The 72,089-nt window shown below is 38.4% G+C and overlaps 1 protein-coding gene across 1 annotated transcript; it reads left to right on the forward strand.

The window, feature by feature from the left end:
* Nucleotides 1–3,839: 3,839 nt before the first annotated feature.
* Stam (signal transducing adaptor molecule) lies at nt 3,840–59,954 on the forward strand. Its single transcript, XM_036187706.1, has 14 exons — nt 3,840–4,107; nt 19,090–19,174; nt 34,087–34,162; nt 34,248–34,343; nt 36,474–36,620; nt 39,904–39,994; nt 40,781–40,973; nt 42,364–42,458; nt 43,729–43,817; nt 47,765–47,852; nt 48,257–48,311; nt 49,082–49,235; nt 50,933–51,108; nt 56,882–59,954. The coding sequence occupies exons 1-14, from the start codon at nt 4,068–4,070 to the stop codon at nt 57,147–57,149; spliced, it is 1,653 nt and encodes a 550-aa protein (XP_036043599.1). The 5' UTR covers nt 3,840–4,067; the 3' UTR covers nt 57,150–59,954.
* The last annotated feature ends 12,135 nt before the right edge of the window (nt 59,955–72,089 follow it).

Here is a 72,089-nt window from a genome sequence, read left to right on the forward strand (position 1 = left end):
AGGTATCCCACCACAGGGAATGGGTTCCAAAAAGTCAGTTCATGCACATGGGATAAGTCCTGGTCCTGCTGCCAGGGATCCCACAAACAGATCAAGCCACATAGCTGTCACTCACATTCAGTGGGCCTAGTTCCTGACTCTGGGTTTTTACTAATAAGACTAATTAGTATTGAGCTTCATCATTGCATCCTTTGGGTGCTACAGTTTGGGTCATGTGTCCCCTCAACCCCAAGTGTCAATGTGTTAAAGACTTGGTCCTCACCTTAACATTTTTTGGGAGGTGGTGGAAATGTCAAGAAGTGGGCCCTACCAGGCAATCTGTAGATCACTGGGGTCCTGGGGAGGAGATAGTGAAACTCCAGATATGGGCTGTCTTTTGCTTTCTTACCATGAAATGTGTGATTTTGTTTTGCTGCCTGCTCTTGCCAAGATATGCTACCTCAAAAAGGAATGAGCATGGGCCGAAACCTCCAGACTGGGTGCTAGTCTTTTGGTCTCCCCCAATTCTCATTTTTTTTTTCTTCTTCAGTACATTATGACCATTTGGGGTTATTTTGGGGTTCTCTGCTACAATTCAGAAACCAGCTTTGGGCCAAATGCTATTGGCTGTTATGTGACTCAATACACATTTCCTGCCTCCTTGGGATCAGTTTTGTACTGCTATTGACTCATGCTTGAAGTCAATTATACCTTTACTGTGTGACTTTTTCATCACTGTGACAAAATGCCTGGCAGAAGCAACTTAGAAAGAAGAAATATTTGTTCTGGTTCACACTCTCAGAGGTCTCAGCCATGGCTAGCTGGCTGTACTCTGGTTCACACTCTCTGAGGTCTCTGCCATGGCTAGCTGGCTGTACTCTGGTTCACACTCTCAGAGGTCTCTGCCATGGCTAGCTGGCTGTACTCTGGTTAACACTCTCAGAGGTCTCAGCCCATCGCTAGCTGGCTGTACTGTTTCTGACTGTAAGAAGCAGAACACAAAGCTGCCATTTTACTGTGCCATGAAACAGAGCTAAAGAATGGATTTTGAAGATATACTTTCTCCAAGTAGACCTCACTTCCCATTCCACTATGAACATTATCAATTGATGAAGTTAGCATCCTCATGATCCAGTCATCATTACAATATTGTGGTAGCATTTAAACATGCCCCCTACCACAATTCCCTGAAAGTCATTTCACCAAAAGGTGAATTCTGTTCTCTGTCATTGAGTGTCCATATTGTGACTCCAATAGAGCAAAACTGAAGTGATGCTCTCCCCATTTCCTGGTCCACACCTTAAGGAATTGGTAGCTTCCTCTTCCTGTCTCCTGAAATATTCTAACTTATGCTGGGAGAAGCTGGGCAGATACACAACAAGTTCTGTGCAGTTGGTGTGGCTGACAGCCCCAGTGACTCAGCCAACTTCCACCATCTATTGCCAGACACACATTGAGCAACTTCTTTAAATATTGAAAATGTACTGTAGTCATCCAGTCATTTCCACTTCTCCATGCTGTATGGAGGAGAGGCAAGATGTCCCTGCTGAAGTCTAACCAACGTTTTGATTTGTAAGCAAAAGAAATCGTTTTTACTCTAAGAGGCTACATTTAGATGGTGTTGTAATCAATATCTGGAACCAATATCACACCACTGAGTCCTGTGATAGAAGTGAACACTCAACCAATTAATTAACAAAAATTTATTATGTAGTATTACTGGTCAGGTACTGAGTTAGGAAAGGCCTTTGTCAGTGAGATCTAGACAAGTACACCATCATTCAGCCACATCCTCAGTCAGTCTTTACAGTCTTTTAAAACTTCATGTACTCAGATGTCTATCTGTGTAGATACAGATCTATAGTGTTACTTTCAAAGGCTAAATAATTTTCATATCACAGGTACTCTGACTTATTTGAGAAGTACAATTATAACTATTGATTGCACTAGAGTGCTTACTACATGCAAGACACTATTACAGGGGATTTGCTTCGATAGTTTATTATTTGTTTCTTATTAATGAAGAAACAGGCACTAAGAGATTAGTTTGTTCAGTCTCTTCAATGTCGGACATTTTCATGGTCATCAGTGCTTTGATATTATAAACAATGCTACCATTAATATCTTGGTCCATGTTTTGTTGTTGTTGTTGTTGTTTGGTTTTGGGTTTTTTATTTTATTTTATTTTTTTTCCCGAGACAGGGTTTCTCTGTGTAGCTTTGCGCCTTTCTTGGAACTCACTCTAGCCCAGGCTGGCCTCGAACTCACAGAGATCCGCCTGCCTCTGCCTCCCGAGTGCTGGGATTAGAGGCGTGTACCACCACCACCGGCTACAATTCTGATTTTTTTAGAACTTACCTAAAGACAGTCTTTAAAAACAAAATCATGGACCAAGCCAGGCCGTGGCAGCGCACGCCTCTAATCCCAGCACTCCGGAGGCAGAGGCAGGCGGATCTCTGTGAGTTCAAGGCCAGCCTGGGCTACAGAGTTCCAGGACGTGCTCCAAAGTTACACACACAGAAACCCTGTCTCAAAAAAAAAAAAAAAAAAAAAAAAATCAGAATTGTTGGGATCAACGGCATATTTCCAAAAGCTCCTTTGTATACTTCCCATTGTTTCTCTTAGAAATACTATGTTAATTTATACCTCACCCAGCACCTTTACAGTCCCATTCCTTGGATTCTTTAACCGTTTTTTTTTTTTTTTTTCTTTCCCCGGGACAGAGTTTTTCTGTGTAGCTGTGGCTGCCCTGGAACTTGCTCTGTAGATCAGGCTGTCCTCAAACTCGTAAGATATCTGCTCCCTTAGCCCTCCTTAGTGGAGTGCACCGCCCCCCCCCCCCGGGGGATTCTTTTTATTTTTAAATGACTGAAAACATTAACCCCTACTTTAAGTTGCTCACCTCTTCAAAATTCGACTTCATTTTAAATTCAGTTTTGTAAGCAAGCTTTTTTGTACTGTCATAGCAATTCTGTTGTTGACATGTATCTGTTTATAAGCTACATTTATGAGTTTCTATTTGGGCATACTTTGCATAATTTCACTGTATGTGCAAGACGAAATCTCTAACTTTATGTAATACTTCCAAGAGATGATCCTTTAAGATTTCCACATGATTTAGAGGGCAATTTGTGTGTGTGTGTGCGTGCCATACACATGTACACACGAGATCACCAAATCAACATTTTCAAGTCGTCAAGGTCTGGTTCCAGTTTTCGTTTTTGTTTTGTTTTTCTGCTGTTGGCTACGTGTGGTTATCTCGGGCTGCGAAGGACTCATCTTCCAGTCACTCCAGGGGCGCAGTGACTGCACATTTACTCAGTCGGTGCCGACACCCAGCAGGCTTCCCTCTGATCTCACGCTGGGGAAGCAGCCAGCCTTGGTTACCGCGGCCTCTCCAGAGGCTGCGCGCCTCGACACTCCCCTCCAAGGGGCTCCAGCCAGTTCCACCAGCTCACATGACTCCATCCCAGCAACTTCCTTGTCCCCTCAGACCGGCGCACTGAACATTTTACTCGGGTAACCCAGAGGGACTGTCTGACCTTCCAGAGGGATGACAATACCACAGCGACCCAGCGAATAGACTCAAGGAGTTCAAAACCAAGGGCTCGGTTGGACCCAAACGGAGCCGTCTTTCGTGCTCAGTCTCTGATTCACTCCAGCGGTGCTTAGTCGGCCTCGGCGCGCCGGAAGGACCTCGTCCTCCCGAGACGCCCGAGCAAAGGAGAAGCCGAGAACCTAGCCGCGATTCCCACGGACCGGCGGGAGGTCAACAGAGCAAGCGGTAGAGGCGGCTCCTCGCGTGGGTCTCGGCGGAAGGGCAGGGCTCTCGACAGACCTGGAGCAGGCAGCGCGCCGGTCGCCTAGATTCCCGACACGCCCCGCGCGGGGGCCTGTGCCGCTTCTCTGCTGTTGCCGCCGCCGCCGCCTCTGTTGCTGGGGGTGGGTGAGAGGAGGGGCTGAGAAGGACCCTGCCCGGGCCGTCTGTGTTGCTGTTTTTGTACCTGAGGGGCCTCCTTTCTCCGTCGTCCCTTGACTGCCGCGCTGTCGAGGGGCAGTCCCCGGGGACACCTCGGCACGCAGCGGACATGCCTCTCTTTGCCACCAATCCCTTCGACCAGGATGTTGGTGAGTGTTCTCACTGCCCTCCGTCGGTTCCCCGCCAGGCTGCGAGCCCACGCCGCCCACCCCCCGCATTCATGCTGGACTCCCGGGCCGAGCCCGCGCTCCTCTCTCCCGGGCCCCTCGTTCCGAGGCGGGAGAGGCTTGAGGACTTGGCTCGTCCTCTTCGAAAGAAATAGGAGTAAACCCCTCTAAGGGGCCTTGGTAGGGGGCTCGAGGGGCTTGGAAGGAATTGCTTAAGGGATTTGGGGTAGAGGGTTGCCTCGGGAGGAGCTAGCCGACGAAGCCATCTGCCGCTGGGGCTGGGCTTCTGGGGAAGGGCCGGGGCGTATCTCGACTTGAGCAGACTGATTATAAGCCCTATGGCCAAAGTGTTTGCCCGGCCCAATGGAAAGCTCCAGGGAACGGGCAAAATGTTTTAGGTAAGGTTACTTAGGGTTTTTATAAACCGCTCTTATAACGGTCCCTGGAGGAGAGAGGTCTGATGATGGGTAGATTGAAATATTGGGAGAGATGAAGGTGGACTACTTGGCAACAGCTGAAACGCTGTTGAAGACGTGAGCGTTTGGCATGCCTTCCTCAGGCTGGGCCTCTGCCTTGGGGAAGCGTGGAAAAGGATTTTGCGTCTAGGAAGAGGTCTGGAATGTTAATTTTTTTTTCTGAATCATTGATATTAGATATCGATCATATCAGTTTAACAGGTTGACCGTCTCTTTTTGGCCTGAAGGTAAAAATGGGATTTGAATTTCTTGAAGGAGAATTTGGGGGTGACTTGAATGCACATGGAACTATGCTGGCAAACAAAGTGTAGAACGAGCGTAAACCAATACCATAGCCTAATCCCATAAGACCGATTTTAACCATCACTACAGTGAAAGAATGTAAGATAACCTGTGAGAGTGGCCTTATGAATTTTGTTTATGAGAGATGAATTTTAAATTTTGCTCTTTGAACTCTTTGTAGCATCTCACTGGAAATCCTATTACTGCCACTTCCTGCTTGGCTCATAGTGACTTAAATGAGTGTCCCGAATCTGAGCAGTGGATGGAACTGTAGAAATCATCAATAATGCTAAATAAGTAATGAATTGGAAAATTGTGTTTACTAAGTGCTTTGCACCAGTACTTACTGAACACAGTGTTCATTGACTGAAGAGCGAGAACTATGAAGACCATCACATTGCTGCTCTTTGGCAGGCTTACAACTTATTGAATCAGTCTCCAGGACAAGTGCTTATAATAAAACAATACTTGCTGCTTCTGTTCCCAGCACTTATACCTATGTCCATCTAGTTGGTTATTTGTGTTTTGTGTTTTCAGACAAGTATCTCTCAAGTGCTGGGATTAAAGGTGTGCGCTACCACGCCTGGCTCCTACAGTTGTAATGGTTGTAGTTGTAATGGCATCTTGCTTCCTGCTAATCAGTCACATTTATATTCTCTTGGCTTGTTTGTTTTTGTGGTATTGGGAATGGAACAATGGAACCCAGAACCTAATATGTGTTCCTTCTGATTTTTTTTTTTTTTTTTGAACTCACATTTGCACTGGATTCAGATGGATTTCACAATTTTAAACTTATTCTTGCTACCCATGCCACGCATTTCAAACACAGGCACCTTCTTGCCTTTAAGTTTTTGTCTCTGTTATTTAATCTGTCTTTCTACGTATATGTCCTCATGCTTTAAGGTCAACTTAGATTCCCACTTGTTCTACCTGAATTATTTGCCGATTCCTGCAACCTTCTTGTAGCAACATTATTGACAGTTTGGAATAGATAAAATCCCTAAGGGGTTTTGTTCTATACAGTGAAGACTGTTAGCTTTCTTTTTGCTCTTTACTCAGTAGATGCCAGTAATCTCTCATGGCCAGTCATGATTTTGAAAGTCTTAGGCATTATTTAAGGTCTCTTGGAGTGTTTAAATACTTTGTGTTTCAGAGCTATTGTGATTTTTCACCTTCCCCAAACTCTTACAAATTTCAACATTTTTGTGTTTACTAAAATTACACGTTAGATATCATTGTATTCTTTATTTTGTTCTTTTTTGGTGGCTGCTACATAGCTGGCTTTGAATAAATGCTTGCTGAGTTGAAAATATGTTAAACCTGTTAGACATGGACTTTTTTGTTTTTTCTAGACAGGGTTTCTCTGTGGAGCTTTGGGCCTTTCCTGGAACTCGCTTTGTAGACCAGGCTGGCTGGCCTCAAACTCACAAAGTTCCGCTAGCTTCTGCCTCCTGAGTGCTGGATAGTGCCCACAACGCCCAGCTGGATTTTTTTAAAATTTAGTTTGAATTATAAAGATAGTTTATACCATCAAGTTCCCTACTGATTATATTTACCAGTTCCAAAAGTCAGTTCCTCATCCATTTTTTTTTTTTTTTTTTTTATCAAGTCATAAATTTTTCTTCTGTGCTTTACCCATAGGTTTCTCGGACACCAAAGTGTTTTCTTCTGAGCTTTTAGTCTTTTTGCCTTTTATTTTTTCAGTCTCTCAATGTTGAGCAACCTGGGCTCAGTAATAAAACCTCTTCTCCGTTGACACTTTCTTCTCTTAAAGCCTTAGGATGCTTACTTAGTGTTAAGTAGAATTTGGAATGATTTATTTGAATTCAAATTTTAGGCTTGCTGTTTATCAGCAGCGTGGCTTTGAGGTAGTTGGTTAGATATTCTGTACCTTTGTTTCCTTGCTTTTACATATGTAGTATAAGAATTATAATTATAATGTTTCTTAACTCACAGAGTTGGTAGAATTGAGCCAGTGTTTAAAAAGCACATAGAATTTTTTTTTTTTAATTTGTGAAGTAAGTTTTAAAACAAAAAAAAAGCTACTCTTTTAGCATTAAACACTTTGTGTATTCCAGTGACTCACAAATTTAAATAGTCTTGATCTGTATTGGAGATTTAGGTATCCATCTACTTGATATTTCCACTGGGTTTTGATAGGAGTCTAGAAACAAGCATGGCAGAAACTTTGTTCTCCCAGCTTCTCACTCTGCTGTCCTAGACCATCTCAGGGACCGAGTCACTAATATTTCCTGTTAGTCAGGTCTGCTGTGGAAGAGTCATCCTTGGTTCTCTCATACTCCATTCTGACAGTGAGATCTTTGGGCTCTACTTAACTTCTGTCTAGAACCTTGTTACCTCAGTATTAGCATACTCAGCCATCTCAACCCCCTTTAGGCAGACTATGGCTGGGGCTTTGTGGTAGGATTTCTCGTTACTCTTTGCCCTTCAATAAGGTTTCATTTATAGACGCCATTAGTTTTTAAAAAGTACTGGATAAGGTGACTTACCTGTTCAGAAATCTCTGGCAATTTTCTATGTCAACACATAAAGAAAGATACGATTGTGATCTTTGGATTCACTGTCATGTTAAGTTTCTTGGATCTGAGCATTCCAAGCGTTTCTGCCTCTGTAGCTTCATAGGACCATTTTCTTTCCTTATATTACTGTTCCCTTAGGTATTTTAAGGTTGTGATGTCTATCACATTTTGGGACTCTATTCAGAATTCACATTCTAAGAGAGGCTTTTCTAGTTGCCTTCTTTAAAACAAATAATTCATTGTTTTATACTCACAGCTGTTCATTTTCTTGATAAGTTCATTAATTGATGGTCTTGTGTGGTATAAACTTTATAAAGATGAGAGCTTTTCATTCCTGTCCCTAGTACATTAGGGGCAAATCTTAGAACATACTAAACACACAATTTATCTAGTAATGAATTACTGATAATTTTCTAGATTGTTAGTTTGGTGTTTTGTTACCACTTAAAAAAATCAGTCTATTAGAAAACTGAACTTACCTTTCCAGGTTGTTCTTTTCATTATTTGATTGTTTTATAATGTTCCATAGATCTTGACTTTTAAAATATCAGAGTGCCAGTCCCTCTTCCTCCCTTCAGTGCTGGAGATCCAATGAGGGCCTTGCAAGTGCCAGGGAAGCACTTTACCGCTTACCTACACTCTTCAGTTCCTGGCCTTGTTGTTTTGAAATGGAGTCTCACTGTGTATCCCAGGTTGGCCTTGAATTTGAGGTGCTCCTACCTCTGCCTCCTAAGTGCTGAGCTGACAGGTGTGCAACAGCAAGGCTAGCGCCAATAAGAAATGTCTTTGAATTATTCCTTTGTCTCTGTTAAATGCTGTTTTTTGATTTTTATAAAAGTAAGTTAGCAGCCAGGTTTGGTGGCCCATTCCTTTAATTCCAGCTCTCAGGAGGCAGAGGCAGGTGGATCTCTGGTTAGAGGACATCCTGGTCTACCTTGTGAATTCCAGGCCCGCCAAAGGTATATAGTAAGACCTTGTCTAAATAAAAATAAATAAGTTAATTATTCTTCAAAAAGTGAGATTTAACAAATTGCCGAGATCTTGGCTTTGGCTAAAAAATTGCACATTTAATTTAGGAAATGTAAAGCCATAATTATGATAATAGGCAATTTGTTAAATTACTGTTGGTGAGTGGGAGAATTTTGTATTGGACGGGATCAAACTCCTTTGAATTCATTTTCTAGTATTGTAAGGAGTTATGAAAATATCTCATTCATAAGGTTGCTATCAGGATTATTTGTCAAACATTTGATATTCTGCTTCTTTACTGGTGTTGAATATGCTTTATTTACCTCAAATTCAATACGTTTAAAACTATAATGAAGGATTCTGGTATAGTGTGTATGCTTTGAGTCCTTCTGCAACTGCAAAGGTATTTACCATTATAATCTGTAAATACCTTTCAAATTAATACAGAAACTTCTGTTGTTTTCTTCTTTCTTTAGTGATGGTTGTGTTTTAGTTATGTAAATGTGCTGTGTGGTGGTAGTGCACACTTTTAATCCCAGCACGCTGGAGGCACAGGCAGGCGGATCTCTGTGAGTTCAAGGCCAGCCTGGTCTACAGAGCTAGTTCCAGGACAGCCAAGCCTACACAAAGAAACCCTGTAAAGAATGTAAATGTAATCCTTTTGATTAAGATATTTTTAATTGAATCTACAACCTTATATGAACTCCTCATGATGGCTTATAACAGCTCAAATCTTCTGGCTCCCTTGTGCCTTGCTGTAAAACCTTGACAGGCTGAACTGCTTTATGTGAAGCAGGCTGTATTTTGAAGCAATCTACCTGCCTCTGCATTTAAATACTGGGATTGCAGATTTGGAGCTCTTGTGTCTGACTTGGCTTCTTTTTAATTTTGCAGCCTCATTTTCCATTCCTTTTTTAAGGGTATATTTCTACTCCTTATTGTTTTTATACAACTGTGTTTGGTCAGATATATCTCTCTTATGGCCTGAAATATATTTCTTTTCACTAGCTTAATATTTTTCATTTGAATGTTGAGGATTGAACCCAGTGTCTGAAATATAAGCATACCCATTACCACTGAGTCCCAACCCCCCACTGTCGAGTTTTAAAGAACTGTAACATCTTAAAACTAATGACAATCTTTTCCCTATAGAGTGGTTGTTACAGGTAATTATCCTGTCCCATTTCTTTAGTTCCTCAAAAGTTCAACAAGTCATTTTAGAATATCAGAAATACCTGCTTATCAGTAAAAAGTCTAATCTGTTGAGAAGACTTAAAATTCAGTTGAGGCATTCATGTGTGATCCTTCTGAGTACTGTTAGAAAATCCTTAATCTCCTCTTTTTGACTTTAGTGTTCTATTGCTGTGAAGAGACACCATGATCACAGCAACTCTTCCAATTAAAAGAAAGCATTTAATTGGAACTGGCTTACAGTTCAGAGGTTTAGTTCATTATCGTCATGCCATGAAGCATACAGGGAGACATGGTGCTTGAGAAGGAGCTGAGAGTTCTACATTCAGATCAGCAGACAGCAGGAAGAGAGAGTGACACTGGGCCTGGTTTGAGCTTCTGAAACCTCATAGCCTACCCCCCAGTTGACATACAAAGCCACACCTACTCCAGCAAGACCACACTTCCTAATAGTATCACTCTCTATGAACCTATAGAGGGCTATCTTCATTCAAACCACCACAACTGTAGAGATAATCTAAAGATAAAATGAGATGATAAGCTTTGAATTCTTTAGAAGCAAGTCTTGTGTGTGTGTGTGTGTGTGTGTCTGTCTGTGTGTCTGTGTGTGTCTGTATGTGAGTGTGAGTGATGTCCATGCCCCCTCTCCTGCCCTATGCTCTGGTTTTATCTTAGAAATTGATAGTTTTTACTTTATTTGCTGTGTATAAACCATGTTGAATTGCTACTGGTAGTTTATATTTTTCTGATTTAGAAAATAATTTTTTTTTTATAAGAGCTAGGAATTGTGCCACTCTGGTTGATCTTGAGGCAGAAACAGAAATGATGTGATCAGTTCAGAGTTGTAAAATGCATTGTTGTGGTTTTTGTTGTTGTTTTGGTTTAGTTTTTTGAGACAAGGTTTCTCTGTGCAGCCTTGGCTGTCCTGGAACTTGCTCTGTAAATCAGGCTGGCCTCAAACTCAGAAATCCACCTAATTCTGCCCCAAGTGATGGAATTAAAGGCATGCACTACTATGCCTGCTGTGTGCATTGCCTGCATTTCTGATTTACATGAAAAAATTGGAGTCAGATGCTGATCTTTGTATGCATAGGAAGTGAAAAAAGGAATTCATAGTGTTCAGCATGTTTGCTAAGGAGTGTACCATGTATGCTGGTTGGATTATTATTATTAATTTTTTTTGTCAATTTAACACAAACCTGGACATACCTGGGGAAGAAGGAACCTCCACTGAGAAAATCCTCCATCTGGATTGCCTGTATGCAAGTCTGTAGGGCATTATCTTGGTTACTGATGTGGTATGATCCCTGGGTAGCTGGTTCTGGGATGTATAAGAAAGTAAACTAACTGAGCAAGCCATGGAGAACAAAGCCAGTAAGTAGCATTCCTCCATGGTCTTAACTTCAGTTCCTGCCTCCAGGTCTTGCTTTGGCTTTGCTAGGTGTGCTATGACCTGGGATATGTAAGTCAAATAAACTTTTTCCTCCCCAAGTTTCTTTTGGTCATGGTGTTTTATCAGTCATAGAAATGAAACTAAGATGCCATTCATGCCTGGAAATGTCATTAATTTAGGAAATATAAAGTCATAATTATGATAATAGGCAATTTATAGTTGATCAGAAATGGGTTTATTACTTTCAGTTAGCTAGTGACTTTAAAAATAGGTTTCATTTTGATCACTTAAATGTATTTCTAATTAGATTTTAAGATTTAAATGTTGTAATTACAGGTAGGCATCTCTTTAAAAAATAGCCTGCTTGAGCTGGGTGGGGGTGGTGCACTCCTTTAATCTCAGCCCTGGAGGCAGATTCAGGCAGATCTCTGTGGGTTTGAGACCAGCCTGGTCTACTGAGTGAGATCCAGGACAGACACCAAAACTACACAGAGAAACTCTGTCTCAAAAAAACTAAAACTAAAACCAAAACCAAAACAACAACAAATAGCCTGCTTGGCTACCAGTCCAAGATGAATTAATTATTAAAATGTACTATCAAATCAAAGTAACAACTGGCTTTTCTTTCCAAAGATGAAGTAAATGTTAGACTGAGGGATACCTGTTCAGGCTGGCTTGAGTCTTTTTGGGATTCAGAGCAGCTGAAGCCCTGCTTTAGATGCTCAGCTTTTATCTGTGGGGCTTTCTTAGCATCTGTTCAGTACTTAGACTGAGAGCATGAGTTTTGAAACATTTAAAATAGGATTGATTATTTTCAAGAAATCTAGTGTATTTTGGATGCCTGAACAATTGCAGGTAAATTTGGGACAGTTCTTCCCCAGTCAGAACAAAACCAAAATGCATTTTATACTTGCATTCTAAGCAAGCAACTTAGTTGTTATAGTAGCATCAATTTTTTTTTCATGTTTTCTTTTTTTTTCTTTCTTATAAGCTGCTTTTATATTGGTAGAGAATAATTCTTTTTCTAGCAGCCCAGATCTGATTGTATTTTTTGCTTGTTCAAGGCTCTTTGCTCTCTAATGTTTCTCTCTCTCTCTCTCTCTCTCTCTCTCTCTCTCTCTCTTTCTCTTTCCTTTGGTTTTCGAGACAGGGTTTCTCCGTGTAGTAGTTTTGGTTGCTGGCCTTAAACTCAGAGATCTGCCTGACTTTGCCTCTTGAGTGCTGGGATTAAAGGCGTGTGCCACCGCCTCCCATCTAATGTTTTTTGAATTAATACAGATAACTCTTCTAATGGGTTACACTGTAGTGTAGTTATGTCTTCTTATATACTTTCAAAGTGGTCTGTAAAACAGCCAATCTGTATTCATCATCATGCTTTTCTGTTTGTATTGCTTTATGCTTTATCACTTAAGCAGAAAGAAAAGAGGTCTTTCTGTTTCTTTTTAGTTTCTGAATATATCCAACATCCTTTTTGATTTTATTTTTCTTTCTTCTGCACCACACTTTCTGGGGTGTTCTGTTCATTTTATGCTTAAATTTGATGTTTTCACAGCTATGTAGAAAAGTTATTGGATAGAAAGGTTACGAGATCTTAGTAATGGACTGAGTGGAGAAACCTCCCAGGACCTAGATGCTTCTCCTCTCTGTTACAGCAGTTGTTTCTCCTGAGTGTGAAGCAAGACACCTCTGGAAGGAGGGTCTTAATTTTTTTTTTTTTTTAATGGCCTGCTCCTAGACAGAAAGGCAGAGGAAGATTAGAGAAATCCTAGTTTTTACTGCTGATTGTGGAAAGGATGGCTTTTAGTTATTACAACACACCCTTGGAAAGAATAATTCTAGTTTTGTGGCTTTAGTCGTGGGAGAATGAGGGATAGGACTGGACAGGAAGGCAAGAGAAAATTAAAAACTGCATATGCAGCCTTTACTTTGAGATACCATTTTCTGAGCTAGCAGTGAAATAAAAAATGTTTTGAAAATTGTGTATTCTTACATAGTAATGGATAACTTACTTTCTTATCTAACTTATTAAAAGATTGTACAATAACAGTATTGTAGCTTGAATATATCTCTCAGGTTCATGAGCTGGAAGCTTGGTCCCCACTATGGCACTGTTGAGAGGTGATGGGACCTTTCAAAGGTGGAACTTAGTGGCGAGTAGTTAGGTTATTGGAAGTTTCAAACTGTTGGAAGAGATGATTGTAGTTCTTATGGAACCTGAATTAGTTCCTATAAGAACGAGCTGTTTTAGTTTTTAAAGTGAGCCTGTCCGCTAAAATCCCATTGCTTCCTGTTTGATGAAATTATGTGACCATTGTGTTAAAATCTACTGTGAGGTCTTCATTAGAGGCTGTATTGATGAGGTTGCTAGAGCAAGCAGTCTCTGGTATTTTTTTGTAACAACCCAAAACTGGTGATATAGACAGTGAGGCATAAGTACTATATGTACTAGTACCTATGGGTTAATGCCTTTCTTGCTAGGTGTTTATTCTAGGTGTCCAGTGCTAGAGACTAACTTGTTAAGCTATGCTATATCCCTGAGAGCTAGGATATGGATTATTTTGTAAGCCTGCAAAGAATTTTCTCTCTTTTTTTTTTTTTTTTTGCCAGAGCTAAGGATCCAACCCAGGGCCTTGTGCTTGGTAGGCAAGCGCTCTACCACTGAGCTAAATCCCCAACCCTGCCTGCAAAGAATTTTATGCTATTAAACCTTCTAACACCTATGTCTAGCTCTCAGTAGTGTGTCAAATATGGAATTTTCTTGAATTAGCAGGGTACTGAGGAGAAGAAGGAAGTGGGGCTTCATTGTTAACATGATTATGACCAACTACTACAAATATGAATCTTGGTATTGGTTGATCTATCTTAGGCTAAAAAAAATTGAATTTGCTATTGAAGGTCATGATGGTAACGTCACTTTATCGCTGTGTCCTAGTTAAGACTAACTAGCTACTTTGTGCTTCTATGCAGCTTTGACCTTTGTACATAGCTTCTGTTTAACCTAAATTGCTTTTTTCTGATTTCTTTTTCCCACTTGTTTGTATTTTTCTTAATCTTTCATGTTAGAAGATTATCTGTCTCAGCTATTAATCCTTGGCTGAGTGCCCCTGGTTAATACTTAAAAAAAACGAAACACACATTGGAAGTGCTGATAATATAGTTAGTTCTCTTTGCCCTTGACCTTCATCAGAGTAAGTTTTTCTGGTGGTGGTTCCTAGAGTCTCTTCCTCAACCCTCCATATTTTGTTTTTAGTATCTGTCTTTTATATTGAGCTGTTTCAGAAGATAATAGTCTTTCAGAAAGTGATAGTCTTGATATTTCACCAGCCTTGCGTAATCAGTACAACTCTCTCTTGGTCAAAGTGTATATATTTTCTACACATTGTTGAATTCAATTTGTTCATATTTTGTTGGGAGTTTTTCATTTATAATTATGTAAAGGATTTATTCACAGTTTTCAAGTAACACTGTTGCCTGACTTTAGTATTAGTGGTAATGCTGGAAGCATTGATTACGTTAGGAAGCATTCTCTCTGCTTCTGTCTTTTGCAAATGATTGTGGAGAATTGGTGTAATATTTTTCTTTAAATGTTTTGCAGAATTCTCTTGTAAACCCAACGGGGCCCTATGCTTGGTGGTTTAAAAGATTATTAACTTTCTTGATTTGATTTCCTTAATAGGTAGCCTATTTGGATTATCTGTTTTCTTGTCTAGGCATATACCTTTAAAGGAGTTGGCTTGCTTCATCCAAGTGATCAAATTAGTGGGCATAGAGTTTGTAATATTTATTTGTAATATTCATGAGATTCTCTCTTTGATTCCTGGTACTACTACCTTGTATCTTCTTTTTTTTTTCCCAGTTAGCTTCCCTAGAGGCATATGGATTTTGCTGATCTTCAACAGTTGTGCTGTTGTTGTTGTTTTTTTTTAATTGCTTTTCTGTTTTCACTTTTGTTAGCTTGCTTTGTATTTCATTTGTTTGGAGGCTGTCTTAGTCACTGCTCTGTTGCTGTCAAGAGACACTGTACCAAGACAACTCTTATGAAAGAAAGCATTTAATTGGAGGCTTGCTTACAGCTTCAGAGGGTTAGTTAGTCCATTTCCGTCATAGCAGGGAGCATGTTACTGGAGAAGGAGCTGAGAGCTGCATCCTGATCCACAAGCAGAGAGGGAGACTGGGCTTTTGAAACCTCAAAGCCTACCCCCAGTGACACACTTCCTCCAACAAGGCCACTCCCACTCCAACAAGGCCTCACCCCCCTAATTCTTCTAATCCTTTCAAATAATGCCACTTACTGATGACTAAGTGTTTAAATATGTGAGTCTATGGGTGTGTTCTTATTTACACCATCACAGAGACTTTAAACTATTTTATTCATGTTGTTTAGAAATGTATTGGGCCAAGAGGTAAAATGCTAGTCTGTCACACACAAAGCCCTGGTTTTCATTCCTAGAACTGCATGAGCTAGGTGTGGTGATGCACTGTTAGCCCCAGCACTGAGAAGTAGAGAAAGGTGGATCAGAAGTTCAAAGTCATTCTCAGCTACATTGTGAGTTCAAGGCATCTTGGGGTACATGGGATCCTATCTGAAAATAAAGACCCTAAAACAAGAACAAACAACAACAAAACAAAAAACAAACTAGGCCCAGTGAGATGGTAATGGTGTTTGCTGCCTAGCCTAATGACTTGAGTTTGTCAAGTATCTACATGGTGTTAGCATAGAACTGACTCTGCAAGCTGTCCTATGACTTTCCACATACATATGTGTGCACATGCACACATAAAACAGATTGGTAAAAAGAAGTGTATTGTCTTCGTGTATTTAAGGATTTTTCAGTTATTGCTTACTACATTAATTCTGTAGTGGTCTGAAAGCAAACATTGTATGATTTGTGTTTATAGTACTTGTCTTAATGTGTATTATGGTTCAAATGTAGTCTATATTGGTGAGTTTGCATATGGGCTAGAGAAGAGTATGTATTCTATTACTGGTTAAAGTAGTTTGTTGATGTTAGGCTGGAGGGCCAATGGGCCCCAGGGACCCACCTGTCTCCTCAGTATTGGGATTATAATTGTGTACTACCATGCCTAGCTGCTTCTGCTTTTGTTTCTTCTTCTTCTCCTCCTCCTTCTTTCTTTCTTCCTCCTGATTATTATGAGTATTACAATTATTTTGTTTTTTTTTGAGGCAGTGTTTCTCTGTGTAACAGCCCTGGCTATCCTGAAACTAGCTCTGAAGATGAGGCTGGCCTTGAATTTAGAGCAATCTACCTGCCTCTGTCTTCCAAGTGCTGGGATTAAAGGCATGTGCCACCACCCATTGGCTGTTCTTATTCTTATATCTTTTTAATGTGTTTACTGGGGATCAAACTCAAGTAAGTTCTCCTGAATGCATGTCAAGCAACTTTACTGAGAAATTTTGTTAACCCTCCTGTTTATGATTTTGATTTTTAATACTCATTTTTTATTCTTAGATTTTTATCTGCTTGCACTTGTCTGTTGTTCTTGTAGACTATTCTTGCATAGTAATCATATTTTCAAAATTCCAAAATTCTTAACTCTTGCATTCTGTCATCTATCAGTCAGAAACTTGCTTTGTTTTTCAAATTGTTTTTATCTTTTAGTATGACTTGTAAATTTTTTCTAAAACCCCAACATTGTGTTCTGGAGAATAGGAACCAATGCTAGGCCTTTACTGACCTTTGTCCAGGCCTGAGCAATGTATCAGAGAGGCATAGCAGAGTGGCAAATACTTTGATGAGCCTGTGCCTCTGGACCATGAACTTCACAAACTACAGGTGAACTATATGTAGTTGGGTACTCCTGTTTCTTCAGGTGGAAAGCTTGAGGAGGCTAGAGTTGGGAAGTTTCCTGCCTCAAGTGAGTTAATCTTTGGTTAAACTAATTTGGTTAGTTATTAATAAAATATAGACCTTTATTTTTCTTAAGGACAGGCTGTATTAAGAACTGAGTTCTCTGGGGTCTTTGAAAACGATTCCTCTTTTTCCTCCTGGCATTTTTTTTTTTTTTTTTAAACACATCCATTGTGCACCCACTGCAATTCTTACAGTCAAAGCTTGCTTTATGTGTGGATCCCTTTGTTTATGCCTGGAGTTTAAACTTGGGTACGTGTCTTCACTGAGCTCTACCAGTCTGTCACTACTATTTGGGCCCTCCAGCTTGTCATTGGTTGCTATGGAGATGACTGTGTTAGGTTGGAATTCTTTCTGTTTGCTAGTCTGTGTAGTTTTTGGGTCAGCTGTTGGTGGTGAGTTCCCTTCCCTGAAGGATCTAAAAAGAATTAGGTTTTCAGTGTATCCATCTTTTGGTTTGTTGGATTGAAGGGACATCTTTTCTCCTTACATGCTGGATCAAGAATTCATACTTTATTTTTGTGCCCATCTCTACTATTCTTTGGTCTACTAGTCCAGAAAAACTTTGCTTGATCTTCAGAAAGCAAACATCCATTTTTTTTGTCCCTTTGAGGAGAGGTAGTTACTAGAACTCTTGAGTAAGAGAGGCCAACCTCCATTTCAGATGGCTTCTGTTTATTCCTCTTAATGTTTTATTTTCTTCTCTTGAGGCAGGGTCTCACCGCTGTAGCTCTGGCTGATACTTCCTGCGTAGACCAGGCTAACCTTGAATGCATCTGCCTCCTAAGTATTGGGATTAGAGACTTATGTCACTGTAGCTGGCATTTATTCCTTTTAAGTCCTCTTTCTTCATTTTCATTTCTAGAGCTTCTTGAAGTTGCCGGTTTTTTAACTTTCTTGTAACTCTAGTATAAAACAGCCTTGTTCTTAAGGCTTTATTATTCTTATTTTGATTTCCTTTCTTATATCGTCCATGTAGGGTAACCTATATATCTATATTGCTAGAAAATGTTTGCTGCCAAAATCTTGTTATATTTATCCTGCCCTTGTTTTTAAAAATCAATCTGCTAGCCGGGCGGTGGTGGTGCACACCTTTAATCCCAGCACTTGGGAGGCAGAGGCAGACGGATCTCTGAGTTCAAGGCCAGCCTGGACTACAGAATGAGTTCCAGGAAAGTTGCCAAAACTACGCAGAGAAACCCTGTCTTGGAAAAAAAAAATCAATCTGCCTGCCTCTGTTGATGTCTTTAATATATCAAGCTTTAGACTTATTGTGTGTGTGTGTGTGTGTGTGTGTGTGTGTGTGTGTGTGTGTGTATGCATACATGTGTGCATAGGGCAACTTTCAAGAGCCAAGTCTCTCCTTCAAGTGTAGGATTCAGAGGTCAAATTCAGTGTGGCAAGTGCTTTTACCCACTGAGCTATCTTATTGGCCTCAATGTGTTGTGTTTTATTTAAGGAAAATAGTAAGCTTCATTTGTTTTTTGGAGCCTCCTCTCTTCTCCATCCTGACAAAGCTAAATCAACAAATGTAGATAAATAACTTAATTACCTGAAATATTTTGATAGAGATGAGTGTTTAGTCCCTGTCCCTTTCACTACCAAGTCAAGCTAAAATTTTCTGAAAATAAAAATATTTCTTTATTTAATCTCTTTGCAGTCTCTTTGTGAAGTAAAAAGCAAATGAAGTGTGAATAGGGAAGATTGTGATAGATTGAACCTGCTCTGCTATGGGCTAATGCTCTTGTATACTGTAAAGATTTGTCACTTGATTTGGTTTAATAAAATGTTGGTCAGTAGCCAGGGAGGAAGTATAGGCAGGGCGACCAGTCTAGGGGAATTCTGGGAAGAGGAAGGGCGGAGTCAGGAGACACCAGCCATATGCAGAGGAAGCAAGATGAGAATGTTGAGCTAAGAAAGGGTACCAAGCCACATGGCCAAACATAGATAAGAATTATGGGTTAATTTAAGTATAAGAGCTAGTTAGTAATAAGCCTGAGCCACTGGCTGAGCATTTATAAGTAATTCGGAGTCAGTTATTTAAGAAGCTGCTGCTGGATGTTTGGGAACAGGCAGGCAGGAGAAAAACTTTGAAAAATGTACATCAAAATCTGATTAATCGTAGTGCTGGCAACTATTTGGGCTTGATGCTGAGACTTGATTGCATTACAGTTTGGTGATTTGAATGTGGTAACATAACAATTTTTACTTTAATGTTTCTCTGATTCTTTTATAATCTACAGAAAAAGCAACTAGTGAGATGAATACTGCTGAGGACTGGGGCCTCATCTTGGATATTTGTGATAAGGTGGGCCAATCTCGTACTGGGTGAGTATTCAAAGAGTCAAGAATTTTTGTTCATCCTTCTAATAATTAAGACAAATTAGAAAAGTAAAGCATATCACAATTCTAAATTAGTTTGAAAAGAGCGTTTTTACTAAAAAGATTTGAAGAATTGTTCTATTTAGTTTACCCCTATTGTGGTTTGAACACTTGGTCTCCAGGTGGTGGTGCTGTTTGGGACTCTTGTAGAACCTTTTGGAAGTGGAACCCTCTTGGAGGAATGTGTCACTGGGAATGTGCTTTCAGGGATTATCCCTGGCCCTACATCCTGTCCCCAGTCTGCTTCCTGAATTCAGCTGCCTCTTGTTCCTATCATTATGTCTTCCACATAGTTGTCAACAGTAGCTCTTCTTGAAGTGTAGCTGAAATAAGCCCCTAAGTTGCTTCTGGTCCAGATCTGGTCTCAACCATGAGAAAAGCAACTAATATAACTCCTTATGGCCTGGGAGGGTGATAGGACTGCTAGCAAGGTGGAGCTTTGTTACTCATTATGGTGCATCGTTTTCTTTCTGAAATCTATCATTTCACTCACTTGCCAAGTTTCATGGTTATAGATGAATTTTTATATTTCTCAAATGATTAATGATGATTGAAAGAGATAAGCAAAGTAGAATCTTAAACCTTATCATAAATTACAAACTTTCCAAACAGTTCAGAGTGGATTAACTGATGTACATATAAATGATTTTCAGCTTCTGGCCTGATAACATTCAGCCCATAGCAATATCATTTACCATGCATTTGTGGGCATGGTTCAGGGCACTGTCAGGTATGTGCTTCATTCTTCTAGTGGTAATCCTAATAAGCCTAGCCATTACACAGTTCAGCCATGCAGCCTTCATAAACTCTTTCAAAATGTCTGTTACAAAATGTCCATAATCCATAAGCCTGGTTAGACAGAGGCAGTTTATGGCCCGGGCCAGTCTATGCCTTTATTCCAGTGATTTCAGCCTCTGGTTTGCTGTGTTTATTTGGTTCACCAAGATTGTTTGAAATGTATCCTCTGCCTATTCACTTAAATTTTTTTTTAAGTAAGTGTGCGTGCGTGCGTGCGTGCGTGCGTGCGTGCGTGTGTGTGTGTGTGTGTGTGTTTGTATGCATGCCACAACTAGACAACAGTGAGGAGTCAGTTCTCTTCATCCATGGTTTCAGGGACTGAATTTGGCTCCTTAGGCTTGCATGGCAACACTTCTAGCCATTGAGTCATCTCCTTAGCCCTCTACCTCTTTCAGTTTTATCTTTATATTTAACAGTAAGACTGTTTTCTGCTGGGTGGTGGTGGCAGTGCACGCCTTTAATCCCAGCACTAATGAGGCAGAGGCAGGAGGATCTCTGAAGCTGAGGTTAGCCTGGTCTACAAAAGTGAGTTCCAGAACAGCCAGGTTTGTTATTTTTTTAAAAAAGACTGTTTTCTGGTCTGGCTCATTAATTTAACTGAAATTTGAGTGACTGCCATGTTCCTTAGCTGTTCTCCTTCACTTTTCATTTGACCCACTTTATTTGGAACATTGGGTGGCATGTGGGCATTTCTGTGGGGGATTGTCTTTATTGATGTGACAAGAGTCAGGCCACTCTGGATGAGTTAGAGGTGAGGATGGGTGGGTAGGGATCCTGAACTGTTTTAAGAAGGAGAAATTGAGCTGAGCAGTAAGCAGACAACCCACTGAGCATGCATAAATTAATTCTTTCTCTGATTACCTTCAGTTATTGTCCTGATTTCTTCCTGATGATGGTGGACTGTGACTGGGACTTGTAAACTAAATAATCCGTTCTCCTCTAAGTTCCTTTTCATTGTCAGGCAATAGCAACAGAAGTGCAAGTGGAGAACACTTCCTCTTGTCTGGGGTGGCACATTAACCTGTTTTTCTTCTGTGTCTAGATCTGGTTCCCAATTGCAGTATAAAAGCTGTTAATGTCATTCTTGCCTTCTGAAGTGACTTTTCAGTTTTCCATATCATTGAACTTCATTTAATTCTTTCCTACATGACATTGACTTCAATGCAATTAATTGCTGGAGTTGTTAGTGGTGGTGGGTGTTGTTGTTCTTGTGTTTTGTTTGCATTTTTTTAAACCGCAGTTAAATGCTATTAGTTTCTTTATTCCTTAAATGTAGAACATTTTCTTTCATTTCCCACCCTTTTGACATACGTCTTACCAGACTCAGTTTACCTGTCGTTTTTCTCAAAGCTTTTTTTTTTTAATCCTCTTCATTGACAATAATATCATGGTTCTCTTAGTCCTCAAAGTACTGTGTCAAAAATAATCTTTCTCTTTTTTAAAATGATTTTATTTTATGTGCAATGGTATTTTGCTGGCATGTGTATCTGTGAGTGTGTCGGATCCCCTGTAAGTAGAGTTATAGGCAGTTATGAGCTGCCATTCAGGTGCTAGTAACTGAACCCAGGTCCTCTGGAAGAGCAGCCAATGCTCTTAACTGCTGAGTCATCCCTCCAGCCCCTCAAAAATATCTCATGGCCGAGGATATAGCTTAGTGATAGACTGTGGACTTGGTCTGAAGGAGTTCCTGCATTCAGCCCCCAGCAAGCACCAAGTAAAACAGAGACAAAAATAGACAAATTCTTACTTGTATATTTTAGTAATTTATGTAGTAAATGTATTTAGTGCATTTGTAGACTGAATGGTTTGCTTTTTTTTTTTTTTTCCCCTTTGTAGAGGAAAGAAACATAACTCTGGTTGAAAGTATGGACTCTGGAAGGGCACTGGGTTCAGATTCTGGCTCTGTTGATCTCTGTCACACTGAGCAAATAACTTCCCTTCCTGGGATTTCTCTGTACTTTGATAGTTTCCCACAAAGGGGTAAAAACTTCCTCCTCCTCCTCCTCCTCCTCCTCCTCCTCCTCCTCCTCCTCATAGGTGGTAGGACTTTGAGCTTGGTTTGTTTGTAATGTGTCTAACAGTGCTTGGCACTTGGTTAAGTGTGCACCCTTGATTAGAGTCATGTTTTGTGAATTTGTCCACTGAGGACTGGGTACCACACTGAGATTGGTCGGTGTATTGTAAAAGTATAACTTTATCTAGTACCACAGTTATGAAGTTTGTCCTTTCTTCTTACTGTTTTTCATCTTTTCTTTAGTGTGTTTTTTTTTTCCTGTAGGTACCTTTTATAATAATTTGTGGTCAAATGTCTAAAATCACAAGCATTTATTCCCTTTCATTACTAGAAATGTTTCCCATTTTTCTGGTTAAAAATCAACTTGAAATTTTGTGTGGTGTCTAATGGTGGGGAAATTATGTCTTTTTTTTTTTCATTATATTAACATTGCACCAGCTATATTCATTAGACCTTTTTTCTTATATATTTGAAATTTATTCATTTTTAGCTATAAGAATGTTTTTGTCTGCATTTTGTTTTATTCAGCACCAGTAGGTTTAAGTACATGCTATTTTAAAAACAATCAATCCACATGCTTTTTTTCCAGGGTATCCTTACCATTTGAGTTATTGTTTAGGAATTTGAATTAGATATACTAGATCTAGGAATTTGCTTAGGAGATAATTTCATCATTGTCAGGGGTGGTTCTCTTGTGCATCTGCTCTTGTTCACTTGTGGTTTTCCCCTCCTCCTCCCTTCTTTCCTTCTTCCTGTTTTCCTCCTTCTCTCCTTCTACCTCTCCAAGAACTATTGGTCTCTAGTGCTTATGAACCAGTGGTTCTCAACCTTCCTAATGCTGCAGCCTTTTAATACGGTTCCTCATGGTGTGGTGACCCCCAACCATAAAATTATTTTTGTTGCTACTTCCTAACTGTATTTTTGCTACTGTTAGGAACAATAATGTAAAGATCTGATATTCAGGATACTTATGTGACCCACAGGTTGAAAGCCACTGTAAGCCTTCATTATTTTCCAAGCATTTATTTGCTTATGTACATGAGATGTTTTGTTAGAGTCCTTGTTAATGATTTGGAAATCTAAATTATAATGGAGGTACGGTTTCAGTATTATTGAGGTTTAAAAATCGTATGTAAGACTGGCTATAAGACTGTTTTGGGAACCAGAATTGGTGGCCCATTTGTGTAATCCCAGTACTCAGTAGGCAGAGGCAGGAAGATTGATGGGCATTCAAAGCTAGACTGCTATATGAAGAGTTCTGGGTCTGCTGGCTTCCGCAATGATGAATGAATGAGTGAATGGTTGTATGTATAAATGTTTTGTGTTTATGTACATACATGTGTTTCTGCTTTATTGCAGTATCTCAATATTTTTACTACAGAAAATGATAACATAGAGTGTCATTTGGACTTCCCTGGTCCTAAAGCATTTTTGCTTTTATGGGATACTTTCTCCATTTAAAAAAAAAAAAAAAGGCAGCATTTTATCATTGAATTGTTATAAAGAAAATTTACATGTATGTTAAACCATTTTAATGTAAAGATTCTTCTTTTAATCTTTAAAGGAGTTTAACATTTTTGTGTGCCTCTAGAATTACTGTGGGCCAGAGATGCCATGTGTCTACATGCCCAAAAGACTAGCCTTATAGGAACATTATAAGTTCCCAGATCAAGTCTGTAATAGAAAACTATTAAGCTCCTTTTTAAAATGAAAGTTTGATTTGTGTGTTATGTCTTGTGTGAGGTGTATGCCTGCTCACATGCAGAAGCCAGAGGATGTCAGGTGTCCTGCTCTATCACTGTATCTTACTCTGTTACCTTGCATAGCAGGTGATTTTAGCTGCTGAGCTCTCTCTCTCTCTCCCATTAAGTTTCTTTTAAAGAGAGCAGTAAGCTGGGATACAGGATGGCCTTGTACTCTTCATCTTCCTGCTTCATCTTCATGTGCTGGAATTGTAAGCATATACCAGCATACCTGTCTGCAGGAGGAAGCTTGACAAATCTTAATCCCATTCCCTTTTCTTATACCCACCTTCTGTAGGTGAAAACATTTTTATCTACATTTTTCATTGTGTTCACACAAATACAATTGTATGTTCTCCATTCAATTACAATAAGCATATTGTATACACTGTTTTGTAAATGCTACTCTGTACTTAATATATAATCCCTTAATTAAGTCACTCTTAGAAATGTATTTTTTCTAATGTCTATTAGTATTGGATTAAATAAAAACATTTTCTAACTTAGCATCAATTTTGGTTATAAACAGAATATTTAACAAAATTCAATCACTAGTGAATAAAAATTAATAGTCTTTAGTAGCTGTACCAACCTTGGAAAACTACTCTTGTGCTCCCTATTTTCTCAGATAGGTTATGTAGTTTTTATTAAGATAAAACCAAACTATTTGATTATATTAAACACAAAACTTGATGTTTTGAAAAATACTTCAGATTTCTCAAGATACTCACATGATTTTTAGTGTGTAGTTCCAGTGTATGAGTCAGTGGTTAAGAATGCCAACTAGGTCATATGATGAAGTAAACAGCCTTTGTTTGTTTAGAAATCAAGTGAAGTTTCAGAATGATACCAGTTTCTTTAAAATGTCTTCTTAAATAGCTTCTTTGGTGTGTTTTATTAGTTATTCGTGTAATAGACATGGGGGTAGGCATTTGTCTTAATTGGGGTTTTTATTGCTCTGATAAAATACAATGACCAAAAGCAGCTCTGGGAGGAATGGGTTTATTTTGCTTACACTTCCTCTTCATAGTCTACCACTGAAGGAAGTCAAACAGGGATGGAACCTGGAGGCAGGAACTGAGGTAGATGTCACGAAGGAGCTTACTTCTTGCCTATTACCTGCTCAGCCTGCTTTCTTACAGTGACCAGGACTACTTGTCGAAGGGTGGCCCCACTGACTGTAAACTGGGCCCTTGCACCACAAGTTTGCTCACAGACTAATCTGGTAGGGACATTCCCTCATTTGAGGTTCCCTCTTCCTAAATGACTCTAGCTTATGTCAAGTAGACATAAAAACTGGAGAGAGCACAATATTGATTATCCACATTAGTTGAAGTTGTATATTTGATTCTGGATTAATTGGTGCTGTTTTGTTAATTAATTGTTCCCCTTTAGTTATGAAGAAATTGGAAAGCATAATGTCATTCTTTAGTTGGCTAAGGATATATTCGGCTATTAAGTCAGTCTTAACATTTCTGAAACAGAATTAAAAGGTAAAATAGTCATTTTATCTGATATTTTCTGAGAAATAAAAATGTAAGTTCTTGGGAAGTTTATTAATTTATTGAGTAAATGCCTAGGAACATGAATATGTTCTTGTAGATAGGACTGTATGTAGCTTTTTAAGAAGTCACCACACCGTCTCTAGTCTCTGTATTGTTTCATCTTTTACATTGAGGTCTTTGGTCTGGTTTGGTATTTATTGCAATATTTATTAAGCACTGTGAGGAATTATTCCAACTTTACTTTTTTCTAGTCAGCATCCACAGTGCTGATAGTTTCCAAACACAGCAGTACCGTTACTGAACAATCCTCGTTTATGCCCTTCTGATTTGAAACACTACCTTTCTATAGTACATTCCAATCTGTATTTGAAGTTTTGAGTTTTCTCTTTAGGCTCATTGATGCTGTGTCTGCTGTGTGTGTGTTACTTATGGATTTAATTGTAAAGCTTTGCAATGTGCTTTAATACTTGGTAGGAGTAGTCTTCCTCACTGCTTTCTTAAATTTTTAAATAGAATATAATTTCTCATTTCCCTTTACCTTTTCTTTTTCTAAAACCCCTGTCTTGTTTCTGCCTTGTTCCTTCCCAAATCATGGTCAGTTTTTTTCATTGCTGACTTGTTTTTGGATAACCAGTTAAGGAGCTCTTCCCTGGGGAAGACTTAATTCTCCCCTTCTCCAGCATTCAGCATTCCTTAGTTGCCTGTAGAATGCAGTTAGGAATTATGCTGGTTTAGTAAAGGTGAGGTAGTAGGTTCTCCTCTAAGATCCATCATCTCATTACCTTAGGTAGCTGGCTAGGTTTCTAGTAATAAGCATGATTTTCCTACAGAGTAGGACTTAAGTCCAATTAGAGAGCTTTTGGTTCCTTTCGTGAGTGCCACTGTTACACCATTAGGATATCTTGCCATATTTGGTTCATAGAAATCACATCTGGGTAGGACTGATGATTGCTTTCCTTCCCTGGCAGTTTGCATAGAAAATCCTGATAATATGAAAGCTGTTCCTCAAGGAGGTGGTATTTAGGTAAGATCCAGATTGAATCTTCCAGGTCGTGTGTACACAGTACATGGTATCTTCAGCAATACTAGAGACTACCTTCAGCCTCAGGGAGGCAACCAAGGGCAACTACAATATCCTGTATTGTTTTAGGAGTCTATCCTAAATATGATCAGTCCACATGAGTATATTAAATGGGTAACAGAATTTATTAAGATATAAATTGAGGAAGTACACTTATGAATACAGAATAGAGTAGATAGTAGAAGTCATCCTCTGATCCGACTGGGAATGAATCCACCTCGCAGGCAGGAACAGGGAGAAGGGGCATGTGATCCTTCTTCAACTCCTCATAAGAGGTCAAGTACAATGGCTGGAAGCACTGCTTCCTTTGGATCGTATAGCCCAAAGTCATGGGCAGAGCAAATACCACTACATTTTGTCTAAATAAGATTCTAATCTTATGCAAACTATATACAATAAGAATGATTATCAAGTGTTGTCCAGGAAAAACAAATGGTAATAACATAAACAAAAATGCAGCTACAACCAACAAAAATAACATCAAACAAGAAAGACATACTAAATGTCCAGAACATGGGTAAATGGCAAATTACCAAGATTACTTCAATAGGTGTCATTGAAAATTCTATCTAACTGTAGTACTAATATGTTCTAGCTAAGATACGAGAAGATTGTAACTGTAACTATCTAGTCATCAACTCCATCAAAGACCTGAGAAGGAACATAATAATACCTGAGAAAATGGAAAATGCAAGCAAGCAATTTTTGAAATTCTTGAGGGAATAGACAGAGACAGCTGGCAGTCTGGCTAGTCACCTAAAGTTTCTCAGCATTGTTGAGGCATCTAATTTGGCTACATGCCTAGAATATCTGACAGACCATTTTCAGAAACAGGAATTTTGAAAGACCATGTTACCCTGTCTTGGCAGTGTTTAGTAGTCTCTTTTCCTTGTGTCCTGCTCATCCAGAAAGGACAGCATTCGTATTGTCAGCAGTTGAGGCAAGGGCAGTTCTTTACCCAGTAGACCATTTTGTGCCAAGAAAAAGACAAACTTCCAAACAGAAATGTCTTAGAAGCCCAACATTCTCTCGGGATCAGATTGGTGCTGCCAGGAGCAATTGTGTCTCAATGTCAACAGAATTCTAAGTTATTTAAATGCTATATTCTCTAGGTTTATGAAGTGTTTGAAGATTACCTATACATGTGACATATGTTTCTGTAAATCCAGAGAACCTAACTAACATTAACTATAGGAATGACAAGCATGTGTGACTATAGTTCTGTAAGTCTTATCTACCTAAATAACCTAATGACTAAGGCTTCATTTTAACAAGATAAACAGTCTGTAAAGCAGAGGTACTGTATAAGGACAATGACCTCAAAATTGTGACAGTACATAAAATAGCTTAAATAGAGGTATAGTGCAATATGACAATAATCCTAAATATGTATCAATGTACAAAATATCCCAAGCAGGTAGAACATACATACAGTATGACAAATATAATATCACATTTGTATCAATATACAAAATATTTCAAACAGGAGTAGGAATATGTATACAATACAACAAATATAGTTTTGTATTTGTATCAATATACAAGAATCCATATCCGTGCAAATTTATCTAAGGCTGATATTTTACTGAATTGGTTTACTAGTAAATACAACAATCTACCTAATATTCCTATACCTATCCATTCCCCTATTTATTTTCTAAATGAAAATACTGGAGTCTAGATTTTATTGTTCCACCCCCATCCCTATAACCATCCATCCATAACCCTGATAAAAATGAAACATTTGGGAGAGGAGCTTCATTTTCTTAGACTTGCCTCCTACTGTTTAGGGGGCAATGGTATCTCTGTGGAGTCTTATAAGAAAGCTTAGAATGGTTAGGCCTCAATATGGCTAGCCATAGAGTCTGCAGCCAGTCTCAGTAATGGATAAGATTGTCTGAGATTCTGGCTAGAAGTGTAGTATGATGGACCATATTATCTTAGAACTGTCCTGAAGAGTTTTAAGTTCAAAGCTGATCATTGAGTAATGTTATTAGGTACCATGACATCTTTGTGGACCAAGTAGAGTCATTGTGGGGCCCCATCTTCCTTCTGGAAACTTCAGAGCTTGCTATTGGGAACACTTATTTTCACTGTGGAAAACTTGAACATTATTTATATCAAAATGGAAAATTTGACTATAAAGATGACATGACATGTAAGGAAGGATTCCAAGAAATCCAAGAATAAGCATGGAGAGAAATAGAATCTTGATAACAATGGTCCTTAGATTATTGGTTTTCTTCTGTCTCACACCAGTTGGCTCTTCCAATATGAGACAGAATTTTATTTGAGACATATGCTGGGGCATTATTAGTCTTAATTTGTACGAGTATTCCCATGATGGCCATAACTTCTAATAGACTCTTGGACTCCTCTAACCAACAGCTCAAAAGGAGTTTCTCTGCTGGGTGGTAGGGTTTTGTTAGGTGGTCCATGGCTCTTGGGGGAGGGCATTGTTAGCTTAGTTTCATAACTTCTTTTAAGATATACATACATACACACAGGTATACATACACTTAGATAAATATAAAATTTTTCCTTAAGATATCCTTAGATTTATCCCCTTCTTCCTTCTTCTGCATTGTTCTCTTCCTTCCCAATTAAAGCCTCCCTTCCTCCTACTTCACATCACTTGTATTTCTTGTTTTTCTTACCTGTTTTTTGCTCTTCTCTTATGTCCCCATATACATTTTAGAATTGACTTGAATACTTTAAAGGCAAAACTTTGCCCCCATGTTTTATTCATTAAATTTGTTCTTTGACAGTTTCATGCATGTCTGTAATCTATTCTGATTGCTCTGACCTCCACATCACCACACCTCATTTTGTCCTCTTGTTTTACCATTTGGTTTTTGTGTGAACAGAGTTTGAATAGGGGTGTCTGCATGACCATGAGATTGGAACTATCCATTAGAGCCTGGCGGTTCACCGGTGGGTACAAAACTGAAGACAGTGACTCTGTCTCACAAAGTCTTATCAATAGCCTACAGTTCAGCAGCAAGGAACATAGCCCCATGATTCTCTCCTCCATTCATAACTGATTGTTGAGAGGGTTTGTCTTATATGGGTCCAATGCAAGTAACTGTATCTGCTGGGAGTTCATGATTTCGTTTGTGAATAGAGGATGAGAAATGAATTGTTACGGTCTGAGCCCTCATCCATTACTTATTCTCTGCATATTGAGTCTCTGTATTCACCGCTGTTTCCTGGAAAGATAGGCTTCTCTCATTAGGGTTGAGAGTAGCCTTTGCTGAAGGGTATAATACAGATATTTAGAAGGCAGTTTAACACTTACGTCTATTAGCTTAAATTAACATCAGCAGTAATTCCCCTCATAAAACCTATGACTTCTTAAGGCACGGGTTTTTTCTTCTGTGGAGTAGGCCTCAGATCCATTCGGAAGTGTTGTTTAACTCCACAGAGCACTTGGACCACTGCTGCACATGGGATCACATTTTGCCTGACTGACAGCTGTGTTGGAGTATGTGTAGTTCATTACGAATAGGATTCTTTTTTCTTTCCTCTTCTTTTCTGTTTGTTTGTTTGTTTGTTTGTTTGTTTTTCTTTCCCCGGTAGCCTGCAGTTTGAAAGCTAGCCAGCAGAGAGCTTTCCAGTTCATTTGTAGCTTGATTTCTCTGTATCTTGCAACCAAGATGTATAATGTCTTAAACAATAAGTCTTGCAATGGTGGGCGACCAGGTGGAAAAGCAGGAGACTGTATTGTTTTGGAGCCTCTGGGCCTCACAGACCAATTGCTCATATGGAGATTTCCCGTACTTAGCACTAGGATTTTGGTTCACTATCTTGCTATACAGGGCATCACCCTTCAAACTTTTTTTTTTTTTTCAAATATTTTTATTTGGATTAGAAGATTGTAGGTTTTCATATGGCCTTTTCATACCCCTGTATTTTTTTGTTGTTCCTGTCCCTCTGTTTTCTCCATCCCTCCCTCCTTCCTTAACCCTTTCTTCTCCATTAATCCCCCTCTGTACTTTGATTTTTACCTGTGTTCTACAATTTTCCTCCCTAAGGTCCTTTTCCTACTCCCACTCCTGGACCTCTTTCTAGTTTCATGGCTTTCACAAGTATTCCAAGTTAAACACACACACACACACACACACACACACACAAAACCCAAACAAACAAAACCAAAAACAACAACAACAACAACAACAAAACAGAATTGAAGCTAGGATCCTTAATGAAAAAGAACATGTGACATCTGTCTTTCTTGGTTTGGGTTACCTCACTCAATACTCCTGCCCACTCCAGTTTCATCCATTTACCTGAATAATGCAAAATTCAAGTTTTCTTTTCAGCTGAGTAGAATTTCATTGTGTGTATGTACTACATTTTCCTATGCATCAACATGGGCATCTAGGCTGATGCCATTCCCTGTCTTGATAACAAGGTAGTGATGAATATGGATGTGTAAGTATTTCTGTAATAGGACATAGGTTTTGTTGGATATATGCCCAAGAGTGATATGGATAAGTCATAATAATTTTATTTCTAGTTTTTTGAGGACGCTTCAGGTTGTTTTCCTAAGTGATTGCACTATTTTGCATTTCTACCAATAGTGTGAAAGGACTCTGTGCTGCACAAGCATTTGTTGCCATTCTTGATGATGACTATTCTGACTGGGATGAAATGGAATTTTAATGTAGTCGGAATCTGCATTTCCTTCATTGCAAAGGATATTGAAAAAATTAAGAAGTGTTTAGTAGTCATATGTATTTCTTCTCTTGAGAACTCTTTGTTTAGTTCTATACCCCATTTTTAATTGGCTTGTTTGGTTTTTTTGATGTTTGGCTTTTTGAATCTTGTATATTCTAGTTACTAATCCAGTGTCAGATGTATAACTAGCAAATATTTTTTCCCATTCAGTGGTAAGCCTCATCCCATAGCCTTTGCGTTGTTGCCTACATGACCTCTCTCTTGAATTGACTCCACTTGCTGCCCCGACGCTTACCTTGACATTCATTCCACATTCCTGGCATCTCTGACTTCATAGGATCTGCATTCTATTGCATCATTCAGGCCCCACTATCACAGATTCACAAATTACAGTCTTGGCTGCTGCAGGGATCTTGACCTTTTTCCTGACTTCCCAGGCATTTCTTTGAAATCTGGAGGGAAGCTTTCATGACCATATAACTCTCAGACTTTGTGTGTCTGCAAAACCAGCCCATGTGAACAATACCAAGGGCTTCTCCCAGCTTGAAGAGTCACTGGATCCCCTTGGACACACCATAGAGGGCCTGGATATGTGATGGAGTTTCCTGGGCTGCTCTCAGAGTAGGATGCTCTAGAGCTCTCTTCTTAAAACAGTCAAATGTGGGGTATGGTGTGACTCCTTCTTCAGAGTCCTTGAAGTGTCTTTCCAACTGTACTGATGTAGAGTATTTGACTTATTTTTTAATGGTTTTCATCTCTTCAGCAAGCAATTTCCTGACCCCATCTTCATCCACATTTACTTTCTGAGCAAACTGCAAATGTTCCCAGCCTTTCTAGTGTATTTTCTCTGCCATTCTATGTACACTTAGCTAAAAGCAGCTCGCAGTAATCATGCTGCAGCCTGAATGGTGGCCTGACTTGAAATATCCTCAAACGGATTAAGTACTCCACTCTTTTGAAGTTCAACCTTCCACGAAGCCTCAGGACAAGAATAAATGTAGACAAGTTCTTTGCCAGAATGTAACACAAATGGCCTCTGACTCAGTTCCCTGTAGAGTCCTTAGATCTTGTTTGAAGCCTCTTGCCCACAGTCTTTACTGTCTATATTCTGTTACCATTCCAAACTCACACCTGAACTTGCCTCTGAGCTCTGCTTACAGCCCTGTAGAACTCTCTCTTCAGTGTGGTGGTTTGAAAGAAAATGACCCCCAAAGGGAATGGCACTATTAGGAGTTGTGGTTTTGTTGGAATAGGTTTGGTCTTGTTGGAGGAAATATGTCACCGTGGAAGTGGGCTTTGATGTCTTTTTTGCTCTAGCTTTGCTCAGTGCTATGAATTTCCTGTTTCCTACAAGAAGTAGACTCTCAGTTATTACTCCAGCATCATATCTGTCTGTATGCCACCATGCTTCTTCTATCATGATGATAATGGACTGAACCTCTGAAACTGTAAGCGAGCCACCTAAATTAAATGTTTTCCTTTATAAGAGTTGCCATGGCCATGGTGTCTCTTCACAGCAATAGAAACCCTAATTAAGATTCCAAGTTTTTACATATTTTTCCCACCAACCTGTTCTGAAGACTTCTGAATCATATCATCAGGAAAATTCATAACAACAACCCTACTTCTCTGGTATCAGTCTTCTTTTGCTGTTAGAAAGCCAGCTTAAGAGAGGAAGGATTTATCTTGTTTCATAGTTTGATGAGTTTCAGTCCATTTTGTGTTTATTTAAGTAACAAGTTTGTACTAAAACTTGGCAACTCTCTGGAGGCAGGAAAGTGAGACTGACTTGTGGCTCATCTGACTTGTTTCTTTTTTGTGGATTATTATTCATTCCTGCCTGGCTTGATGTCCCTAAACACCTTAATATATATTAATTAGTTAATTTGCAGTGATGGGGATAAAACTCAGGGCATGCTAGACACTTCAACACTGACCTACATGTGGATCCATTTATTTTTAATTTATAGTAGTTTCATTTGTTTTAAAAATAGATTGAGAGAAAAAAATGAGGCCTAAAAATATAGAATAGAAAGTAAATATAAGTGTAGACTGGGGCTGTATCTCAGTGATGGAATGCTTCCCTATATAATAAAAGTCCTGTGATCATTTCCAAGCATCTTTGAAACAGAAAACAAAGGCCAGTTGTTTCCTTAATTGCTTTAAATAATCAGAACTTCTGTACATAAATAGAAGTTTAAAGAATTAAGATGTTGGTTAGGATGACTGGTGATTTCTGTCTCTGGTATCTGGTAGTTAGCCTAGAAATCCTTCCTTTTGGGTAGATCACTGCGTTTGTGACACAGTCATTTTAGGCAGTTTTGAGCAGAAGATTGGCCACTTAGCCCAGGTAGAAGTAGATGCAGGGTTGTGTTTCTTATGTCATAGCTACTGAAGTTCCTCTCTGTAACACGGTTATACCTCTTAGCAAGCTCCCTTTTTGCACTTGTTCCTCATTAGAAGGACCATGACTACTCTGCACTACTGTAAATAAGACTTAGGCTGCAGTCCTTTCCTTTGTCAGGATTCTCCTTGCCTGAGTAGATTACTCCAGCAGTTCCTGTTGCATCTCCTTGGACCTGTCTGCTTTTTGATCATCACCTTTCTCTTGCTCATAGTTAGTTGTATGGAACAGGTCAAGCTGGGTCCACTTGGGCCAGGACTAGAGGGAGCTGCTGTCACTACGAAAGCTATCGGGCAGTATCTCTCAATACATATTTCATATGTATTTTCTAGTTTTGTAATTGTTTATAGCAGGAGTGTGTGTGTGTATAAAAATCTTACTGAACTTATTGTTATGAATTAAAATGTATTAGCCTTCCAATTTACCTACAATTTTTCATGCAGAATTAGCTTAAAATGCTTCCTCTCTGTCTACTAAGCAAGAGAACTTGTGATGTCTTTGGGAATTTGAAAGGAACTAGTATATAGTTTTCAGATGTCATTAATAACCTAACTCTTGTACAGTAATTTCCCTTCTATACACTTAGTGGAGAGTGCTAGATTTATTATTAATTGTTAAACTTCTCCTTTTTTAGACCTAAAGACTGTCTTCGTTCTATTATGAGAAGAGTGAACCATAAAGACCCCCATGTTGCTATGCAAGCTTTAACTGTAAGTAGGTTCATTTTAAGTAAACCACACTGCTTAATTATTCTTCAGCGTTAAGCCCTTTTAATTTCTCGCTTTATCCTTATAGCTTCTAGGAGCATGTGTATCAAATTGTGGCAAAATTTTTCACTTAGAAGTATGTTCAAGAGACTTTGCTAGTGAAGTAAGCAACGTATTAAATAAGGTAAGGAACGTCATGTCCAGAAATCAAGGAAGTCTTTTTTCATGTATTTTTTTATTGTTAAGGACTTCCCATTTTAAATTCCAAAGTGTGTGTGTGTGTGTGTGTGTGTGTGTGTGTGTTCCTAGATTATAAGTAAGAACTATATTTCCTTAAAAAGACTGCAAATCCACATAAATTTTAGTGTTGGTTCTTTTGCAAACCACATTAAAATAGGTTTAGGGACCATCTATCCTTTCATCTGATAAGAAAACATACATTCTTATATATTTAATGAAATAATACCAATCTACTTTAGACACTTTTTTGATACCATTTTTGTACCCACACAAAGGTATTTCCCTATTGTAGAATCTGAAGAAACTGCCAGAATTAAGGTCCTGTCGAATCCTCATCTTATGTGAACTACCTGACTGTCCATTACAGGGTTTTCCTACTGTGTTACTGTTCCATTGGGCTAGACATATAGATGAAGTTGCCCCTGAGGTTGAAGCAGAGAAGTTCTTACCAGGGACTGCCCCTAAGCCAAGACTGGCCAGTAGTGATTCCAAACTAAGAAGCACTCAATTCCATAGCCCATAGCACTTGTTAGTGGACCTTAGATCCTGAAGACAGCAGAGTCCTTGTGATGGACATTGTAGAAAAGAGATAGTCTCTCCAGATATGTCTATAATGAAGATGGCTGGTTAGAGAATTACAGGACTATACTATAGACTTGAAGAAATTGCTCAAGGCCAGGACTGGATTCTATATTTTTACCCACACATTTGATCTTTAGTATTTCAGCCAAGAAGTTAAATAAGCCTGGCTTATTTTCAAGTCTATAGAGGAAAACATGTAGCTGTTCTGGTCATACAGGTGTTTGTGTGTTTTCATCTGGACAAGGAGAGCAAGAGAGCTGGGAACTATAATATTGCCTATTTAATTGCATGTCAGAAAAAAATCCAGTGCCTAATTCAAGGAGTCTAAAAATAGAAAAGTAACAGTTTTTCTAGTAAAAAAATTTCATGTTTTGGCCTGGAAAGATGGCTCAGCCATTAAAGGCTAGGCTCATAACCAAAAATTTCATGTTTTATAAGTAATTATTTCTGGCTTAAACTATTTGGTATTGTATATCAAGAAAAGGATTTTAATGTTAATAGGGGAATTCTTCGGGCAATTTTGAAGTATATGAGTGCTTCCGAGTTTTAATAGGAAAAACACTTGTATAGAAATGTGAAAGGAAATAATACTTTTATAGGTCTTAGTCATGCTTCCCTTTTCCGTTTCAGTGAATCACATTTGTTTTTTTAACTAATGAATAAACATATTTTACAGTGTTCTGAATGTCCAGTGAAAGGGGTAATTGTTTATGAAGACATAGTTTGCTATCATATTTTCTGTAATTTTAAGTAAGATACAGAAAAAAGGTTACATCGTACTATAAACAGCTGTTTGGAAAGACAGAAACATATAGAGAGAGGGCTTTAAATGCTTTTAACTTTTCCTCAAGGGGGAAGTACTCTTTGGAAGAAAAAAAGCTCCTAAGATGATTAGCATGTAGTGTACCTCACACAGACCTGAGCTAAAAGTCATGGGAAAACACAGGTGTGAAAATTGAAAGGAAGGAATTAAGGAAAAAGGAACCATACCATTTATTCCTTTCTTGCAGTTTTTAAAAAATAAAAATGCAATGCAAAATAAGTAAGTTATTTTTTGTTGTTGTTCTGATGTGTAAAGCGTCTAAAGATGTAAATTGCACTGAAACAGCCTGTCATTCCAATCTCCAAAATAAGTTATTACACATTTCATGTTTCAGTTTTGAAGTGAGATATAGCTAATAGTATCTTTCATTGTTTTTTCATGGTATGAAAGTAATGTTGTTGATTTATAGATGCTATTTTCTTATTTTCACATGTATAATCTATTGCTATAGAAAATGAATATATACATAGACATATAAGATATATATATATATATTTAATTTTATATTTAGAAGGATATCTCTTATAAAGGGTCAATTTGTAATTTTAAAAGAGATCTGTAACACTTGAGAATTTATATTTTTCTTATAACAGAAAACTGGTACTTTTTCATTTCTCTCTCTCTCTCTCTCTCTCTCTCTCTCTTTTTTTTTTTTTTGCTGTTCCTTAGGGTCATCCTAAAGTATGTGAAAAATTAAAGGCTCTTATGGTTGAATGGACGGATGAATTTAAGAATGATCCACAACTTAGTCTGATCTCAGCGATGATTAAGAACCTTAAGGAACAAGGTGTTACATTCCCAGCTATTGGCTCTCAGGTATTCTGTGAAGTTGTGTGTGTTACAGTTCATTTTTTCTTCTAAAGTAGTTATGTCTAACTTTTTCTTTGGCTTTCATTTATAGTTAGCTTTTACTGCTTTTTAGAGTGGACTCCAAACTCTCCTTTCCCAATACCTCTCCTTCAAAAAGGAGTTGATTTAATGTTTTGTAATTTAAATTCTTTATTTAGTTTTACTACAACAAAATTGCATTGGACCAGATAACAATGGATAATCTTGTTAAATGCTCTCAATGCTGTTTTTTATCTACAAAGAATGATAACTTCTCAGGCGGTGGTGGCACACGGTCTTTAATCCCAGCACTGGGGAGGCAGAGGCAGGCGGATCTCTGTGAGTTTGAGGCCAGCCTGGTCTACAGAGTTCCAGGACAGTCAGAGTTACACAGAGAAACCCTGTCTTAAAAACCCAAAAGAAAAAAAAAAGAGTTATAGCTTAAAAATTCAGGAATCTTTTTATTGAGAAGTTTATGAATAACTTTATATAAATTTAGGAGATATTAGAGGCCAGTGGAAAAAGAAGCAAACGAGCATTTTGTTTTTAAGCAGGAGTTAAGTAGTGCCTGAGTCTTGCTTTCCCTCTAAAAGATGTGATTGGCACAGGGTAGATTTCCTTTGGCACATACAGCTGTCTGTGTAATGCAGTGAATGTCTGATTTGTGTCATAGAGTAAAAAAAAAAATCAAGGGACATCTTATATATGTCTCTTCTAGGTAGCCAATTCCTAAGGGTATATGCATTGTAGTATAGTATATTTTCTTTTCCTGCTGTATGGATTGGAACAAACTTTTAACAAGTTATATGAAATCATGAAGGAAACAAGAGCTTACCTTCTGATTGTTGACCCCTTTCAGTAGTCATATTAGATTGTATACTTTTGTCTAGAGCTATCTGGATTTTCTTCCCAAGGCATTTCATTTTATCTGAGTGCTCTTTAGATGTGAATACCCAGAAAAACATCCAAAAGAGAAAGGAAGCAAGTGGATTATTTTCTTTTTGCTTAAAATATTAGTATTTTAAATTAAGTTTATGGTGATGGGTCTTAATATTCATTCATAATTGATAGCTAGATTTTATTAATAATTTTAAAAAATTAAAATTAATGATTTTTATGCAGAACAATTCAAGGTACTATAAATTTCTTGGCAACAGAAACAGTGTCTATCAAAGAGTAGATACACTGCAGAGACACAGAGCAGACTTAGTAGAATTGCATTTTCTATACTGTTCTAGAACTTCTTACTCAAAATGTGATTCATTGACCGTTGTTGTCATGTTCTCTTGGGAGATGATCAGGACTCCAGCCTCTGAGATGCCATTCCACACCTGTGAACTCATTGTCTCCATTTAATAAGATCCCCAGATGCTTTTCACTGTGCATAGGAAGTTGAGAAGCACTGCTTTAGAGCACAGCCTTTAGTGCAAATGCAAGCACTTCTCATCCCATAGGTGGAATTGCTCTTAATGGAGGAGGAAGCAGTATAGTGATGTGTTTGACGTGGAACTGTCTTCATTAGTCCAGAATCTTAGTTATGGGAGCAACTTCAGGGTCCTCTAATGTAATCCCTTCATTATTCACATAGAGAACTGGTTCTGAGAGTGGCTGGAGGAAGGACAATCCAGTTCATTGTTTTATACCACCTGCTCTTGCCTGCTTTCCAGTAGCATTCACTGGATGCACTTCTGTTTAGATCAGGCTTCGTGGGGCAAGAAGTGTAGTGGTCACTGGCAAGAGTGTTTATTATTACTTGGTATAGAAATTACATTATTCTCTTGTTCAGATTATTTCAGATGTAGAAGACTGATACTGAAGACTTCATGTAGTTACATACATTTTTATTTTAATTATTATCTTTCAGCTACAGAAAATTGCACTTTTGAAAAGCTTGTCATTAGAAACTGTAAAGATGTTTTAATGAAAAGCAAATGATAGGGACTGGAGAGATGGCTCAGTGGTTAAGAGCACTGGTTGTTCTTCCAGAGGACCTGGATTCAATTCCCAGCACCCACATGGTAGCTCACAACTGTCTGTAACTCCAGTTCCAGGGGATCTGACACCTTTACACCAATGCACATAAAATAAATTTTAAAAAAAAGGAAAGAAAGAAAAGCAAATGATAAAGGTCCAACTGCAGGGTCTTCTCTAGACTTTAAAGCTACTTACTTACTGAAGTCCTTGCTACAGTTTTATGAGACTAGATTTTTATCAGCAGACTTAATAAAAGATTCTGAAGATATAAAGATATTTTCTACATATATTTTTTATTCAAGACAGAAGAAAATGCAAACATGTTGTAGAAATTATACTTCATAGTTCTGTTAGCACTTGGCATAGTCGTAGTAGACTAGAACTGCTTCCGTGCTGTCCTGGGTCATGAGAAGTGTCTTGGTTGGCTCATACCTCTCTTGATAGGAACTGAGGAGCGCACAGCTTAGGAACATGGTGCTTCATATGGTTTCTTTCTGTACTTCCTTCTCTGTTGGTAGAGAGTTTCTTTAAAGCGTATAAAATACCAACTTACGTGTGTGTTAAGTTAAGCAAATAATGAAAGAAATTCAAATAAATGATAAGGGCTGTCTCTGACTAAGTATATTTATAACTTGTACACGTGTACAGTAGTTACAACAGAATCTAAGATTCTAAGTAAGTATGGATCAGAATTAAGAGTTTCTAGAGTTGTGTTTAAATGAACATATGGCACTAAAGAAAAACTGCATAAGCATCTGATCATGTACAGTATGTAAGTGACAGATCTACAGCTATGTTTTGTTCTCATGTTGACTGTTTGCCTATCATTGCACTGAACATACATTTTATTGTTTGCTTGTATAGACACATTCCCTCAAGGAACATGTAGTGGTGGAAGAGACAGAAACTGAGTTACACTAGAAGTTGAGATTTACTGCTCTTTGCTGTGTGTCAGTCATTGTTCTGAGTACTGTACATGTGATAATTTGAAAAATTCTTGTAATTTCACTTTTCTTAATTTGTTGCAATAATTTCTTTTTTCTTTTTTTTTTTTTTTGTTATTCAAGACAGGGTTTCTCTGTGCAGCTTTGCGCCTTTCCTGGATCTCGCTCTGTAGACCAGCCTGGCCTTGAACTCACAAAGATCCACCCTCCTCTGCCTCCCGAGTGCTGGGATTAATGGCATGCACCACCACCACCTGGCTAATTTCTTTATTGATTTGTAATCAAGTCAATGCTATAGCATTTGCTGTTTCATTTACTCCCTACCTCCACATCTCTTTTTTCTTGTATGTTAGGCTGCAGAACAAGCGAAAGCAAGCCCAGCTCTGGCAGCCAAAGACCCTGGCACTGTGGCTAACAAAAAGGAAGAAGAAGATTTAGCAAAAGGTGAGTTTGTAAGTCCTGGAAGGGGAGGGGAGAAGATAGGTCTCTGACTGAATAATTTTTTTAGTGGTTTACGGAAGAAGGAAATGGCTTCAGATGAAGCAGAGCCGCTTTATTTATTTATTTTAAGATTATTTATTCATTTAATTAATTATTTATTTATTTATTTATTTATTTATTTATTTATTTATTTATTTATTATGTGCACAGAAGAGGGTGCCAGATCTCATTACAGATGGTTGTGAGCCCCCATGTGGTTGCTGGGAATTGAACTCAGGACCTTTGGAAGAGCAGTCAGCGCTGTTAACCTCTTAGCCATCTCTCCAGCCCTTTTGTTTTTTGTTTGTTTGTTTGTTTTGGTTTTTCAAGACGGTGTTTCTCTGTGTAGCTTTGCGCCTTTCCTGGAACTCACTTGGTAGCCCAGGCTGGCCTCGAACTCACAGAGATCCGCCTGCCTCTGGCCTCGAACTCACAGAGATCCGCCTGCCTCTGCCTCCCGAGTGCTGGAATTAAAGGCGTGCGCCACCACCACCCGGCTGCTTTATTTTTTAAATGAAGTTTGTCTTTTTATTACCCAGAATAATTTAAATTGTAATTTTTCAATAAAAATGTCAAATTTTGAAAAAGTTATTTTTATTCTTTCAGTGATGGGTGAATGTATCTAACTTCTAATGATTTGTTATTATATGAGGATATACACTAGTCTCCTATTATACTATTGAGAAATATTACTGTCAATGTATTATTGGCTGTTATTAATATTTGAGGACTTTGAAATCTGTTTTTCAGCTATTGAGTTGTCTCTCAAGGAGCAAAGACAGCAGTCAACTGCCCTTTCCACTTTATATCCAAGCACGTCTAATCTCTTAACTAACCACCAACATGAAGGTAGAAAAGTTCGTGCTATATATGACTTTGAAGCTGCTGAGGATAATGAACTGACATTTAAAGCTGGAGAAGTTATTACAGTTCTTGATGACAGGTAATGGTTAATTATACATTGAACACTTGTGAAAATGTATTCTATAAAACCCCTGTTTTAATATTATTTAATTAAATGTAATTAATTACCAAGCATAATCAAAATATTGACTAGATGTTTTAGATGATCGTTAACTTGCTTGCCTTATACTGTATAGATTCATTTTGTAACATACTTTTCTCCTCCTTTACGTACTTAAATAATTTTTATTTGTTTTGGAAACCTGGTTTTTTTTTTTCTGTTTTATTTTTTGTTCCATCTAGTAATTTGAATTGTTAAATCTTGTAAAAGGTTAAAGTTTTAGAAAATTTGGTAGATTTAAAGTAAGTATATGATCTATTGATAGTATCCATGTAGACCATAGATCTATATAAAATGTAGTAGTTTTATGCTTATGGTGTCATGGGGGAAGAGCTGCGCAGCATGAGGGTTTTAGTTTTTATTGTGTTTAGTCTTTTGTGTTGCCAAACAGGCCTTTAAACAGCAGAAATGGATTTCTCTTAGTTATGTCCGATTTGGCACATGGTTTGGGCCCTTTCTGGTTCCGACACAGCTGTGTAGTCACTGTGGTATCACATGTGGCAGGAGGAGCAAACAAAGAAATCAGGAAATCTCTTTTCTAAGGTCACAGATCCCATTCAAGAAGGCTCTGCTACCATGAATTAATCACCTTCTAGAGCCCCGCCCCATGACTTTAGCATGGGAATTTTAGGAAGACAACATTCATTATGTTTTAATATTTTTCATGAAGAAGCCAAAATGATGTAAATTTCGAGCTGGCTACCTAGAATTGTATCATTCATTCTTTGGAAAAAGCGTTTATTAAACACTTGCTGGCTTTCAGTATAGTAGGCACTGGAGACAGTTCTGTTTCAAGTTTTGTACTACAGGTGTTGTCATCTTCTGTATGTGTCACGTAGGGAGGAGAAAACAGTCCTTGTTAGTGTATGCATGAAAGAGTAGTGGTGTGGGAATGGAGATGTGGTCCCTGAGTCTACTTCCACATCTTTTAGAAAGAGCTCTTATGTTGAAACCCAAGGGACTCCCTGACATTGATGGTTTTGGGCCTAGGGCCTCTTTTTGGGGGAGAGTCCATAACTCTTTATTGGCTTCTCAGAAGATATACTGACCTTCTGAGGAAAAGAACTATGGCTTCAAAGACTTCTTGAGGGGCTCATTTCCTGTTTGTATCAGAACCTCATACTAACTTATGGTGCCACTGTAGCTCTTCACTTCCTGTTTGTGAAGATAAGCTTCAATCTCCTTTATTGCATTGTTGTAGCATTCCAGTCTGGTGAGAATGCAAGTTAAATACTGTGGACTACTGGTAGAAATCTTACAGGAATACTTCTTTCTTTTGGTAAAGCATTCTTTTGTTTGTTTGTCTTAGTGATCCCAACTGGTGGAAAGGTGAAACCCATCAAGGAATAGGACTTTTTCCTTCTAATTTTGTGACTGCAGATCTCACTGCTGAACCAGAAATGAGTAAGTACTTTTTGATCTGTTGATGGATGATCGATAATTCATAGTCTTCTTGATGGAAGTTGAGTAAACTCAACTTTATAGGCAAATGACTTAAATGTTTTTGCCCCATGTGTTTTAAACAATGAAATTCTAAGCTGCACATGGTGGTGGCGCATGCTTGTAATCTGAACTCTCCTGTAGTCCCAGTATGTGGAAGAGTGACTGCTACACAGTGAAGTGAAGGCCATCCTGAGCTACATATAAATAAAATCCAAATCCTTATCAGAAACAGCCAGTAATTTGTAGACTGCTAGTCTTTGTTAATGTATCTATCAAAGACTACATAATGGATATGTGTCTTAACAGTGAAGAAAAGCCTTTACTAGCAAGTCAGAAATTCTAAATCTTTAATAAAATGGTTCTTTCTCACTGACTTATCTTTTTTACTTTTGTAGAGTCAGATCTTGATACTCATTCTTTTAATACAGTTGTTGGAGCTAAACTACTCATTGGAACTGAGAAATGTATAAACTCAGGGACTGGAGAGATGGCTCAGTGGTTAAGAGCACGTGCTGTTCTTCCAGAGGACCCAAGTTCATTTCCCAGCACCCATGTTGAGTGGCTTACAGCTATCTTTAACTTGAGCTCCAGGAGATGCACTGCCTTTGCCCTTCTTGGGTACCTGCACTTAACATCACATATTCTAACACACAGACAGGCATGTATATATACATAGTTTAAAATGATTTTCTAGTTCATTATGTTGTGGTGTTTCTATCAAAGACAATTTTTCTTTTGAATTGTCTGGTAATTTTAAAAGAATTGTTTTAAATTACAGAATTCATTTATGCTAGTATTAAGCTTTATTTTTGTAACAATTTATTGAATTCTGAAGTAGGTAGTTTTAATTCAGAAGCATAATTTATTTTTAAGTGAGATCGCTTATAGGAAACAAAGATCTTTACAAGAGAAAATTAGAAAATGTAGACAGTTTTATGTTCTGTCATTTTTTAAATGTCTTCAGTTCAGTTATTCCTTATATTGAGTCTCTAAAGTCCATAATAATAGGATTAAACTGTAAGATCTTTTTTGTTTTTTTCGAAACAGGGTTTCTCTGTGCAGTTTTCGTGCCTGTCCTGGATCTCACTCTGTAGCCCAGGCTGGCAGGCTGACTACTCACAGAGATCCGCCTGGCTCTGCCCCCTGAGTGCTGGGATTAAAGGCGTGCACCATCACTGTCTGGCTAGATCTGTTTTAAGGAAAGTATAATTTTTATTTTTTTTTTTTCCAGTTAAAACAGAGAAGAAGACAGTACAATTCAGTGATGATGTTCAGATAGAGACAATAGAGCCAGAACCAGAACCAGCCTTTATTGATGAGGTGAGTGGCTGGCTTCCTTGTTATGTAATGAGCACTTTGTATTGAAGCTGGATTACTTGTTTTCTTGTTCTGAAATGTTAACAATATAGGCAAAGCATATATTATTGTTACAACTTCTTTGTCCCATTTTTACCTTACTGAGATCTTCTTATTTATACTGCTAAAGGATGAGAATATAGCTCAGTAGCATGTGTGTGAGACTCAGAATTGATCTGCAGTGCTTTACAGAGGGGGTAATTTAAGGATGAATGTAAATTTCTATCTAGCATTTTATAGTTTGGATTTATATTGATGTACTTAATTATTGGGCACATAGGCAGTTTCCAATTTTAATTGTTATCACAAACAACAGTATTATAGTGAGGGTTTTTTGTTTTATTTTCCTTTTAACATTTAATTTGTTCTTCTTAGCTTAGATATCCAGGAATGGAACTTCCAAACCAAAGGATCTGTGTGTTTTTCATGTTAATAGGTACTGTGAAATTGTTGAACAGAAGGGAAATTTTTACAGTTTTGTTGATGCTCTGTGAAAATACCTGTTTTTCCAGATATTCAATAGTACATTACAGAGTATAGGACATTTACTGTGTGTTGAAAGAATAAAACAAATTTGCTGGTTTTCAAATGAAGCTGTTATTAAATTACTACCACATAAACAAGTTCAGTGAAATGAATTGTGCTTCTTCCTTGAACACATTTGAATTTTTGGAAAAGCTTATTTTAATTTTATTTTAAATCATCCATATGTCATTGTTAATCTGAAACAGTGATTATTTTCAGTGGTTATGTTTGAAAATACACTTAATCGCAACTGTAACAGTATTTTTTTTGGAGTCATGTTAACTTGATGGGTTGTGTGTTTGTTTTACAGTGCTGGGGATTAGCCTAGGGCTTTGTGCTTGCAAGGCCAGCACTCTACCACTGGGCTATGTCTCCCACCCAAACTTGGCATCTCTGGAATTAAATTAATATGTCATAGTTCCCTAGGCTGCATAGAAATCTTTGCTATTTCTACATATGACAAAAATATTAAAATTAGTTATATTTTTATCTTAAATCATCTTTGCAGCTGTATATTTTTAAATTTGTTATTATTTTTATGTGTATAGATGTATTTTGCTTTTATGTAAATCTGAACACCAAGTACATATTTGGTGCCTGTGAAGGCCAGAGAAGGGCTTCTGTCTCCTTAGAACTGGAGTTACAGACAGTTGTTAGCTACCATGTGGGTTCTGGAAATTGAACCCTGGTTCTCTGGAAAAGCAGCCAGTCTCTGCCACTGAGCCATCTTTCTAGCGCATACAGTTACATTTTTATATTCAAACCTATTAATAGTATTGTTTTGAATAGTAATATCAATATTGTATTGAATTAACTTAGTAACTGATTTTAAATAATGGAATTAGCAAGCCATACAGGATGCACTCCCCAATAGGCCAAATTTGAAATATAACTATATCCTTACATAGTTGTATCATATACATGCGTAGGTATTTTCTGGCTGCCTTTGTGCTGAAGTTACTGAAGAGATTGTGTAGTCTTCATTCTTACTGTCTGGCCCCTGGTGTAAGTCAGTGTATGGCACTCTTAAGAACTCCATCATTTCCTTGTATTTTAGAAGGTGATGTATTTGAGGCCACTTCTTGTCATCATTTTCCATTTTTTTCTCTTCTGTTAAAATTTCTTTCTTCACTGTATAGATATAAGCCTCATCCTGTGCCAATACTAAGCCTTATGGTGGTGCATTAATTTCTAGAAGCATTTCCAAATCCTGGTGGTGGTAATGACTAGCCAGCACAGTTCAGATAGTTTCATAGGTTTTGCAGCAATAATTAAACAAACAAAACCAATGAGCACAGTGAATTGCCAGCTAGTAGATTATTAACTACAGTTTTTAAATTTTATTTTACTTCACATGTGTGGGTATTTTGCCTGGATTTGTGTCTATGCACTTGCATGCCTGGTGCCTACAGAGGCCAGAAGGGGCCATTGCGTTTCCCTGGAACTAGAGTAGCAGATGGTTGCAAGCTGCCATATGGGTGCTGGGAATTGAATGTGGGTCCTCAGAAAGAGCTGCCAGTGTTCTCAACTGTTGAGTCATCTCTTCAGCCCTAAAAATAATTTTTAGTAATGAGCTACTTAAGACTCCTGTTATAACACTCAGACGCAATGGAAATAATTCAGTGGCGCTGCTCTAATAGCTTGAAATAGATAAACAAGATTTCCCATTAGTTTCACCTGTAACAACATAAAATATAAATATGAATGACCTTGAGTCCTGGCTCATTTGATTCTTTTAAATTTGTATTTTGTTACTTCAACCCATTACATACTAGTAGGAATCATTAATGCATATAGATGAATTTAACAGCATATTGCTAATTTATATACGTGCTTTTATTTCAAAAAAGTTTGACATAGTCTTCTGGAAGACTTTAAAGTGCATTTAAATAAAATTTTGTAGGAGATATATGAGCAGAAATATGAGTTTAAGGAGAAAAATGATCAATTTGGAATTACTGATTTAAAAACAATTGTTTGTTTTTTGTGGTCCTGAGGATGGAACCCAGAGCCTTGTACATGACAGGCAAGTGATCTTCCAGTGAGTCGCATCTCCAGCCTGGTCTAAATGGTGGTGGTGATACTTTCTCTTTGAGAGAAACAAGAGTGTGGACAAGTGCTAATGAGTACTAAGGAATCCAGCTGGGTCATGGAACATTCTGCTTGGCTAGATTGTGTTACAGAAGGAAATGTCTGAGTACTTAGCTGTGGCTCATATAGAAACCATGCTGTATTATCAGGAGATGAATGTTTCTGTTGCCTTTTTAAATGTCTTAAAATGAACATGAATCTTTTCACCTGAAAGAATATCCACTTTAAAATACAGCAGTCATTTGATTTCAAAGGAGCTTTTCTCCGCTACTAATCTAACAATTAATTCATCTCTCGAACAGTCTGTGTTTGAGTAATAATTTTATTCAGAATATGTAGTCTTTAAATTATTAGTTGCGTGTACCTGTGTGTAATAGCATCCCTATATAGGAAATTTGAGTGAAAAAAGTTTGTAATAATTTTCATAGAATTTGGCAAATGAAAAAATACATTTTGTATAATGCATGGGTATATTTATGCAACTGCCTTTTTTAGACCCTTTAGTCCTAAGTATTAAAGGATTCTGAAATAGACCCAAGTAAGTGGTTGAGATATTATCCATCTTTACACACACACACACACACACACACACACACACACAAAAGAATAAAGTACAAGTTTCTTCTTTTATGACAAACCGAAATGTTGATGGAAAGAGAACAGATTAAATCCGTAGAGCTCCACTTAAAAGAACAGCTGTGAAAGGCCTGAGCTCTGCCTATGGAACAGCTGTCATACTCACTGCCAGCGAGAAGTAATGACTGAGCAGGCTGTCTTGAGAGGGATGCTCCAACTGTTTTGTGGCTAAGTTACAGCTGCTCCAGAACAAAGTGAAATTCTTGAACGTGGTGTAAGAGAATGGGGAAATTATACCCCGTGAGTATAAATGGATGGTCCTATTCTAATTTGAACATTTTGAAAAACAACCTACGAATAGCATGCAAGGACCTGATTTTGCATGGTGCTAAAGGGAACACATAAGATGCTAAAAACATAAAATGAAATAAACCTTCCTAAGTATGAACTGAAAATCTATCTGAAGCCAGGTAGTAATAATGGCTTACGCTTTCAATCCCAGCACTCAAGGAGGCAGAGGCAGGTGATCTCTTGTGAGTATGAGGTCAGCCTGGTCTACAAAGTGAGTTCCAGGACAGCCGGAGTGGTTACACAGAGAAACCCTGTCTCAGAAAAACAAACAAACAAAAAAGAAAACTGTCTGTGATTGAGTTGTCATGTCAAAAAGAACATAATGTTTCATAGAGATTGCTTGCTTTTGACAATAACTATTTCTGTAGGATAAAATGGACCAGTTGTTACAGATGTTGCAAAGTACAGATCCCAGTGATAATCAGCCAGACTTACCAGAGCTACTTCATCTTGAAGGTAACCCTTTTCATCTGTCTATCCCCAGAGATCTTACTGTACTGCTCTAGGATGGCTTTTGAGAGTATCTTAGAAATGTCATTACACCTTCTTGCTGTGCCTTCTCACCTTTCCTGTGCTGTTTAAATCTGGAGGAGAGGTGGAAATCACAAACCTTACTATTCAAATTATTTTATTCAGCATCTTAAAGTCTTGTAAAAGGAAAAAAAAACATTTTGAACTCAGTATTTTAAACTGTCACCATTATAATTTAAGAAAATTAATTTTAGGTTCTATTGACCAAAGATAATTAATTTTTTAGTTACTTCACATTAAGTAAACCTCATTTTTTTTAATAAATATTTTTTCAGAAATTTATTTTCTTTTCTTGTGTTTTCTTATTTCTTCAAAAATTGTCATCTTAGCGATGTGTCACCAGATGGGACCTCTCATTGATGAAAAGCTGGAAGATATTGATAGGTAAAGAACTTGTACTCTATTTACATTGTGTATCTTTCTCTCTGAAACCATTTCAGTAAACTGCCATTTTTACAAGGTACTCAGCCTGCAGAGGTGGCTCAAATAGTAAAGTGCTTGCCACCCAACCACAAGGTTTGGCTCCTTCAAGTCCACATAAAGAGCAGGGCATGGTGGTGCAGGCCTGTAAACCCAGCCAGGGCAGTGAAGGTGAGGAGAAGAAGAAAGAGGTATGGTGCAGGTGGGCAGACCCCTGAGACTCTCTACCCAACCAGCCCAGGTGCATCGATGAGCTTCAGGTGCAGAAAGAGAACCTGTCTCAAAACTAAAGGTGGGGAGTCAAAGGAGAGACCCCCAACGTGTCTCAGTCCTCTGTGTGTGCATGCAGCTGTCACAACCACACACATAGACAGTGCTTCAGAGAGCCAGTCGTTAGTCACCATTCTCACCTTCATGAGGATTGGGACTCATTTGCCCTTTCTTGAAAAGCAAGGCCACTGTGGGCTTTCACTGTCTTCCTCTTTTTATATAATTGTGCTTACTAAAGTGAATTACCAGAGCTCACAGACTGACATCTGTTGATGAATGAGGAAATCTAGACAGTTCCAGGTACAGTCAAGGAAGGTAGTCCAGCATGGGATCTAACCTGAAAACATGTTTCTTGTTGCCTCAGAGCCAAGGGAGAAGGTGTTTTTGCCCTGTCTATTAGTATTTAGAGTTACTATTTAGAGCATTGTATCATTTAGCAATCAAATTATTGTGTAATATTTCAGAAAACATTCAGAACTCTCAGAACTAAATGTGAAGGTGATGGAAGCTCTTTCACTGTATACGAAGTTAATGAATGAAGATCCAATGTATTCTATGTATGCAAAATTACAGAATCAGCAGTATTATATGCAGTCATCTGGTGTTTCTGGTTCCCAGGTATGTTTTGTAAAGCTCAGGAGTGTTGTGTAAATTCTTGAATGTATTTGAAATGATTTGTAATGTCTTTTTTTTGTAAAATACATGCATATATATGTGTGTCTTTGTCTTTGTGAGTATATATCACATGTGTGTACTGGGCCCCTTGTTTGTCAGAAGAGGATGTTGTATCCCCTCAAGCTGGATTTACAGTTGGTTGTGAGCTGTCTGATGTGAGTGCTGGGAACTGAACTTGGCTTCCCTAGGAGCAGGAAGTGCTTTTAACCACTGAGTCATCTCTCCACACTGCAAAGTGTAATTTCTTCACCATAATGTTTACAATGAAAAAAGTTAATAGAATTTTTAAAATTCACAAATATATAATAATATACTGAATATGCCAGTATATCCACACATATTTATATATGTTTTTTAAAATCTTCACTTTGTACATGGATAAGTAGCAAAATTACCCACTAAGTAGTTTCCTCCCACCCCTTTTTCTTTAAAATAAAGGTATTTTGTACCTACCCTAGACCTATAGAACCAAAGTCTTTAAAGTTTAGGTTCATATTATAAGATTTCAGGCTTAGTGGTTAAAGACCAATATGGAAAGTATATCATGAATTTAATACAGAGATTATATTAGTATAAGATGTATTTCTTTCTACTACTATGTGAAAGTAAAATCTGTTCATGTAATGCTTAAGAATAAAACTTTAAACTAGGAGGATGGCTCAGTGGGTAAAATGCATGCCAGACTGGAGCTTAGATTCCCAACTCTCTTGTAAATGCCAGTTGGGCATGATAGTCCACCTGTAATCTCAGTACGTGGAAATACAGAAGGGATCCCCAGAGCAAGCTGGCTAGGTATAGTAGCCCAATAGATGAGCTTTGGCTTCAAGTGAGACATCCTGGCTGAATAGAAGGTGGAAAATGATCCAGGAAGACTCCTGACATCAGCCTTTGCCCTCCATATGCTCCCACATACTCTTGCATGCACATGTATCCCTGCAAACACACATACACTTTCAAAAAGATTAAAAATCATCAGCTTATACTAAAAAGAGCTTTTCATAAAATTCCAAATGATAGTATAACTATAATTCTTGCTTGATAACTGTTTTGTTATATGTAATTTCACTATGTTGAAGTTAAACCTTTTAAATAGAAAGAAAAGGGGAAATGATGAGTGATGTCGTTCTGTATGCTGTGAATATATGTTGCTCTGATTGGTTGATAAGTAAAGCTGTTTGGCCAATGGTGAAGCAGAATAAGGTTAGGCGGAACAGTCTAACTAGAGAGAGAAGGAGGAGCAACACAGAGCAGAGGAGATGCTGCCACCAGGAGAAGCAAGATGTAAAGATAGTGGTAAGCCACAAGCCATGTGGCAAAGTATAGATTTATAGAAAGGGGTTAATTTAAGATATAAGAGATAGCTGGCAAGAAGCCTGCCATGGCCATAGTTTAAAAATAATATAAGTCTGTGTGTGTTTATTTGGGTCCAGGCGGCTGCAGGACTGGCAGGGGAGAGAGATTTGTCTTGACCGAGGACCAGGCGGGACACAGGAAAACTTTCAACTACATAGCAATAACATATAAAAGAAGTTCTAAAGGAGCAATGTTTGCTGGGTTTTGTAACTGAATGTCTCTGCTGAGTAAGTTTGGAATAGGCATTGAAGTTGTGTAATGGAATGTTTCCTTATCACCTTTTGTAGGTATATCCAGGACCTGCTCAAAGTGGTACCTACCTGGTTACAGGGAATGCACAGATGAGCCATCTCCAGAGCTACAGTCTGCCTCCAGAGCAGCTTTCTTCCATCAGCCAAGGAGCAGTTCCACCCTCTGCAAACTCTGCTCTTCCTAGTCAGCAGACCCAGGCTTCGTACCCAAAGTAATTTGATTATTGGTTATTCGAGGTTAAAGTTAATATTCTTTACTTGATTGCAGTAGTCTATAAGCATAAACCTGGATAAGAAAAACTGGAGGTGGGCATTACTGTCTAAACTACTGCATCTGTAGTGTAGGGTGGTTTCTGTAAGATCCCAGCTTAAATTCCTTTCCTTGAAGCAAGGAAAGCTGACTTTAAGAGTTTACTAGCAGTGTTTCTAGGTAGCACAAGCTTTCCAGAAAGCAGCAGAGTTGGTAAATGCTCCTGTATGTACCTCACTATTGTAGCATCCATCCATGAAGAGTGTGTGAGCTTCTAAGGACACTGTTGTGTTGTTCTGTTTAGGTATTAGCATGACTTTAAAGGAGGTAATGAAGCCTAAAACTCATGGGCTGTGGTGTGGATCCAGTGCCATGCTTTATGTTTAACACATACTGACTGACTTACTCCTTACAATAACCTATGAGAGAAGTATATTGGCACCTCCATTTTGTTAATGGGAAACCAGTGCAGCCTGTGAGACCAGCTCCCAGAACTGCACCCAGGGTAATAAAAAGAAATGCCTTAGAGTAGCAGGACTTAGGGATAATTCTTATTTATCTTAAGGAATAAGACTTATACATGTACAGATGATTATTCTATTTTTCTCAAGCTTCTTCTCTTTTCTTCATTCTATATCCCCTAATATACATCCCATGGAGAGCAAAAAAAGTTATATCTGAGGGAAGTGGGTAACCATGGCAGCGCATGGATGCAAAGTGCAGGCTGTAACCTGAGACTAGGGACATAGTGCCCAGTGAGACAAGTGTGCAGGGAATTAGGTCTTTATCAGCCAGACTACAAGTAGGGAATTAGCACCAAAGTTGCTTTGTCTCTGACCTTGGTTCTACAATCAGACACCTGGGAATTTGCCCTTGTGTGTTTTCTGTGGAGGTTTATTTTATGAACTCATTTGTAGGGGCATTTAGTCTATTTTGAATCTGCTCTGAGGTTTTAAATCAGCTAATTATATGTAGCTTGTCTTGTCAGCCTGAGCTAAAGAAATAAAACAAGCTTTCTAACAGTCTCACAGTCCTCGTGGAGCAATAGATCTAGTTGTAAAGCATATCCTAGTATATTTCTATTCTTCAAAATTACACAGCTTAAGAAGAAGCCATCCTTCTGACCATCCAGATGTATATGTGCCCAGTATATTCATGGAGAGAGCACACTTCCAATCCAGGCTATGAAAGGAAACCCCATAGTTGTTTTTTTTAGGGAGGAACTGTGGAAGTACACAAGAAAATTGCAGACAGAAGCAATCAATCATTCATAGGCAGTGTCCTCGTAAGCCTTGCTTGACAAAGTTCCTCTATCAGAGAGTTATTCATCTGCTGGGTCAACCTTATAAATATCACTTGTCCTCTGCTGCGTATTTTTGTGACCTCTGGTAAAGCATTGCTACCAATAGCTCTCAGCAGGAAACTGAGATGTAGACTAAGGTTCCACATAGCTAAGATCCAAAACCAGGGATTCTGGCTCCAGAGATTATCACATCGCCTGCATACTGAAATTCCTTTCTCTCAGTGTAGCACATTTGGAGTGTGTGTGTGTGTGTGTGTGTGTGTGTGTGTGTGTGTGTATGTGTGTGTATTAATATGCTCTGGGCACATGCTAAATGTCCTTCAAATGCTAACTGGTTATACTCTATATCTCAGTTCAGAGTTCCACTGTCTACCTGGTAGCCAAGGCTAAACACTGTAGCTCTCACAAACTCTGTTTTCTTATCTCTCCTCTGCATTGTCTGTTTATCATGACAACTAGTATATAATTATTTACTAATCTCCAAAATAAATCTTTCCCATTAATATCATGGTGTTACAGTTGGATACTAATAACTTCCTACCTAATCACTGTGACTGCACAGCTTTTTGTCCTTTGTGAATCATTCTGTCTAATTATTACAATAAAGGCAAGTTTCTCATCAATAATACTGGTTCATTCATTCTGCAGTCCTCATCATTCTCTCCAGGTGTGTCTCTGTTTGATCCTGCCATCTGCTTTAATTCTGTAGTAACTCAGTAATGACAGTATGTATGCTCCAGCACATCCTTTCACAGGCTTTGCATTCCCTTTGCTCCTGGTGCGGTGCCATTGCATGCTAGTCTATTTCCTCCAACTAAGGAACTAAATCATATTTGTATAGAAAATATTTAGTATATGTTCACTAACTTTTCTTTTTAATTTTTGATTAATTTTGCTTTTCTTCATAAGTATTTTCAGGTTTGTTGAATTTATCACTTTTTTTTTATCTTTCTAGAGCTTTATTGGGAGAAAGAGGGGGAGAGAAGAGAGGGAGAGAGAGAGAGGGAGAGGGAGAGAGAGAGAGAGAGAGAGAGAGAGAGAGAGGGAGGAAGAGAGAGACCGGGCAGAGGGAAGAGAACAGAAAGAGAAAAAAACGAATTTATCACTTTTCAAGGAGCTAATATTATTATTGAAGGCTTTCTAGGGAATGGATGCTTTTTTTTTTTTTTTTAAAGTGATATACATTCATGGCTTTATTGAGCAAATATTTGTCTACAGTCTCAGGCCCTTCTCTATGTACATTTTCCACTGGGATCTTTTCTATATTATTATGTCATCTTTACCAACTTGGATTTAATATAATATTTTATGGTAAACTGTCCCCAGAATATATTGTCATTCTCTTTTTGTTAAACATCAGCTCCATTTCAAATGTCTTTGTCATGTAAATAGCATGACCTTCCTTGAACACACTGTAGTTATCCCCTTATCTATGGCTGTAATCTCTTTTTTCTTATTAAGAAATTTTTTCATTCATTTTACACACTAATCAAAGATCCCCTTCTTCCCTCCTCCTTTCCCCCCAGCCTCCTCCTCCCAACTCACCCCTTACTCCCCCCCAACAAGAAGGCAAGGCCTCCCATGGGGAGGTACATCAGAATGGATGCTTTTAAAGTTTAATTTCTCTTTATTATTTCTATCTTTCTATCATTTTTTAAAATTTATCATTTTTTCCTGACTTTGGAAGTACATTCATATATTAAAGATTTTCTACCCCATTTCAAATCGAAATAAACTCAGATAGATCAGTCTCTTGAAAGAAATGGCTTTTGTCTGTGTCCCGCTCCTCCAGCCACACAGTCTTCACAGTGCTGGGGATCAAACCTACCTTATGTATGTAGGCAAGTGTTCTACTGCTATTTATACTTCATCTTAGTAAATACTTAAACATCTGTCTAATAGATAAAATAATTGATAAGTAGATCCATAAGCTATGGTGACTTTACTCACTTCCATAGGTAGCTTCATGAGTACCACCTTCTAAGTACCTTCCAGGTGGTCTAGGGGACAGGTGTCTGAAAAGCTCTTAATTCTAAAACTAAAACTGTGTGTGAAGGAATAAGAAATCGTCTCCTGTGTGTTCCCTTATTGGTTCTCCAGTACAAAGTTGTCAGACCCCAAACCATAAATAAACAATAAGAATGAACTCAGCATGTTGTATTTATGTATTTGTGTATAATACATATACATGCACACACATATGTATGTAACAATAATCAGAGGGAAAAAGCTATCAGTTTGAGAGTAGGGGGCATGGGAGGGGAGTATGATAATGCATGTATATATATTTATAATTTAAAAAAGAAGAAAGAAATAGCCTCCTAGATGTGTGTTCAAGAGGGCTAGGAAAACCTGCCTGTCAATCAGTAAAAATTATGGCTTGGAAAGCTCAGTCAGATAGATATACAGCCTCCCTGACTCACCCTGTACCTTGCTTTTTTCTTCCATTTTGCTCTTTTTTTGTTTTTGTTGTTAAACCTCCATTTGCTGTGTTAGCAGTTGCCTTATTTCTCCTCATAAGCACATTTTTTTTACATTTATAAATATATTAATCAACTCTTTAATTTAGACTCTTTATGATACACTTTCAAGGAATTGAAAAACAGCAACCCATTTCTATCTCAATCTAGTATTTGATATTGTCATCATTAACACTTAGCATTTAAATATTACGTACTCACTGGGTCCATGGTATAAAGTTGTGTCCTGTAAAAAGACGAAAGAAACTCAGTTCTAACTCTTAAAGCTGCCGTTGTTTATAGTAGCCACATAAAAATGTCAGCCACCAGAGAAAACAGTGGCAGATGTACAGTACAAGTAGGTTCTGATGGTACCCAGGAACAACAGATACAGACGAAGGAAGGCAAAAGTGCTCTAGAGAAAATGAAGCCAAGCTAATAACTAACTAGAGAACACATAGGAGCCAAGCCAAGATGGGCCAACATTCAAAGGACATGCCCTACAGAAAGCACTTGTAGAATGCACAGGTGTTCCTTTGGAAGCAACATTAATGTTCCCCAGCTTGTAAGGTCAAGCCCCTAAGGATATAGATGCACATCTGAACAGGTACAGTCACAGGTAGTTGATAGATGTACTGGTAGTTGCTTTGTGTAGGGGGGATGCCCTTATGCTGTACTTTTAGGGAAATAGGGAGATGATGATGCTCACATCTCACTAGTCCATTGAAACTATTCTCTCAAAATGCTGTTGATGCACATACTGCCAAATTCTGTGGTCATTTCACAAGTCTTCTACCCTGCTTTACAGTTCATTCCCTTCCTTGTATTTAATGTGTTTCAGGCCATTGTTACTTAGTTTTCCTGTTTTCTTACTGCTCCTCATTTGCCCTTGCCAGATGCACCTTTATATTGCTGACATTAAAAAATCTAGGGCTCATTGTATGGACTGTTCCGATCAGTTATTTCCTAAGGGCCCTCTGAATAAGGACTCTTTTAGGGTCTGTTTTGGCTCCTGCTCTCCCCTGGGACTCCAGACTGCATGCGCATTGTTTTCTTGTGTCTTCTAGACATCTCACTTGAGGTGTCCAAAACCATTCTTTCTTCTTGCCCATGCTTCTCTTGTTCCAGTCAGCTTTAGTCCCATGTGTAGTTTTCTCCTTTTAGTAAGTTGTCATTGCAGTTATTTTTATCAGTTATAAAACCAGACATTCTAGACTACTTGGTCCACTATCAGATTTCAATGGCACTTTCTTTGGAGTAGGGTGTGACCCTTCTCTTCTGTCTCCACTATGGCTCTGGGCTCCTGCTAGCTCTCACATCTGTTCTTGCTCCCATGTGAGCCTGTCAAAATACAAGTCATATCTCATTACCTTTCTCCTCAAAACCCAGCAAGTGTGTATTTCACTTCAGTCACAAAGCACAGCCCTGTGTCTCCTAAGGTACTCACTGGATCTTCTACAGCCCTTCTTCCTAACTGCCACTCTTTGCTCACTCTGTCACAACTGCCTTGGCCTCCTTTCTGTTTCTTGAACATACCACATTATAAAACCGCAAAGGCTTCTTTTTCTTAGCCTAATGTGTGCCTTTCTAGACTGCTGATAATGGTTCCTCTGCTTCCCTAAAATCTCTCCTTGAATGAGCCTTATCTGAAAGGTCTCCCTTTAGCACCCTCCATAGATAAGAATACTTTGTCCCAGGTGTTTCTGGTACTGTTTGCCATCCTTTTTTCCTCTGAACACTCATTAACAGTCTTTTTTTTCTCCTACCAAAATGTAAGCTCTGTAATAGTAGACACTTGTTTTTCTTCCTTCATAGCATCCCAGTACTTAAATAACAGTGTTTGACACTTTGTGTATGTTTAATAAATTATCAAATGAATGTAAATGGATGTTAATGGTTTTCCTGTTCATATCTGAATGAGTGCACAATACATTATTTACTTTAGCTAATTAAGTGTTTTCTTCCCTCCACAGTGCAATGGTTAGTTCTGTTCAAGGAAACTCATATCCCAGTCAGGCTTCAATATATAGTCCTGCTGCTGCTGCCGCTGCCGTACCTGTACCTGTACCTATACCTGCTGCTGTATCTGTGCCTGCTGATGTCACCATATACCAGAACGCAGGACCTAATATGTCCCAGGTGCCAAACTATACTTTAACATCATCAACCCTGCCTCAAGCGGGAGGCAGCCAACAACCACCTCAGCCACAGCAAGCATATTCTCAGAAGGCTCTCCTATAGGACTTGATATTCCTCATGGTGGCATGTTTCTGCTGAATGCCATTGACAATGTTAGGAGATTCGTTAACATCCTAAGATTTGTTTTTCCTCAGCTTATAGGAATCTGTCTTGGTCAACAAGTTCAAATACTCAAGAGGGTAGAACTGTCTTCAATTTGCACTGACTTTTTGGAGGTCTACCCCTCCCCCAGAAGAATGAAACTACTTACAACATTATTTCCTTTCATAATATGAAGAATTGTTACAAGATTATTGTCTTGTAAAATTACCTGGTCTGCAAACACTCAAAAGTTCAAAAACTGCTATGGCAAATGTTATGTACATATATTGACATGTAACTTCATTAGTGACCATTTCAATTACAATGGTGATCATGTGAATATATTTAACACTGTGTTAAATTAATTTACATTGCTGTTTTATTTTAATCATGAACTACTACCATGTTTGCTAATGTTTTGTGTAAATTTTAAGATAAGTACACTATCTTTTTAAGCTGCAAGAGAACCAAGTTGTAGTACATTGACCCGAAGGCATTGTCTTGTAGTGTCACATGAAATCGAACCTTTCTTTTACTAATTGTGAGCAAAGCCTATGTATGTTACGTCTTTCTGTAGCTTTTGCCCACTACTGGCTGTCATCACACCAGCTTACAGTAGCCACATTTTTGGTGCAGTTAGAGGAGAATACTGTTCCCTGTAGACTTTTGTATTTTGGCATGATGTACCAGGTATTGTGGACCATGAGACAAAAATTAGTCTTTATATCTTATTTTTAAAGAAGCAGTGTTGATTTACTTTTCCCTAGTTGAATGTGGTGATTAGGTTTAAAGCTGTATACTGTGTGTGTTTATTGGTAGCAGTGACACCAAAGATAGAGGCCATGCCTAGAAAATTTTCAATTGGAAACAAAAATGAACTAACACTACATTTTCATCTTGTAATTTTAAAGATAGAAACAAAATTTGATTCACTTGTCTTACTCCACTAGTTTTTTAAATGTCTTTGACACATTGTATCTTTTAATTCTCATTAAAATTGCTATAAGTAGGTGTTTCAAAGTAATTTATATTTCTGATTTTGTTGAATAGTTTACATATTTATTGTTAAGTTTCAAACTGGAGTTTTAAAGTTATTCCTCTCTGTCTCATTTGTAGTTCTATTGGAATTATTTTTGCTTCTTATACAGGAGTAATTTTAATGAATCATTTTAATCCATACAAAAAGGTATTCCACTAACATTTTAGTTATATTTATAATTTCCCTGGTTGTACTATACCAGTATTTAAATAACCTAAAATTTGAGTACCATATTTAACTAATAGATCTAAATTTTCCTCCTGTATGCAAGATTTGTCTGTTTCCTTTTTGACAAATGACTTTAGCTTTGGCAGATAATCTTAGGGGTGGTTAATTCACAGGGACATATTTAAAGCTCTTTTCACTTGAGTTTAAAGTATGTCACCATCAACTAGTAAAGTTAAAATTTTAATTCATGTGTCACATTTTAAATATTTTTTAATAAAACCTTGTTAGCAGTTAGATTATAATCTTTTGTTCCAATTTAAATATTATGGTTTAAATGATATACTTTCCTCTGAGTCATATTATATTTTCTTTTCATTTTAATAAGTTCTTGTTTACAACTATATTCCCATTTTAATTTTTGATATCTTTATATTAAAATATCAACAAAATATTTTTTAGTATGCTTCTTACCCTTTAAGCCTTTCAGTGGTGAAATGAAAAAAAGGTACCAATTTTGCATATATATTTTTTATTATGTATTAGAGTGTATAAAGAGTTAAATGAGTGATTGACATTGATTCTGTCTAAGTGACTTTACTTGGTGCAAGTACTTGGTAGAAAACTTCCAGTGAAAAGGAAGGACGGGTCTTTCATCCTTGAAGTAGCATGACAAGGGTGGAAAGATGGGGCCAACTGGGATCACAAATAGTTTTCTTTTAAATCCATGCAAGTTGTGCTGCTAGAAAATCCTTGCTGTGCGTGATAATGTAGACGTTGAATCCCAGCACTCAGGAGGTAAAGGCGGATGATCTCTGAGTTTGAGGCCAGCCTAGTCTACATAGTGAGTTCCAGGCCAGCCAGGATACATGATGAGACTGTCTCACAGAACAACAACCACAAGAAATTTTCATTGACAGCTGTCCATATTTTGATAAAATAGACTAACTTATAAAACAAAGTACCCGAAGAGTAAACATCTATGAAGGAAATTTTTGGTTTATTCCTTTTTTTAAGTTTGAGAAATGTTTCTATCAAAGTGACAACTAAATGAGACAAAATGCAGCTCTGCTCCTATGCTGCAGTCCCCATGCATGATTGGATGTGATAATATGTGAGTGCACCGAAATTACTAGGTGTGGCTTATGCTATGTGCTAATACAATTTTCTAGACTTTCCTGACCCTTTGATCTTCTGTCACTGTTACCTGTCACCCTCTACTTGGGGAAGGACATTTTTCTAATACATGCCCAGAGATGCCCTTCTTACTAATTTCTTCTGGAACATTTTTTCTTTCCTCTTTGCTTTTAATACTTAAAGTGTTCAATAAATCAGCTTCATTGATTTCTAATGTAGAATAATTTCTCTCATGTGTGACATCTGTCTCATTGAACTTGAAAATATCCTTTGTCCGTTGCTTAAGTTTGTGTTAGATTAATGCCCTGCATAATAAACTGTGCAACTCAAACCAATTGTAGAAATTATTTCCTAATATGAGGTTTATAGGTATAATTGGTCAACTTTTCACCCAATATAAATTAAAATTGTTTTATTCATCTGAACTATTATCTTGTTTTATTTGCCAATTACATTATAATAATAATAGCTTCCTGTTATAGTCCCTTTTAATGTTAATAACAACTTAAGTTTAACATTTTGGTTCATTTGTTGTTTTTTTTTTTTTTTGTTAAGTTTTTAATATTTGTTTCTCTGGTTTATTAGGAGTTAATAACTGTGTGTATCTCTTAGTATTAAAGTATACAGAAGAAACTATCTGGGTGCTATTTTCAGTTATCTTTGATCTTGGAAGGTGAGTAGGAACTACTGAATAGGCTGATGCTATGGGGTGATACATTGCCTACGAGCTGTCCGCACAGAGAACTTTCAGTCCTACAGAGAGATTCCTTAACCAGAGACAGAAAGAGTAAAGCATTGACTACCCAAATATTCTAGATTCACTAATTACTAACATTTAGCTTTATGTCCATGTGTATATCTATATTCATGTGTATTTGTATGTAGATGTACATGTGAATAGACATGCACCTACTTTATTGAATGTATAAACTGCTACAGATGGAAGCTGTATGCATGACTATTTCATGTTTCCTGTAAGGATAAGAACAACCTCCAAGTAATCTAGACCACTGTTATGTTCAGGAATACCGGCAGTGATTCTTTTTTTTTTTTTTTTTTTTTTTTGGTTTTTCGAGACAGGGTTTCTCTGTAGCTTTGGAGCCTGTCCTGGAGCTCACTCTGTAGACCAGGCTGGCCTCAAACTCACAGAGATCCGCCTGACTCTGCCTCCTGAGTGCTGGGATTAAAGGCATGTACCACCACAGCCTGGCCTGGCAGTGATTCTTAAGATATTGCTACCAACACCCTGCAAACTGTCTTAAATATATATTATTCATTCTTAGATCTAGGATCCATTCCAGGAATATATGCCACCTATATAATGTCCCTTTACTACTGTTGTTAATCTAAATTAGCCCCCATTGTTATCTTTCTCTACTCTTCATGTTGACTTTAAGAATCGCCCACGTTCTAGATTTTTGAAGTATCCTTTAACTTGATTTTTTTTATGTTCAATGGAAATTTTTATTATTTAATTTTTATATTTTATTATAAAAAAGCATTGTAAATAAAAACACACAACAAGGCTACCCATACCAAAAGACCAAATAATCAAATTAACTTCCATACAGTTAAAAAAATAAGCATTCATCAGGGAAACTGGAGCTTCACATTGGGTTGTTTTTTGCTTTGTTTTGGTTTTGGGTTTTTTGTTGTTGTTGTTGTTTGTTTGTTTGTTTTTTTCAAGAGAGGGTTTCTCTGTGTAGCTTTGGAGCCTGTCCTGGGTCTTGCTCTGTAAACCAGGCTGGCCTCGAACTCAGAGATCCGCATGCCTCTGCATCCCGAGTGCTGGTATTAAAGGCGTGCGCCACCACCTCCCGGCCATATTGGGTTTTATACTTTTTTTATATATAACTTAATTTATTTATTATGTATGCAGTGTTCTGCCTGCAGGCTAGAAGAGGGCACCAGATCTCATTACAGATGGTTGTGAGCTACCATGTGGTTGCTGGGACTTGAACTCAGGACCTCTGGAAGAGCAGTCAGTGCTCTTAACCTCTGAGCTATTTCTCCAGCCCGGGTTTTATACTTTTTATCAAATATATTTTTATGCACTTATCTACCACCCAAATTCGAAAATCCATTTTCATTAGTTACTCTTATTCCTAAAAGATATATAATCACTGACTTGTACATAGAAGTAATGAAACTCATTGTGCAGCGGTGGTGCACGCCTTTAATTCCAGCACTCGGGAGGCAGAGGCAGGCGGATCTCTGTGAGTTTGAGGCCAGCCTGGTCTACAGAGTGAGTTCCAGGACAGGCACCAAAACTACACAAGAAACCCTGTCTCCAAAAAGCGGGGGAGGGGGAGTAATGAAACTCCAGACTGGGAGATGTCTCATCAGGTAAGAGCATTTTCAATACAAAGCTTGAGGACCTGAGTTCAGATCCCCAGAGTGCACATAAAGTTCTAGATGTAATCATGTTTCCATATCCTCCGTACTGTGAGAGGTGGCATCAGTGGTGTTGCTAGGGCTTCTTGGTTGCCAGCTTCACTCCAGTTTCAGTGTGAGACCTGGTCTTACGGGAATAAGGCAGTGAGTGGTAGAACAGTACACCTGATGTCCTCTGGTTTCCCTGAGTGCATAGGTACATCTACATACAAGAACATGCATAAACTACACATAGACCACACATAACATGCACAAGAAAGTAGTGAAACCAATTTTTCATGCTCTTTTCAGAAAGTGCACATAGAAGTGAACGTGGTTAACCTGACAGTTTCTGTGTGCTGTGTATCACCAACTAAGCTTAGGTTACTGAGGCCAGAAGAGGATGCTGCAACTTTGTTTTCATTTTCAGTAGTATTCAGAGAGCTGAAGAAAATTGTGCTGAAAACAATAGCTCGTTTCCCTGTTCTCACCAAAGTGAACTTTTCTCAGTGACTCACACACCCATTAGACTCAGACTGGATAGCTTTGAGGTAATTTCATAAGTGTTGTATTATATAAGGACTGTATTTTCAGATACATATATTTAGTTTGCTCGTAAAAGATTTCTCCTTAGCCTAGTATCAATACCAGGGTGCTGAAAGGGCAAGAAAGTCAGAATTGCTCATTTCCTCCAGTTGATTACCTACCAAATTGGAATCAGTTTGAGCAAAGCATAGTTAAGTTATAAACACAAGATGCACTAATGAACTCCATTAGATTGCTAGGATTCAGGATTAAGTCCTACTTCATCTGGTTAAGGGATTAAAAAATACAACTAATTACTGTTTCTTAGAAGGATGTGTGTGTTCATTGTAGATGATTGTGTTTCTTAAACACATATTTGGAAGGCTTTTGGTTAGAGTATCTGCTAGGTAAGACAGATCCTAGATGGAAAATTTATATAAAACATACATGATAGGTTACTTTTTTATCCAAACTAAAGTTACTGAAAAACTAATGGATGTGTATTCAAAGGGGTTGCTAAAACTGACTGAGGAAGTAGACAGGGATACAGATAAATTCACCTTCAAGAGGCTTCATAGTAACAAGTTCACTCATGCAATTGGATAGATAGCACCAGGTGAGATAGTGGCATTAACTTTTGTTGTTGTATGTCATATATATGCACACACTTTTTGTGTTCTTGTTTTTTTGTTTTTCAAGACAGGTTTCTTTGGAGCCTGTCCTGGAACTCACTCTCGCTCTGTAGCCAGTAGGCCTCTGCCTCCCAAGTGCTGGGATTAAAGGTGTGCGCCACCATCACCCACCTCACACACTTCTGTTAAGTGGAAATTTTAATTTTTGCCCTAGAAATTCAGAGGACTATACTATAACAGATAAAACTTTTCTCAAAAGAGTGTTCTTGGTCAGTAATTGATCTTGGGCAGCTTTGTGATTCCTCCAAGACCTGCTTTGTACTTACTTGGAATTTACAGTGCTTGTATACCTACCAAATAGGTGCTAGTCTCTGCTACCGTCTTCTGTGTGTGTCTGAAATATCAGCGATTTGGCCTGAGGAACTTACTCATGACATAAGTACCTGTGTGTGCTTAGATAAGGAGAGAGTGTGGGATGGTGCTGGGTGTGATGGCCCTGGAATTTTATATCTCTAGCATAGCTGTGGAAACTTACTTTCTGAACATCCTTTGATGATACTGATTCTCTCAGCAAGCTGTTGAGCCTTTTTCCGTGAGATTCCTTGCCAGGACAAAAGCTGTCTGGCAGAGGTGTTCTTTTCACAGTAGCCCTTCCTGTTTTATTGGTTCTGGACTGGCTGTAATCATCACCATCATCATTGCAGTGCTGGGACATAGAGAATATTTGTATACCTAAACCAAAGAAGAAAGGTAGCATAAGACTGAGATTTTGTCGTTCTTGGTGGTATGCAATGTGGTATTCTTGGTCCTCAAACAAAATGAAGATAGTGCAGCTCCTCATTTCCTCCTTCAGGTCTTGTGGTTGGCCAGCAAGCTCAGATACTCTTAATACTGTGATATTGCGGTTGCTATCCTTGGTGCTAGTTCAGAACGTGTTGATAACATTTCAGATGAGGCACAAGGTCAGCATCCTAAATAACTAGTCAAGAAAAATGCCACTATATACTATTTAGTCCCAAGTTACCAATACAAAATTTAATGTTAGCTATTATGTTGATTGTTTTAATGAACCTTTTTATTGTTTTATTTATGTCTTGCACAGTAATCCTATAAAATACTGGGGTTTTGTTGTGACACTTTCATCCTTGCACATCTGCTCTTTGGTCACACTCATTCTCTGTTACCTACCTCCTCCCTGGTAGTTCCCCTTCTGTGTTCATGTCATTTTTAAAAATTTTTTTACAGCTACATAAAAATAATTCCAAGGACAAAGTGTATTTATATTTTATTTTTCTGCTTGACTTTAGGAGATTAAATACCTTGTTGGTATTTAAATTTTTTTCAATTATTTTCTGTTATAATGGAGTCCAATAAAGATATAATGGCTTACTTCAAGTACAGAATAAACATACATTTTCTCTTGGTAAGTAGATGATTTGGCAAAGAAGTCCTTGTGTCTGTTTGTTTGTTTTGCTTTGTGTTTGAGTCTTGTAAACCAGGCTGGCCTTGAATTTGTGCCTCCTCATCCCTGGTGTGCCGCCTTGCCTGGCTGGCCCTTTTCCTTTCTTCTTTCTTCGCTTTCTTACTTTCCTTTTTCCTGTCTCATTACAAATTCTTTCAGAAGTGGGTCCCAGAGTGAATGAAATACTCATGGGGTTTATTCCTTCAATGACAAAATACTGAGTTCACATTTGCTTTTTTTCTCTCTCCTTCAACAACAACTCATACTCTAATAGAACTGAGTGAAATATTTTAACATCAAATGAATATCAAGGCCATCTTTTATTTGTGTTGTTGCCAAATGGAGAGAGAAGTCATGTGGCTTCTCTTCAAGTTAACTTTATATGCTTATGAAGTGGAGGACAGACCTTGCTAGGCAGTAGTTCCAAGTTTTACTGTTTGCTGAGGGCAGAGGAAATGGAAGAGTACAAAGTTTTACTTTTATGCATGTCTTTTATATATTAATTATTTTCCCAAAATTATTAGCATGATAGAAAATTTTGCTTCTGATGTTCATCTGGAGTTTATAGTGATCTATACCGATTTGTACATTTGTAACACAAAAATACCACCTAAAAAACTTTCTGAGGAATATCGAACTTATTCTATCTTTTTTGTCTGGGAAATTTTAAATTGATTATTCAGTTCATGCTAGATGTTTGTTTTATGTAAAATGGCTGAGAAAATTGTTTGAAAAACCAGACCTCTCAAAAGATGATGAGGAGATGGTGAGGAGTGAAAGAAGCTGTGTTCAGGAGATGTGTGAATAGTTTTGTCAGAAGTAAACATCCTGAGGTTTGAACTGATGACAAGTGCTAATGCCCATTCTTGACTAAGTCAAACAGCACTCAATTAAAGCTGAATAGAATAGCTTGATCTAATTGCTGTATTTGGTGTCTTCTTAAGATGCTGTTTATAAATATTCCCTCTATTTACTAATTTGTGACTTACAAATCAAATGCCGTTTGTAACTCCTTAGTTTCCTCCTCTTAATTCCTGGAGCTGTCTTTTGAGAACTGTACAGTGCTCTCCAGAATGCTCACAACCAACTGAAGAGAACTCATGTGGTGGTCCTTTCCAGCAGCAAGATTTTGTAGATTGTCTTTTGACTCTTACTGTTGTGTTGAGCTGATGATGATACATAAGTTCTGCTATAATTCATATACTGTGTCCTAAAAATTGCTGTTCTGGGAAAAATTACACAATAAAAAATACCTTCGGGTTTATGGGGAAATTAGGCTAGAAACACAACATTCAAAAACATTAGCAATGAATAAATATGGGAACTTGATAAAACCAGCACAGTGTCACACATGTTAAATGGCTCACTTGGAAATATGTGAACCCAACAATAAATAAGCACTTTACCTCAGGAAAGGGCAGAAGTGTGCCATGGACGTGGGCATAGCAAGGGTTACCACTGTGGTTTACATGAAGCTGTGGGAGAAGTCAGCTGAAATAAGAGAAGTGACCCAGCTATGGGTGAGTGTGACTAAACACTCCTGTAACTGCTGAGGGTTTAAAGTGTGTTTGCATGTGTGTTTTGTGTATTCCAATGATTGTTTTGTGTATTCCAATGATGACTGCAGTTTCCCACATTTAACCTTGTTTTTTCCTGGATGAAGTCATGCATAAGTAAATGCAAATTTGCATTTTGTTCGTACTATCCCTCCATAGGTCTTTTTTTCCTGGAGCAAACTTGCATTTTTAAGCAAATACAGTATCAAGACTAAAGGTCATATAGGGCCAGGAGTGGCTCATTACCACTTTTTTTCTATTTTAAGAAAATGTCTTTTATCTGTTTAAGTAATGAGTAAGAATTACAGATAACATCTAGGATCCAAAATGTTCTTTCCTCTTAGCAGGTAAGAAATGCTCCAGTTAAAACATCTGCATCTGGGTGGTGGCGGCACATACCTTTATATAGTCTTGAAGAGATAGTAACTTCCAGTACTAACTACTCTCTCATTCAAAATAGGGTGAAACAGAACAAAATTGAAAAATTAGAATTGACTTTGCTTACTTAAGGCCCTTAAGCTGTTACTTTAATTTTGCAACTGTTCTTCATTTGGTTGACTAGAATGAGCACAGGATTTTCATGATTTCATTAACTGCTTTAAGAATTTTTGTTTCATATGTACGTATCTGCCTGTAGACCAGGCAGTTTGAATCCATGTCATTACAAGCTCATTTTGGTATTAGTAGAACTTTAATACTGAGTGAATTCTACCCCAAATCTACCTAAAACCATAATACACTCTCAAGTCTTACTAAAGTCCCTGAATCAGGCAGGTGTTCCTCAAGCTCATTTTAAGTACATTTAGGATGTTTAAGAATGATGCTGTGGCTGGGCATTGGTAACGCACACCTTTAATCCCAGCACTCGGGAGGCAGAGGCAGACGGATCTCTGAGTTTGAGGCCAGCCTGATCTACAAAGCAAGTTCCAGGAAAGGTGCAAAGCTACACAAAGAAACCCTGTCTCAAAACAAAACAAAACAAAACAAAACAAAACAAAACAAAACAAAATGATGCTGCTATAGTTTTAGTGTGAATCAGTTACACACAAGTTCACATGTTTGCATTAATGGTCCTCTCTAGTGGCTGTTTTGGGAATTTGTAGTACTTTCAGAGGTCAGGTCTAGTTGGAGGAAGTGGGGTTCTGGGGATTGGCACTCAAGGCTATAGCCCCGCCCTTAGTTCTGCTTGCTATCTCTCTTCTCTACTCCTGGATTGGTGTCATATAACAAGCAGCTTCCCAGTGCTCCTGTGCCACCGTGCCACCTACCAGCAGTTCTTCCCCACCATGAGGGACAGGGTCCTCTCACACTGAAAATCTTTCCCACTTAAGTTGTTTCTTGTCAGGAATTTATTCACAGTAGGAAGCCAAATTACCAAATAGAGGTACTGAATTTACAGATGAGGACTCCAGGCTGCAGGCTGCAGTCTGTACTGCTTAATCCAGGCTTTAAGCAGAGTTGTAGCATTGTCTAATGGTGTTGGGAATGTGTATGCCATAAATGTTTTATGAAAAGACACATTTCTAGTGCAAACTAGCATGCAAACAGCCCATCTCCCAGTGCTGATCAACAGTTCAATGATGCCCCTGTCTCCACTGTTGAATAGTAGGTGTAATCTAGTCTAGCCTGCTGTCTCCTTTGCATCTCAGAGATCATTCTACCTGTGTTCTTTTTGCAGCTTCAGCTCGCACTTTCTCGTTACTGGATCCATTTGATGATTGTGAATGATCTCTCAGTTTCTTAGAGCAACCAGTCTTAGGTGACTTCCTGGGAGTACCAAGGTTGAACCAAAGAAGCCTACACAGCTGATATCTAGGCTTTGAGTCCCTGTACACATGACCTGAATTTTGATGTTTGTCTGAGTGTATCTTGTTTTGCTTTATCATGCTCTCCAGAAGCTTGATTTCCTGAAAACATACTTACATTTTTAAATGTAGCTAAAAGACCTCTCTATATACTGTTTATATACTCATGTGATGGACCTCTGGGCCTGTTGACACACCTGAGCTGATTCCATAGCTTCCTTGGCTAAGTGAACAGTGGTTTGGTTCATTTCACCCCAGTCAGAATGACTATCAAAACAAAACAATATTAAGTGTTAAAGGTGTGGTGGGCCAGAAGGAGGCTTTGTACATTTCTTGTTGGGATATAAATTGATCTCGTCACTATGGAAATCAGTATGGAGATTCCTCAAATTAAAAATCACAATACCATTTGATCCAACTCTTCCACTACTGGGTATATGCCCAGAAGAACCAAGTCAGCACACAGTTGATATATCTATGCATCCATGTTTATAATGGAGCTGCTCAGGATAACTTTTGGAATCAGTCTGTGGCTTGGAAGCACTATGGCAAGCTAGCTCCAACCTCTGCTGTTATTTTAACTCAGAATTGGGAAAAATACAGATACACAAAACAAATGAAAAATTTGCCAGAAAATCGTGCCTATTTTTTGGCATGAAGAGTTCAAAAAGAAAATAAGATGATAAAATAAATCTCCTTTGCTGCTTCCTCCTTACACTGCCTGTAAGAGAGAAAATTGAGCTGTCTTACAAAAGAATGCTAGAAAAAAACTTCACAGCTCAAGACCAGTTCTTGTCCTGAGAGCTTGTTCCTGGGTATGGCTAGTCCATAGGTTTGAAGTGATGTCACCCCTCCAAAGGCATAAAATTACTCTTTGTCACTCAAACTGTATCACGGACAAATGAACTGTAGTAAAAAGATAGGCACTTCGGGGCCCAGTGATAGAACATGTGCCTGGCACATTTGAGGCCCTGGGCTCCGTCTCTAATATTACCACCACAGAGACAGGCAACTTGAAACACGTTGAAAGTTGACTCAAATCCAATCTGACATATTTGGCATGCAGAAAATTAATTTTATGACTAGATGATTTTTTTTCCTGAGGTTTGGTGTTTTTTAAGATTTTATTAAGTGTGTAAGTGTGTATACACATGAGTAGAGAAACCCATTGAATAACCCTGGATCTGGAGTTTAAAGTGAGTGCAAGCATCTTGACCTTGGCAGTGGGAATTAAATCTTGTCCTCTACCTGCAGAGGCTTCTCTCCAGCCCCTGGTGTTTGGTTTCTTGAAAACTCACACCTAACACCATTGTCCTCCATTTCCTGCATCTAACCACTGAACCCTCTGGGAACTCCTCACCTTCTCAATGGCTATGGACAACTAGCACCAACATTATCTGAAGTGGGAAGATAGATTTTATTTAGAAATCACTACAGTAGGTGCAGACGTGGTCTGTGGGATATAGCAGATGGGTGGGAGGGGAAGTAGCGAGTGGATGAGAAATTACATAGAGGAGACATTAAAGATAGGGAGAGTTCTGGGAGTCCAGGCTGGGGTGGTCAGCTGCCAAGGGTGTGGGGGGATTGTCTCTAAACCAACTCAGCAGGAATAATTCTTTTATTTATAGATTTATTTATAATTTTTTTAAAAAAGTGTAGAAGAGGGTTGGCCTGCATGCATGTATGTGTACTACCTTCATGCCCAGTACCCATGGATGCCACTAGAGGGTGTTAGATCCCCTGAAACTAAAGTTATAGGTAGGTATGCATGGTTGTTGGGAACTGAACCTGGGTCTATGGCAAGGACAGTAAGTGTTCTTAATCATTGAGCTATCTCTCTCCATCCCACAGCAATCTTTAAACTGGCCTATGCAGGCCAGCAAGGATCTGGCCAAGGCCAATGACTCATGGAGAGGAGGGTTCAGAATATCTGGCTGGAGTGATCAGAGAGAGCTTGTTTTCATCTCATCCATGTTCATCCAAACAGCCATGGTTGCTGCTGAAGGGAGGGTGGATCCAAAGCTGTACTGCCCATCTGGACCACTGGGCATTTGTGATGACTTATTTTCTTGTGTAACCAAACTTGAATCTTAATTTAAGTTTAGAAAGCTTAGAAGAGTTAATATAGACTAATGGGTTTAACTTGAATTTATAATTGAAAAATTAATATAGGCCACTGGCTGTTTTGGTAGGACTTTATTATTTCCCTGTTGTCACTGTTGCAGAAACTAGCAGGGGGTGGTGTGTCCTCTTTATGTTTTCTGACATGGCTACTAGGAAATTGAGTCATGTGACTCATGTTCTGGTTTGGGGGTTTTGTTTGCTTTTTTTTTTTTTTTGTTATTTTCATGCTGGGGAAGGAACTCTGGGCCTCTTGTAGGGAAGGGCCTTTTATAAGGGCTTTACATGGATTGGTGTACTCATGGGAAAAGTTGACAAAACCTAAAAGGAAAGACAGAATTTGTTAGGAGGTGGTTCTCCATAGGAGGTGGTCCTTCATAGGTGGTCCTCCACAGGAGGTGGTCCTCCACAGGAGATGGTCCTTCATAGGTGGTCCTCCACAGGAGATGGTCCTTCATAGGTGGTCCTCCATAGGTGGTCCTCCACAGGAGGTGGTCCTTCATAGGTGGTTCTCCATAGGTGATCCTCCATGGGAGGTGGTCCTCCACAGGAGGTGGTCCTCCATAGGTAGTTCTCCATAGTTCTTTTGTGTGTCTGAACATCTTGCAGGCAGAGGCGCTGACTTTAGGAGCAAAGAGCAAATTCTCCTGCAGCCTTGGTAGATGTGGTTCATGTTTCCGCCAAGAGCCAGAGGCAGGCAGGCTTATTACATATAAGACTGGGATCTTTAAGTTTGGGTCCCTCTCTTGTTCTGCAGCTCATTGGATGCACGTGTGCTGTCTGGCCATCCTATTCCCCTGTGCCCAGAAGATGCCAACATTCTGGCTACTGCCAATGCTATGAGTAAGTGGTTTTATGTCTTCAAGCTGTGTCTTCATTGTCCATCACTGAAGAACTAAGCTTTCATTTGTAAGTAAAGTCTCAGACCTTTTGAAGGTCTTGGCAGTGTGTTGGGTAATTATAATAAAGTCAAGAAATTGTTCATTATGCAACAGAAGTTAACATGCTCATGACTAGGCTTTTTCCAGAATAGATGTGGATGCCTGTGGACTTTGCATTATTGGGAGGAAGATTTCTGTTTTGTTGCCTAATCTTGCTTTATCTATTTCTAACTGTGCTGTGTTAGTGAGCAGATCCTCCCAGGAGTGAGGCTTTCCTGGATGATTGCAGCTTCCACTGTGTTTTTCTGTGTCCACCTTTGTTCTTCACAGTGGCTTACTGTACTTACGCTTTCTGGGCCTCAGTTTGATCACCTGCAAAATAATAGGTTTTATCCCTTAATGTCCAGGTACATTACCTCCAAGTGACAGGGAAGACACACAGTGCTGATCTCTGACCACCATATGTCCATACACAGGGGAGTACATCTGCACACATGTATACATCACACACAGAGACAAACACCCTTTTTTTATTCAACCCAGTCCCCTCTCTATTAATTTGAGCTTTCAAGAATGCTAGTGGAATCTTCTTCCTCTACTATACCAAGAACAATTTTTTCCTTCTTTCCTTCCTTCCTTCCTTCCTTCCTTCCTTCCTTCCTTTCTCCCTTCCTTCCTTCCTTCCTTCTTTCCTTCCTTCCTTCCTTCCTTCCTTCCTTCCTTCCTTCCTTCCTTCCTTCCTTCCTTTCTAGAATTCACCTATAGAATAGATGATTTTTTTTTTTTTTTTTTTTTTTTTTTTTACAGAATTCATCTATTAAGATGTTCAGTAAATGGCAATTGCACTTCTCAGTGTGCCAACAAGGCTGAGTTTCCAGAACGCTCTCTCACAGTCAGTGCCCTGGAAGAAATAGAAATGTTCTCAGGGTGTTCATATGAACACTCTTTCAGGAAAGAACTAATTAGGACTAAGGGAATAGGCTGGGGAGATGGCTCAGCAGACAAATTGACTACTATGTAAGCATGAGGCCTAGAGTTTGGATTCCTAGCACCCGTGTAAAAGCTGGGCATGGTTGCAGACACTTGCAACCCCAGTATTGGGCAGGCAGAGACAGGTGGATCTTGGGGACGTGCAGGTCAGCAAGTCCAGCCTGAGCTCCACATTCAGTGAGTGACTCCTGTCTCAAAAATAAGGTGGACAGCAA

Source organism: Onychomys torridus, chromosome 5 (genome assembly GCF_903995425.1).
Source record: "Onychomys torridus chromosome 5, mOncTor1.1, whole genome shotgun sequence".
Taxonomy (NCBI): domain Eukaryota; kingdom Metazoa; phylum Chordata; class Mammalia; order Rodentia; family Cricetidae; genus Onychomys; species Onychomys torridus.

Excerpts from the sequence above, each read along its gene's own strand:
- Stam (XM_036187706.1), top strand. The coding sequence starts at position 4,068 with ATGCCTCTCTTTGCCACCAATCCCTTCGACCAGGATGTTG. Across the intron at positions 4,108-19,089 it reads TCCCTTCGACCAGGATGTTG|AAAAAGCAACTAGTGAGATG; the intron begins GTGAGTGTTCTC and ends TATAATCTACAG. Across the intron at positions 47,853-48,256 it reads AGAGCTACTTCATCTTGAAG|CGATGTGTCACCAGATGGGA; the intron begins GTAACCCTTTTC and ends TTGTCATCTTAG.